This window comes from Hevea brasiliensis, chromosome 15, assembly GCF_030052815.1.
Source record: "Hevea brasiliensis isolate MT/VB/25A 57/8 chromosome 15, ASM3005281v1, whole genome shotgun sequence".
NCBI lineage: Eukaryota > Viridiplantae > Streptophyta > Magnoliopsida > Malpighiales > Euphorbiaceae > Hevea > Hevea brasiliensis.
In genome coordinates this window covers 57679595-57749960 of record NC_079507.1, presented here as the reverse complement: position 1 = coordinate 57749960, position 70366 = coordinate 57679595, and the positions used below count along the sequence as shown (strand labels likewise).

Below are 70366 nucleotides of genomic sequence, written 5' to 3'. Positions count from 1 at the left end.
GAATTAAGGAGAGTTTTTTTTTTTTTTTAATAATTCACTATGATTGGAATTTAAACTTAAGATTTCATTGTCTAAAATGATTTCAACATCATGTGTGTCCTTTATAAAAAAATGATTGTAAGGCCAAAGCCCATCTCACCCAATCCTATAATATTTTGGATTGGACATAGACCTTCTTCTGTGACGTTTTCTTGCCACCTGTGGCATGGGCCATACACTTCTCAGCCCATCTTCTATTGTCAAAACATCCTTAAGTTAGGTCTATTTGGTATGGATTATTTATTTTTAATTTGTGGTTTTTTTAATTATTAAATAAATTTTTTTATTTGGTATGGATTTTATTTATTTTTAATTTATTGTTTTTGTTATTTAATTATTAAGTAAATTTATGTGATTTCTATAATTTTAAAAATGAATTATTATAATTATTAATAAAATAATTTTATTTTATAAAAAATAAAATTACCATAAAAATTTTTAAAATGTCCAGATAATGTTCTTGTAAATATCTCACTGCACGAATCGCACAAAGCCCAACCGCAGAGTGCATAATGAAAAATCTTCCATTCTCTACGCGGTTAAAAACCCAACAGTCAAAAAGGTGGCAAGAGCCAATGGCTGATTACACCAGTACAATTCATCAAATTCCCGTTATACCCTTCTCTAGTTCTCTTTCTCCGCTTCATGTATGTATATCCTATGATTGCTTGACTCCAAAGACTTTGCAAGGGTACACCCCATTTTCTGTTTCTTTCTGCCTCAGAATTCTCTTGATTTTGTGGGTTCTGTAACCATCATTAACACATGGTGAAATCAGGAGATGGTGGGTCTCTATCAGTGGCTCCTTTTCTTAAAAAATGCTACGATATGGTAGATGATGAGTCCACAAATTCGATTATTTCATGGAGCCAAAATAATGATAGCTTCATTATATGGGATATAACTGAATTTTCTATTCAATTGCTGCCCAAGTACTTCAAGCACAGCAATTCTTCTAGCTTTATCAGGCAGCTTAATATCTATGTGAGTTTTCCTTTTCTAATAATCTCTATTTGCTTTAGTGGGTAGATAAATTTCGTTTTGTATGATTTTAAGTTGCTTTAGCGTGTTCTAGTTGTGTGGTCTGGTGTTGATTTATGGGTTTTTGATTAATTTATATGTGGGTGTTTTAAATTGCGTAAATTAAGACTGTACCTGTCAAAATTTTATTGAAAAATAGAATCTACAAGTATCTAACTTGCTCATTTTCGTTGTTGAAGTTCTTTTTTATCAAAATTAAAGTCAGCAGATAATTGATTTTTTTTCGCAAATTTTCAGTGAAGAAGTGTTGCATTGATATTGATCTCTAGTGGTTTTATAAGTATGTTCACTGTCTATTTATAATATGCAAGGGATAAAGTCTATCTTGGCTTCTTTTCTGGATATAAAAGTATGCATCTGTTTTCTAATTAGTAACGGCATGGAATGAGTGGACTATTTCTGAGCAAATTGGTGAGGAGAATTATGTTATCTGGGGATGCTAGATACAAACTAAAGGTTGAATCCTCCTCTGCAAATGATAGGTTGCTAATTTCTCATCAATGTTGCATTTTAATGATGGAGTCAAAAATATGGAAGATGTACTTATCCACTCTTGCTTTGAACATTATAGAAATGTATTGAGAACTTACACATGGCTTTCAAACACTGGTATTGTTGTTGTTGATGACAGCAGAGAGTACAGAGGTATTGTGTTTTAGTTGTTCTTATGTTTTGGGAACTTAAGGTGAATAGCATGGTTCATGAATTTTGAGCAAGTGCCCTTTGTCAGCATTTAGAATCATCTTCTTAAAGCATTTCCCTTAATATTGTGGGAAGGATCAGCGAGGGATACCTTTCCAACCATCCAACACCCATTTGATTAAGGAATCAATTTGTGGGAGGCCTTAACTGTTGGATACTTGGATTAACAAAGATCTACCGATTGCTTGTTGTTTGCCTTCTGCTTAGAAAGTCTGCTACTTCAAATTATAGCCTTTGCTTATTGTTTTGATATGTAGCTTATGCTGTGAATCCACAAGATTTTGTTTGCTTAATAAATGTTTTATGATCAATGTTGTGATAATTTTTGTTTCTTTTTTCTTTTATTTTGCTTTTTTGGAGTCCTGGCTGAAACCAGGCTGGCTAGGATGAAATAAGCAAATAGTGACAATAGCTAAATCAGTGTTGGCTAGAATCATGATGCGGAGCCACCTACTTATGTTTACAAGTTACAATCATTCTGGGGGCATTGTTTACTGTGAAGACTGATGTTTTTCAATTGTTATTTCTATGGAATTTCTCATGTTAGTTCATTAAGAGTTTGTTTGGTAAATATATTTGCTTAAAACAACAATTAACCTAATTGAAAATTTTCTCCTCAAATTATCCTAATTGAACCTCTTAGATTTTCTTCTCTAATTAATGTTACTTTGTGAAATTTAATTTTTACTGGGTATCAGGGTTTACAAGCTTTGCTTTGACTTTATTCGGTTTTTAGTTTTGGGATTGGGGAAGTTCTTGGTTTGAATTTTTCTGTCTGAAGGAAGGAAAGTTTTGGGATTATATAAGATGCAATACAGATTTTGTTCTACAATTATGTTCTTTTAACATGACAATGATTTGGGATTATAAAAAATTTAATTTGGGGTTTGTCCTGCTAAAATATAGCCAGTGCATTCGCTCTTGACCTTCGGTTTCAGGTTCTTGTTTTCATTTGAACATATGAGAATTATGGCTCTTTATGCCGATACTTATCTGTAAAATTTTTTGCTAGAGTAATTTCATGGCCTCTCAAAGCTTATAAACTTCTTAAGTGAAGGAAAATTTATCTAATTCCTAAAGTTTTCACTACTTGTACCATATGCCATTTGCAGATGTATTTGATTGATCATAATATGTTGCCATGTGGGCCATGTGCGACTGCTAACTGCGAAAATTGAAATAATATTATGGTAGTAAAGATTTAGTAACTATAAACATTTTCAGGGCTTCAGGAAAATTGATACAGATCGCTGGGAGTTTGCAAATGATGGATTTATCAGAAATCAAAAACAATTGTTAAAGAACATCTCCAGAAGAAAACATTCTCAATTCACTGTCAATCAAAAAGAATTGCAGCAGCAGGATAGCTCAGTTGAGCCTTTTGGCAAAACTGAAAATGAGGGGCTATGGAAGAAAATTGAGAATCTGAAGACTGACAAAAATGCACTGATGCAGGAGTTGATTAATCTTAGGCAGCACCAGGAAAATGCAGATAATAACTTACTCCTCTTGAGAGATAAAGTTCAAGGAATGGAAAAAAATCAGCAGCAGATGCTGTCATTTTTAGTTATGGTAATGCAATGTCCAGGATTTCTGGTTCAGTTGCTTCACCCCAAAGAGAACAACTGGCGGATGGCTGAACCAGGAAGCATAGTGGAACAAGGTGCAGATGAAGAACAATTAGCTTCTGATGGGATGATAATAAGGTACCAGCCACCACAAATGAATGAGATGCCTACACCTATGGTTTCAGAAAAACCAGAAGAATCTAACACTTTTTCTGATGGGAAAGATTCTTTCTTGAGTCCTGATTTTATGAAATTGCTTATGGATGAAAATTCATCTTTGTTTGAAAATCATGCCCCATTTATTCCACCGGAATTATATGATGATGGTGCATGGGAAAAGCTTTTTTTAGCCAGTCCTTTCTTACAGAATGTTGATGATACCAAACAAGACACGGAAAGGACTACTGATACTGAAAATGAAATTGGAACAGCAGTGCATGGAACCCAGGTTGAGTAGATGGTGAGATCAGGAAATTCTGGATTTCTAACAGAAGAAATAGATAAATCTAAGAGCTTGGAGTACAAATCACTGGCTCATGGGCCTCATTCAGAGAAGTCTGAGAACTTGGAAATTCGAACCTAGCAAATGGCTCTTTTGGCATCAGAAATCAACCAAAAACGTGGATTATACTAGAACAATACCTAGAAAATTGTTATATAGATAAATTATGTAGTCTTCTGCATGGGCAAATTCTGACAAAACAATGTAAGTTGGTTCTCTTCTTCTTTCCAACCTATCAAAGGACATTATAAGTTATTTGATAGTTATGATGGGGCCAACTTATTTATTTGTTACCTTAATGCAAACGAAAGTAATTGGGGTTATTTTTTTTGATGGTGGCAAGTAGATTTATGTATGCTTGTTTTTGTTTGTTTCACGGCAGATTTTGGTATAGCTGCATGATCTTTTCACTGCACTTGGTGGAAGAGATGGCAGTAGAGTTTTGTTTCATGAAAATGAAAATATTTTACTGTTGAAATCTATATGAATCCGTAGTTGTTATTGTTCAATGAAACAAAATTTATTTGCATGTTCAACTCTGCCTTAGTTGCATAAATGCTGCAGTCTTACATGGTATAGTAAAATATTATCAGTAGTTGGTACATCTCTCTCTCTCTCTCTCTCAACCTTTTGTTTGGGCACGTAAAAGTGGTAGGGGCATGTATAGTCCTGTTTGGTGTTTGCCATAGTTGAGCAATCCTTGGGATAAAATTTGTGCTCATATAATTAGTGTATATTTTATTGAACTAGGTAAAGGGTCACCCAGATGGACATTGAAAAATATGCTCAACTAGCAAACTGAATCTTTGAAGATTTCAAATCTTCAATAGCTCAATTTTTATGAGTTTCTATTTGAATTTTTATTGCAGTCGGGTTGTATGCTTAATTAGTTTCTGTGCACCCTAAAGATTTGAATTCTTTCATAGCTCAAAGTTTTATCGCATTCATTTCTATTAACTGCGATTAAATGGAATGTTAAATCAGTGGTCTTGCATTACATCCAGATGGCATGCTAATTAGTTTATATGCACTAAATCCCCTTATATGGTGCTAGCCTAAATTCTTGGCTGAACCTAAGAATCCTTGAAAATTCCACAATTTTGAAGTAAATAGTATGATCAAACAAATATCCAAAAGCAGTACAATTATCTAGCACAGCTGTCATTACACGCTAAGCAAGTTGAAACTCATAAAATCCTTCTAATATACAATTACCGGCAGGATCATGCTTGGACAGCCTTAGCCATGCCAAATGCAGCAGCAGATGCAATGGCGCCAATAAGGGCAGTTTGCAAGGCGCTTCTGAAGGGTTTGTTACCTGTGAAATACCCCTTTCCATAGCCAAAGATCAACAGCGCAATTAAGGTTAAGATGACTGATGCAACCATAGCATCTTGAGCTCTTGGAATGAACATGTAGGGAATGAGAGGCACTAAACCACCCAAAATGTAAGCGATGGCAATAGTTAGGGCACTCTGTAGTGCTCTTCTGGGATCTGGCTTCTCCAACCCCAGTTCAAACCTGCATGCATATAATAAGATAACCTTCATTTGATTGATGGTTCTTTTAAAACTTTTAAGGTCAATAACAACTGTTTGTGTTTTGTCATGATGTTACACGGTTTTAGCATATTTCCCAATTCATTTTCATTGTTTACGGGGTCAAGAATTCCAATCGTTCTTGTGTCTCACCGACAGAGAAAACAATCTCCTCACGTGGGTGACCTCTTCGCAATCTGGGCAACAATGCCCCTGCCAACTTGAACAGCCATAGCCATTAACCACTAGGGAGAACGTATTAAGTAGCCCATTTGACTAAAAGGAAGCCTCATTTAGTCATTTACAGTAGAGTTGTGCACAGTTTTTGAGTTTTTGAACCAAAATGAAGAATTATATTGGACCATATTAGAATAGAAAAAAATTAATTTTGTTTTATTTTTTTATTAAGAATCAAATTAAAATTATATCGAAATCAAATCGAAGAATCAATTTTATATAATTTTTTTTAAATTATATATATATATATATATATATATATATATATATATAATTTAATATTATTTTCTATTTGTTAACTTTTTTAAATAAGATGTTAATTATATATATTTTTAAAGTTAATTAAGAAATAGGCAAAAGATAATATAAAATTCCTATTAAATAATATATTTTTATATTAATATTATTATTTTAATATTAATATTTTTTTATTATTGTTTTCATATTAAAAATTTAATATTGTATTTTCTATTTTAAAATAAATACCAGAATGTTATAATTTTAAGTGTAAAATTTAATATTTGAAATGAAATTAGAATTAAAATTGAAATTAAAAAAAATAGAAACTAAAATTGGAATTACACTAAAATTATTTAGAACCGAATTAGAATTGAAATCAAAATTTAATTCTAAGTTTGATTCCTAAAATTCAAAGGAAGGTTAGGTTCCAGTTCTGATTCTTAGCTAAAATTTTAATGAAGCGGAACTGAACATGCTTAATATGCATCGCTCATGATTAAATGTGAATAGAGAAATAAACCAAGTATCTATATTAAATATGTTGGTTTAAAAGAAAAATTACTATTTAATTTATATATTTTAATAAAATTAACTATTTATTTCTACATTTTAAAAAATACATTATTTAATTTATTTTTATTAAATTATTTAGTCCTTAAGTTAAATTTTTTTGTTAATCAATACCAGTCAAACTATTATTTAGTCTTTCTATTTTAATGAAATTAATTAGTTGATATCTATATTTTGAAAAATACTACTATTTAGTATTTCCATTTTAGTTAAACTAATCAGTTAGTTTTTATATTTTAAAAAACATATTCCTATATGAAAAATAAAAATTTTGTCGTGTAGAAAATAAAAATGATAATTTATATATATTTTTTTTAAAATTTTTCAAATATAATTTGATTAAATTCCCTTACATTATTTTTGTCTTTTTTTTTATTAGGAATCACTTTTCTTAAATTATTGCCTTAATTACTTATTATTTTTTAATAAAAAAATACAAAAATAATGCTTAGGGAATCAAATGAAAATACTTAAATAATGTAAAAAATATATATAAATTCAAATTTAATCTTATATAATAAAATTTTTATTTTTATTTAAAAATATATTTTTTAAAATATATAAATAAATTAATTAATTTTACTAAATAGAGACTAAATAATAATATCTTTTAAAACACTAAAACTAATTAATTAATTTATTAAAATAAAAAAAATTAAATAATAATTTGATTAAATAGAAATTCATTAACTAATAAAAAAAATAACAATGTAACAGAGTAAAAATATAAGACTAAATTATATTTTTTAAAAAATAAAAAAAATAAAATAATTAAGTTGGTATCATCACGTGAGACTAAAAACAAATCTTGAGTCCCAAGTGCAATTTGCATATCCCGAACATGATCTGGAGTATCGACCACTTCGGTTTGTCTTCACTTGAAAACAGAGTGTTTCTAATACCTTTAAAGAGTGAAATGAGATTTTTATATCAAAAATATTTGCCGTAGTAAATTAGTATGATGAATAATATGTAATGATGATAAAAAGTGAATGATAAATATAGAGGGTTGAATAAAACACATGAAAAATTTTATAATTTATTTTAAAATACATAAAAGTAAAAAACAAATAATACAGAAAATTAGTGAAAAATTCCTATAACTCATTGCTGAGTTACTATACCTAAATAAATATACTTTCAAAGTAGTGCTTGTGGAAATAATTTTGTTAGGATGGAAAATCAAATAGTGCCAACCTTGAAAAGATCTTGTTTCAAATCAATAAATAAAATGAATCTTCACATATGTTTAAATAACTGTACAAGTAAATTTTAAAAGAATTGGCAAATCTACAGAGGAAAGCAGTAGGTAGAAAGACTTACTTCATCATGAAATCGAGCCATGCTTGAGGCTTCTTCCTAAGTGCATTAACCACAGGCCCATATTCATGTGGCTCTATTCCATACTCTGCTAGTATCTCTGCCACTTCAGCTGCCTCTGCTCTCCAAACAATTCTCTTCCGTTAAACACATATTTATTCCTTGAACTTCTACATATTCGTAAAAATGTTTTAGAATCAGTAGAAAATTTTTCAAAAGTTTTGATCAGAGAACCTGTATCAGGAACAGTGACGATCTCTTCTTCTTCTCTTTTTAGCTCCCTTGCGTAGTGATCTGCCTCGCTTTTGGCCGCAAGGTACCTGCACAGATGCCGAAGGACTAGAAATCAAAGCTTTTCATTCCAAGTCTAACTCTCTTTTTTTTCGAATGGAAAATTTTCGGGAAAAAGATAAAAATGGAGAAAAAGGTTTAACAGTACCCTCCAAGTCCCATGGAGATAGCACCGGCAGCGACTTCGGCGACGCCAGCGGTGAGGACAATGGAAGAAGTGGCATTGGCGCCGGATAAACCAGCAGCGAGGGCGAAAGGCACGGTGAGACCGTCGGATACTCCGATGATGATGTCGCGAACAATCTCACCGGCGGTGAAGTGGCGCTCCTTGTGCTGGCTGAGCAGGCTCTGCTTCTCGTGGTCTAAGTTTCCTAGGGTTGGTGCAGCCATTAAAATCAACAATTTAGGGCTTTCCGCTAGCAAGTATGGGGTAATGGAGAACGGTGACCTACTTGTTGTATGCGAGCCAGGAGCGTTCAGCTGAATTATAATGATGAGTTGTTCGTCTGTTTGTAAATAAAGGTGTGATTTTGTTTTCTTCTTGTGGGTTGTAGCGTGGCGGCTCAGATTCCGTTGAAGGAACCCGTGTAATGTGTGGCATATACTGCTTGCAAATGGATTTTAGCTGCAAATAACGTACATTTCCAGTGATATTATAATTGATAACGTTTTAGTATAATTAATTTTGGAATTTTTTTTTATTCTATCTTAATAAAACTATTATTTAGTTTTTTATTTTAAAAAATAATTACTTAATTTCTTTTATTTTTTTAATTTTTTTTATCAAATTTAAATTAAAATTTTAATTAATTAATATATTTAAATTATAAAAAATGATCATTGCAATATTAAATAGTTTGAAATTTAGAAAATAAATGGATTATATAGTTATATTTTTATGTATTGAATAAAATTTAAATTAATATTTAAAATGATTAAAGTAAAAAATAATTAACATATTTTTAAAAATAAAAAGTTAAGTAGTTAATTTTATTAAAATATGTAGATTAAATAATATTTTTTCCTTAAAATTTGAAGTAGTATCTCTTGATTTGATTTTTTTTTTTGTCACAATTTATATTTATGTATTTATATAAAGTAAATAGAGTTTTCTTTAGTAATGTCATATAGAATTTTAAATTCATACCAACTTGATTAAATGTTTTCAACTTAAATTTAATATTAATTGTAGTCAATTAAATTAAATTATAATTGTTCATTAATTTAAATATAGCATTTAGACTATTAATTTTTCTACAACAGTGTGTAAAAGTAAAAATTTTTATATTTCCTATTAGTAATATATAATTCTTATTTAATTTTTATTTAATTATCTAATTATAATCAGAATTTTACTCTTAACTAACTTACCTTTTATATCTTTCCTATGGTTCTAATATATAATTGCTATTTAATTTTAATTTAAATTTTTAATTATAATACAAAATTTACTCCTCAATTAATTTGATTTCCTACATTCAAATAATAAAAAATTATTATTACAAAATTAATTACCATTTGAGTTTCTCTATTAATTAATTTAATTTGAATATTTTTGACCTGTTTTAATAGGATTTTCTCCTACTTCAATTTGGGCATAATTATAGCAAATTATTAATTAATAAAAAAAAATTTCAATTATTTTCATACGTAAATTAATAAAAGAAATAATATCTTGTTATATTTATTTTAGATTACATAGTTTAACGCTAATAGTATTTTGTTGAAATTAATAACATTATTAATTTAATACATATAATAAAAATTTATCTTTTTCAGTAAAATTGTTGATGAATTTCACATTAAAAAAAAATAATTCTATTCTTCCATTTAAATCAAAAAGACCCATAAGAATTAATCTAAAACAAATTGAAAAATGTAGTTGTTTGACAAGAAATTGGCCGGGTTGTTTTTCTTTTATCACCATGGATATCAAAATGTCACCATAGATTCTTGTCACCGAGTCTTTACTTTCTTGAAAGCAATCTTCTTTGGCTTGTCCACGAGATTATAAGAAATTTATCGAGATATCCCATAATGAAGATCAAAACGATGTCAATGACAAAAAATGCATTAATATTATCACAAGTGAAAGAGGATTGATTGGCCTCTTGCACTCTATTTAGTATGATTGTGCAGTTTTCGATTTAAATCGAAATATTAAACTGAATCATTTTCATTAACTTTAATTTGGAAAAGTGGTTTAATTATCCTTATCATAATTAATTATTAGATAAGTTGATGGAGATATTATTGTCAATAAAGATCATGTTGGTGGTGTCAACTTTTATTGGGAAAGGAGTAAACAAGGAAAGAAAATTATAATGAGGAAAAGGGGGAAAAAAATCATCTAAATTCAGTATTTGGAATAATCTACACATTCACACCTTTGATGATTCCTTTCCGATTGAGAGGACAAAAATGGGTTGAATCCAACTCCTTTGTGCAATTCTAAGTCAATTTAGTTGTTGAGATGCAAATGTTCATCATGCCATGCCCCATAGTTAGCTTGTCTAGGGAATCATCAATTGGTAGAGCCCTTTTAACTATGATAAGATTTTTTTTTAGACTTTAATTAAACTAAAACTCATTAATTATAATAAAATATTATTATTTTAAAAATATTTAAATCCATTTGAGAAAAATAAAAAAAATAAAAAAAAAAAGAAAAGTGGGGAGAGGACAATTATAGCAACATACTGTAATTGGAAGAAGGAAATGTAGTGGGTGGACGCCAGTGCGCAGTTGGGTTAATTTTTTATTGGCTTGCAGCTGCAAAGGCGTGTGGAGGATGCGCGCTTCTTCTTTTTTTTAATTTTTTAAATCGTTTTTTATATCTATTATGTTTGGGTCAATGCACCAAAGCCAGTTTGCCTCCCATGGTGCAAATTTTTAGGCACAAGGGCTTCAAGATGCGTGTTAGGCCTTACATATTAGGACTATTCGGTGCATAATAATAATAATAATAATAATAAACTCACTTGCCAATTGGCAATAAAAAAAATTAAAAGTATACTTTATTATTGTATTATAGTGCTTTTGGTATTTTGAATTTATACTTTATTTTGTTGCAAATGAAGATATGTATTTTTACGTTATTAATTCTATAAAAATAAAATACTAACAGTGTTCAGTAAAATTAACATGCTTATGTTAATTCCATTGCCCGCATGGTGTTAATAAGTTATATTGACGTTAACTTTATTATTAATGTGGCGTTAATATGGCATGTTGATGTCAATTTCATTATTGATGTAAGGCTATATTAACGACATATCAATAATTTTTATGCTGATTGTTATGTTTTCCTTAAATGTAAAGAGTTAAAAGTACATATCTTGAATTGCCTAAAAAAAGTTTAAAACGTGAAAGTATAATAATTTTAAAAATATATGAAAAAAAATTAGAAAAGAGAAGGAGGCATGAGAGAGAGAGAGATGGAGAGAGACACAAATAGAAGGGAGAAAGGTATGAGAAAGAAAGACAAAATAGGAAAAATATGGAGAGAGACACACACAGTGAGAGAGAGGGAGAGAGATGGAGAGAGGTAAGAAAGAGTCTCTCTCTCTCTCCACATTTCTCCCATTATGTTTCTCTCCCTCTCATATGCCTCTCTCTCTTTCCTAAATTTTCTTTTATCTCTCTCCCTTTTCTTCTCTCCCCACTATTTTCTAATTTTTTTCTATGTACTTTCAAAATTTTATGCTTTTAATATTGAGGTCTTGAACTTTCTTATTTGAAAAGTAATGACACGTGCTTTTAACCTTTTACGTTTAAGGACAACATGACAAGTGACATAAAATCACTGGCATTCCACGTCAACAATGGAGATGAAATCAGCATGCCACACCAGTCATACTTAATTGTCCATACGATGCTAACGACTCAAAAGTATATATCTTTCTTTGCAACAAAACAAAGTATATAAGCCTTGAATGTTAAAAGCACTATAATACAAAGTAATAAAATGTACTTTCCTCTTAAAAAAAAAAATAAAACGCTTGTATCTTATAAGCATCTTACCATTGATTATTGTGTAAAAATATTCAAATTCATTTATTATATATATCAATCCCCGCTATAGAAATTTTTTAAAAATTGTGACTGCCATTCTACGTCAACATCTTGTGGCTATTGCGATGAGTTTTCTTTATTTTTTTTTATTGGAATTAGTTTGAATGATATATTTATTTTTTTGAAATCAAGAACTTGAGATTAATTTTAAGAAACTAAAACATGATTTTTTTTTTTACTTCGTTAAAATAACATATTGAGCTCACACATATAATAATTTTGTGAATTTATTTTTATATATATTTTATTAAATTAATAAATAAGTGTGTATCTTGTAGAGCATTAAATACTATGACACAAAAATATTATAAATTAGTTGTAAAAGGATGAGAAGGAAAAATAACTAACTAATATGTTTTTTATAAAAATAGGATGATTGAGCAATTAATTTTATTAAAATATATAAAGTAAATAGTGATTTTTTTCACAATTAAATATTGATGATAAGTTATTAAAAGACTAAAAATTAATTATTAAATATATCATTTCAAAAGTTAATTCATAAATTGAATATATTAAAATTTTAAATTAACTGACCGGGTTGGTGTTGATGCTAACTCGGATGCAATTGCAATTTTTGAAGCAGGAGTAGGTGAGTCATTCCAAGGCCAAACCGTGTGCTTTCATTGACAAATTGACACGTGCCTTTGATCGACCGTATACATGATCGAACGTTAAGATGTAAATGAGTTAAAGCCCCTTTTGATAGTGATACTTCACTCGATCCAACTCCTTTGCCTAATAAATTAAATTTTGAGCTTATTTTTATATTTATTTAATAAATGAGTTCAACATGAATTTTTTTTAATATTCAATTGGTTAAGCTCATAATCAGACTCATTTATATTTTATTTTGTTATATATATATGGCTAAATATATATAAGTTAATTATTAATTTATAAATATATATAATTATAAAATCAAAAGAATAATTAAAAAAATATAATATATAATTTATAACTATTATAATTTAATTAATGGTTCTTTCAAAAAAAATTTTAACTAATGGTAACATTATAATTATTAATTTAATTATATTAAATGAATTTTAATAATAATTAATAAAAAATTTATAACCTTCAATAATTTAACTAAATAATATTGATGAGTAAAACTCTAACTCCTAAAAAAATTGAATTGTGAGTCAAACTTAAACAGTTAAATGTAAATCAAATAACTAAATACAAATCAAACTTAATAATGAAAGAGTAGAGAGTATTTGATTTGATTATTTATTTTTAATTTTTAATTTAAAATATATAATTTAAATTTATAAATTAAATTAAAAATAAGTATTTAATTATTTGATTAAATTATTTAAAAATAACTTTTAAATAATTTAAATATTTAATTAAAAAGTATTTAAAAGTAATTTAATTTGTTAAAATTATCATAAAAGATATATACAACTCAACTCAACTAAGTTTTTATCTTAAGAATTTAGGATCGACTATATGAATTCTCTTTTTCTATTTTAAACGATTTTGGGTTAAATCCTCAGAAATATATAATATTTATAGGTCATGTTGTACTACTCTCATCTAGGTCAGTTTAGGCCTACTCCTTCTTTTCTTTCTATCTTCTACTTGTCTAACTGGAGCCTCCGTATATCTACGCTTCACATGACCAAACAACCTCAATTTCCCTTTTCTCAACTTACCCTTAATTGGCACCACTCATACATTTTCTCTAATACTCTCATTACGGATTTTATATAGTCTAGTATGACTAGACATCCACCTTAACATTCTCATTTCTTCGTATATCTATGCTTCACATAACCAAACAACCTCAATATCCCTTTTTTCAACTTACCCTTAATTAACACCACTCATACATTTTCTCTAATACTCTTATTACGGATTTTATATAGTCTAGTATGACTAGACATCCACCTTAACATTCTCATTTCCACAACTCTTATCTTAGACACATACGACTTCTTCAGTACCCAACACTCACTATCATATCCGCAACTCTTATCTTAAGTGCCCAACACTCACTACTATATAACATGACCGATCATATGATTGCATAGTAAAATTTTCCTTTTAACTTATTGAGAATCTTGCGGTCACATAGAACTCCTGTAGCACTTCTCTACTTCAACCATTTAGCTTTAATCCTATGACTAACATCCTCCTCACATCCCTCATCTTATTTATTTTTAATAATTTTTTTAACTTATAAGGCAAAACAAACGTTAATCTACGCAATAACTTATTACTTATAAGTAAACATAACTGATTTATAAGGCAAACCAAACATCTTCTAAATCATCTTTGAATCGAGCTCCAAATCAATAAAAATCTAAGGATCCAATTTAAGCTTTTTAAAACTCTCTAAATCTTCCATGGGAGAGATTACTTGGCTATAGTGGAGATTTGCTCCGACCCTTCCATATGCGTTTGTATGACTTTTAACATGATCACAACATAGATATAAGAAGCACCTTTGATGATAGAAAACAAAAGAGATCCCAAGACATCTTGCTAGCAGCGCTTGAAACGGCAGCAAGCACATCCTTCTACTAAAATATCAGGCGGAGAAGAAGACTTCTGTCAGGCTTAACATTTATTTATTGGATCTAAATATACCTTGGGTCCGTCCTACACATCAAAGCCTACTGGATTAAAATAGATTCACCGGACACTTCGATAGGGACAAGAAAATGAACAGGTACAATGTCATTAACAATGGAATCGCAACTTAACAAGGGGCCGTATCATTAAGAGGCTAAAAGTTAGCTACACTTCCTACACAAGGAGCAACTCAATTTGGTTTTACAGCTAATATGAAATTCTGATGTGGAGTCTGAAAGGCTGCATAAATCAGGTTTTAATGTGCCGATAATAGCAGCCAATTCCCATTCCAGATACAGTAATATACTTGACCCAGCCACAAGATCCATTGATTTCAAAAGCAGCTCTCCATCACTTGGGATTCCTAAGAACAATGATTACAGAGTCTCCACGCAGAAACATCTTACTAATGAATCTGTCCTTGTTCACTGGCATGGCCTTTTTCTTGCCTTTCCCTGTCTTAGGTACCTAAAAAAAATGCATTTTACTACCAATAAGAAAGAAAGGGCATTGTTTAAATATAGATACAACCATAAATAGGAATTAGTCTTAAATAGAGCCAACCTCAGTCCACATCTCCCTGACATTTTCAAGAACCATGTTGCAATGCCGATCAAAGGCTCTAACGCGACCAAGAAGTTTTTTGTTGTTCCGACAATTAATGAGCACCTATTTAGTGTGGGAAGGCAAATCAAATTCAAATGAGACACCCTGAGGTTAAACTGGTTCAAACAGAAGGCATCTCCTAACATGGTAGTCCAAACTCCAAAGTCAAGGATTGGAAACTATAAAACTTAACATTACCTGTGTGTTATTTTTGACACTCATCATAAGTACTGAAAGGGGTCCAGTGTTAAACTCCTCCTCCTCGTTCTTGCTAACCTGAAGCAATTAGCACAGATAAGCATAAGAGAAATGATTTGGTGCTATCTGGCCTATAACACAAGAACAAGATTGTTGATGGAATCTATAATCTTACAAGATAAAAGATTACTCAAGTTATAAATTTTATAATATAGTTAGTTTCATTACAAACTAAGCTCTGTGTGTGTGAATAACAAAACAGTAGCTTATTAAAAGTTCCCATGAAATGTACTACAAAGAGTAAAAATAATTTTGTAGCATGAGAATTATTCATAACTACCACACAAAAATTAATAACCAGCACTAGCAAATAATTTCTTGGGGAACCTAAAAATGTGGTACAGAAAACCTAGCAGCTATGGTCACATTAAGAAAAGTATACTCAATCAAAAATTAAAATAAGAAAAAATAAAAATAGTAGCAGACAGATGATATAAGGGAGGAAAAATATCTTACCTCTTCCTCCATTGGTCGGCTAAGAGAGAAGAAAAATGGTAAGAACAAAAAACAAAACAAATGATAGTTAGCAAGTAAGCAAAATAAAATAAAATAAAATAAAAACTCAACTAGAAATTCTAAAATAGAAAACCTGAGATAGTTGAATAAAGATGAAAGAAAGATCAACCAATACCTCATCTTGAAAGGAATTTGCACTTTTTAAGATTGTGTTCAACAAATACCCCAGCACTAAGCCAAAAGAATAAATAAAACAATTAATTAGGGAGGAAACAAATTTACGATAAAAATGACACATGCATCAAGCAGGGAAAAAGGATCATCATTCTATAAGAACCCAGGTTTCATTTCACAAGAAAAAGAAAAATTAATGTCCGATAAAACAAACATAATGAGGTATCATAAATCCGCAATTTGAAAAGGCAAAAGAAAGATGGTAATGTACCAGGGCTAGTCATCAAGGGAAAAGGTAATATCAAATCTACTATTGTACAGGCTTAAGAATCAATTGAAAAATAATTTTGGCATTTTTTGGACAACAAATTAGTAAGGAGTTCTTCATTCCAACTTTTGAAAACTGATTGGCATATTTCTTCTTACTTTGCAAGTAAAACAATGCAAATTGAAAATAACAAATAACCAGATCAGACATTGAAGATCTTCTTTAAAACTCTTCAGCTCAGGTCTCCACAATTTTTCAGCATTATAAGCTCAGGAGAACGAAAGTTTATAAAACCACATCTTTAGAGAGGAAAAAAGATCTTCAATGTCTAAAACAACAATAAATGAAACAACAAGAAAATAAAAACTGTACTATATAATTTTGAGATTTAAAATTGAAATTTCTTAGACAAAAATATGCAATTCAAAGTAGAAGAATTCAAGTCCTCAAACAATGGAGGAGGACAGTTACTAGACATAATGATATATAAAATCAATCAAACCAACACTACGAAAGCTCAAAAGTTAGTTTTGCTTCAAAACACGAACCTAAGACACAGGCATTATCTTCAATTGCCAAATTGATAAACCCTCATCAAATCTTCAAAAGGATTAAACTCTTACTAAAAAAGTACTAAAAAAGATCAATTATGAGCTAAAAATGAACTAAAAGGAAAGGTTCAATAGTCCAGAATTTCAATAAAGAAATCAGAATCAAGCCTCTTCAGTTCAGGTCTCCAGAAAGTTTCCGCATGGAACATCAGTATTCTACTAATCATCCTCAGAGGCAACATAAAGATCATTTACTACTGGTTTTAAGCATTTTAAGTTATAATTATCAGACCACTTACAACCCAGTTAATGGCAAGCCAAGAGGAAAGAAAAAAAAATCCCAAATACAAAAAATATATAAAACCCTAAAAAGATGTCTCTTCAGTTCGGGTCTCCATATGAATTCCACATGGGTAATTTCTCAGAAGAACGAAAGTTTTAAGCTAAACATCATCATTAGAGACATTCAGTACTATTATGGATTTAAACAATACCATTATCAAAACTTAAATCATAATCATATGTTCCCATCACTAAAACAAGAGCACTGATCAAAAGATAGGGGCAAGATAGCTGAAACAAGCATACCTTACGACGGGTGAGCAAAGGCTTAGTCGCTCAGAATTCAGATCCAACGATACAGCACTAGAAGGCACTTTTATAGTGCGACTTGGTAAGTATGGTGGTCAGTGCACTGCAAAACCCTAGCCTCCGCCTTGTATATTTTCATGGGTGAAGGTATTATCATCGAAGCCCTTGTGTATTGGGTTTGGGCTCAGTTTCACCTAGCCCACTTTTTTTCATTACTTCTTGAATGATATTCAATACTTTTTACAGGAAAGTTGGTATCTGTAATAGTTTAGACACGTGCGAGCTGGCTAGGGCTGTGCATTGTTGCTAAGGTTATATCAAAATTATATATTTTTTTTTGTTAAAATCAATATTCAAACTAAAATCGAAATCAAAATTGAAATTAAAATAAAATTAAAACTCTATTTGGTTCAATTTTATAGTAAAATTCATTTGATTTGTAAATGATAGAATTCATTTATGAATGAATTTTTTATTTGGTACATTTTATATTAAATATGTAACTCATTTCAAATGAAATAAATTTTGTATTTAGAATAAAGAAAATAAAATAATATATAATAAGAGAATAATTTTATCACTTGAAATTTATATGATTTTAAGTTTAGAATTCATTAGCAAATTCTATCAATTTTGATATGATTTGATTTAGTTATAATAAATTCCATAGAATTGATTATTAAGAATTCCAAATGAATTTTCATTTAAACCAAACACTAAATAAAACTAGAATCATTTAGAGCTGAACGAGATTGAAATTTGATTTTAAGTTTAGTTCCTAAAGATCAAAGAATCAAAACTTTGATTTCAATTTTAATTTTTGAATAGAATTATTTCAAAAATGAAATTAAAGACCTATTAGAAATTGGTTTAAAGGAAATATCAATCATTATCTTATATCATTCTTAAAAAGATGTGGTTGTTTGAATCTCAATAAAAATAGATTAATTAAAAATCAAAATTTTGATTTCATTATTTTTGTAACATCCCAAATTTTTAAATAATTATTTTATGTGTAATTATATGATTTTTGATTGGTTTGGTCAGTCTAGGAGAGGCAATATGATGTTGTTGTGATGTGTACCTGAGGCTATTAGATTTATAAGTATTGTTTAAGTTGCCTTGCAGGTTGGGTAAGTCCTAGGTACAGGAAAAACTTTATCAGATTTTCAGCATAAATTTAAGATGTTTTTGACTATTTAACTTTATTGTTTTATTTTAATATTTAAAAATTCATAAATATAATTGTTTAGGTGATCAGGTCAACCCTCCTCCTCCGCCCAGCAGTCTTAGTGATCTCTAGTTAATCTGTGAGTAGATACTGATTTTATTTATAATTTCAATATTATTATATATTCAAAACATGCCCATGTATTCACTTATAAATATATTTATATAGTTAATTACTAGGCACGCCTTGTATTGCATGTTTGTTTGATGAAATTATTGTGGATGTCGCCTTAGAGTAATTTGGAGTTGTGTGCGTGTGTCGGCGTACATGTAGTGTGGATATGGATATAGGTAGGACGGGTAATCGCAGTTGAAGCTTGACTCACTGAGACCTAATCCTTATATGTGGATAAGTCAGGGTGAGTACGGCTTAAAGTTGATCTCGCTAACCCTCACATTTGGATTATTAAGAGAAAGTCTGACTTGAGTTGACCTTGCTAGCAGGTATTGAAAATAAAAAAGCTATATAGGGGATCAGCTCCCATATATATATATATATGTATGTTGATGTGACGCACGAGTGTGTGAGTGCTCCAAATTATCTTTTGTGTGAATATTACTTGAATTGTTTGATACTATGTGACTATACTGCATTTCATGTCAGGCAATGCATTAATTCAAGATAGCTATAGAAATTGTATTTAAAATCAATATATTACTCTATGAGTCGAACACTCACCTCCGTTCAACTATTTTTCCTCAAGTGACAGGTAGTCTTTTTGTGAATAACCTGCTCCTTTTCTCACAGGTTTACCAACAGCAGCTTAATTGTATTTCATTTTCTTAATTTATATTCTAGAACTCTATATATACCAGTAGTGTATTAACCTTTTCTGGGATTGTAATAACCTAATCATTTGGGTGTTGTAAACTTATTATATGATTGTGCTTGGACGTATGAGATGAGTATGAGCTCCCCTTAGATTATTTATCATATTGAGGATTGTGAGGGTGTGCTAAGCTCCCCAGATTGTATATTTTTATATTTATAGGTCGGGTGAGTTAATACTCCCCGTTGGATAGTCCAATTTATGGTCGAACTTTGTCCATTTATTTTTTTGAAATTGGACTACAGTTATGAGCCTTATGGTTGGGTTAGGGATAATTAGGCTTACTACGGGCTTTGGGGGCCTTATGTTGACCTAAGTCCTAGTGCCAGTCTGGCCCAGAATTTGGGTCATAACAAAGTTAGTATCAGAGCTTAAACTTTAGATTCATGGGAAAGTGTATACCTAGAGTTGCCACATGTAGAGTGTAGGATCTTATTTCATCTTCTTTTGTAATTCTTTGTTTCTAGATTTTGCATTATTCCTTGGATAGTGTAAGAGTGCTTCAATTTAGTGGTTCAATTTTTGTAGAGTACATGGTGATGTAGGTTAAAGTTAGCAAACGTGTTGAGGTTTGCCTTAGGAATACGTAATCTAAGAAATACTGTGTTTCTATTATAGTGGGGCTAAATGGTGTGCCTATCTAATTTAAGGCATGAGTACATAAAGGCGAGTTATGGCAGTATAGGTAGGGGTAAGAATATCACTACTGGCAGTTGTCAGTGGATAGTCCCATCAGAGTAAGTTTATGGTGTTAGTGGGTTTAAGAAAGATAAGAGATTAGGAGGCCTAGTTTGTTGGGACGTACCATAGTAACTATGTAATGTTCTTGATATTTGTGCTGTAAGCTACAAATTACAGTATCGACATAGGATTATTGTGTAGAACTACGTGCATCCCTAATGTGTTTTCTAAGGGTATTTGCAGACAGCCTCTGTTTTGATGCAGTTATGCCAGAATAGAGTTTCAATTCTGTAACGGAGTTTGGAACTCCCAAATAGGGGTTTAAAACCCTTGAGCTAGAATGCTAAAAGATTACAATTGGGTGGTAACCAGAGTTAATGACTCAGTCACTCTCACATGAGCTAGAGTTATATCAGGAATTGCCATAAGATTAGAGGTTTCAATATAATCACAGAGTAAAGGTAGCATTCACATAATGGGACCATTTGGTCTCAAGTATGAGATCTTAGTTTTGTCATTACAGTGTACTTTTTGCCTAGAGTTTGATAAAGATAGTACTTTTTGTGTGACAGTGAAATGTAGAGTGCGGTTCTATTTCCTAAAGTAGATCAAAGGTTGCGAATAATATTATAGCCTATGAAAAGATGTTTTAGAAAAGTTTATAGTATGATAAGAGAGATGATAGCCTTACATAGTTGTGGCAATATAGTAGATATGGTACCTCTTTTACTGTCAGTTGTGCTACAGAGTATGGTAATGTCCTTCAAGAGAGATAACAGATTGCTACTAGTGTTGGTGACCTACCGAATGGCGTCCCAGGTGAGACTATAATATGTGATAGAGAGTTGTTAGCTCAAGTGTTTTAGAGGGGTACAAGTTTCACTATAGGAACCATAAATGATGAAATCATGATGGACGTAAAGCCTTTGAATTTAATGATGGGATTGGGCACCCAATATCTTAAGTTTTGGTGAATTGGGTGGAAATGGGAAACTAGTATCTTTGTAGACTCCTCCTTGAGGTAGTAAACGGTAGCTTGTAGTCCAATAGATAGGAACAAAGATTGCACAGTGAATGTGTGACTGCTAATCCCTGAGTTCCTTTTCAGCTTCTTACTGCTCAAGATAAGAGTATACTCTAAGGGTAAGAGCAGTAAGTCAGCAAAGATGAATCATAGGATATTAGTAGATAGAAGAAGTGTAAAAAGGAAACTCAAAATAGTCAATCCAAATGTAGCAGGAGAGATAGCTTGAATGCTAGTGGAAGTACTAGCTAGAGTGGTCAAAAGATCAATTCTGAGTAACATCAAGGTGTAGATGACTAGGTAAAGACAATAAAAATATACAAGTTTCTGATATGACAGTTAGGTCAAGAAAGAGAATAGAGCTAAAAAGTAAAATGATCAAAGTTCATATTTGGGTAAGATAAAAAGGAGTTGGCTCAATAACAAACTAAAAGGTTCAAATTATGATAAGATTAGGAAGAGTAGAGTCAAGATACAGAGAAGGCAAAATGCGATTCTAGGAAAGGTAAATGAGGTAAATAGAAAAGCAAGGATAGAAAGCTTAGAAAAGGACAATATTAGGGAAAACCTTTATCAAGGTATGGAACCCAGAAGTATAGAAATCAGAGTAGGTCATAATTAATGCAGTCTTAGGAGCTTGAACCTAGAGCTCAAAGTCATAGGATTTGGATTAGACTTTGTCTGTTTTCTATCCCTAAGATAGAATAAGGAGCAATGGGATAAGAACCCTTTAGATTATTGATAATATGAGAAAAGTTAAGTAAAGTATGCAACCAAAGCAGGTAGTAGCTATAGGGCGTGCAGTGGTAGCTTAAATTGTCCTATTAGGTAGAGAAGCAAAGTCAATAAGTAGTAAGTTGAATAAAAGTCCACCTAATAGATTCAATTATGCCTGATGAGAAAAGAATAAAGGATAATGACACATAGGCTTTAGGTTAGACTATTGAGATAATGAGAAGGTAGTTAAAGATTTGTTATGAATGTTAGGCAAATGTCTTTAGTGTGATCAACAGAGTCACTTTGCAGTTGATAAACTCATTTTATATAAGTATTTTAGAATAGTTTTGCATCCATTTTGCCTTTTTAGTTTAGTAATTTTATGCTTTTAATGCTTATTTTAGTTAATTTGTTAATTTTAGTTTCATTATATTTGATTTTCGGAATTTTAATGTTTTTGATAGGTTTTAATAAGGTTTAAAGACAAAAAGGTCCATACAAAAGAAATTCAAAGTGATTTGGAAGCTTAAAGTAGTGTGAAAAGTGAAGAAAATTCGCTTAAAGGAGAAGACCAGCCGAGACTATCAAGGGCCTCAAGATGCCTCATGTTCAGGGTCATGTGAAGATAAGAGTTAACCAGCAGGAATCCACATGAGGCATGTAAATTCACACTGGGTCGTGTAAACAGAGATTTCGGAACAAAACACGCCGAAAGTTTCATGGACTTTAACATGCCCCATATGGCGGGTCGTGTAAACAGAGATTTTGGAGCAAAACACGCCGAAATTTTTAGGGACTCCCACATGCCCCGTGTAGCTAGTCATGCAGAATCTAAAGGCTCCTCCTCTGAATCAACATGAGGCATGTTGAAAACAACTTAAATCAACATGAGGCATGTGGGATGGCGCTAGCAGATTTGCTGACATGAAAAAATTTTCTCTTTTCACACATTTTACACCTTTTGTCTTTATCCCTTTAGAGACCATTTTTAGGGCAAACCTTGAGCGGATATATAAGCATCATATTCTCATTTTTTACCATAAGGAGAAAGAGAGAGAAAAATCAAAAGAGAGAGAAAAGAGGGAATCACGCCATTTCTAGGAGGAAGAACACCTGCAGAGTGACGTTTTTCAGCTTCCATTTTCAGAGATTTGGATCTTTTTCTTCTGAGTTCTTTTATTTTAAGTTTTATTTTCATGTTTTCTTGCTTTATTTCATATTTTCTACTTGTAAATACAAGCATGAGTGAGTAGATACTTAAGATTTCAGAGTTGGGTGTAATGATTTAAGTTTTATTTGTAGATTTGGACTGGTTTTAACCAGATTTTAGTATATATAAGCTTTGATTCTTATCTTGTGTGCTTATTTACATACCCATTGGTGGTACCCTTTGGGTTTTGTTCTTAATCTTAGATTAAAGGACCGAGAGGTGAAAATCTATGATAGATAATCAAGATAATGAACTTAATCACCGAGTGTTAGAAATAAACTAGTGGGTTAAGAGGAATTTCAAGTTGATTAAAATGCTTAAAGGGTTTTGGGTAATTAAACATTGCATGAGAATGGAGTTTAATTTCCTTTAAAACACTCTTTAATTTGCTTGAAAGAGAAATTAAAGGAAATCAGAATCAACTTCCTTCGAACTTGTATTTCCCTTAATCTTGGCTTTGCCTATCCAAATCCCAAATGAAATTTACTTCATGAACCTCAACTCTGGAATCAATTTTTACCATTAATTAATTAAATCTTTTATTACTTGTTGAAATTTTAGTAAATTAGTATAGTGCTTAGAATTTTAATTGCTTAATTCATTATAATTTCCTTATTTTTCCCAATTTAATTGCTGCATCTCTTACTTTATTTTTGGCACAAATTATCGATAGCCTAAATAATCATAACTTTTATAGTTTGGTACTCAAACAATAAATTTCTGTGGGATGATATCTTTTCTTTACTACTTGAATGACCCGTATACTTGCAGAGTACGCAACCAGCAGTAAAACAATAATGATAGAACAATAGAAGGGGTAGAATGGGAAGCAACGAGTATAGGTGGTTATAAGTCACTAGGAAGTTCAATGATCAAAATAATGATTATAAGAAAGGGTGGACTTAGTACTAAAATAATCTATTAGTGAGAGATATCTTTTAGAATACAGCGAAAGTCAGGGGCACAATACGAATGACAATAAGTACGATTGAAGTTAGCTCTAGAAGAATCTATTAATAAAAGATATCTTCCAAAATACAGCAGAAGGCAAGGGACAAGATAAAGATAGTATATTAGGATTGGATAGCAGTACAACAGAGGGATAGTGAGGCTGATATCTTATAGGTAGAGCATAACTTTTGCAAGGAGATGATAAAATTTAAAGAGAGAGACCAAAAGACATTGTTTAAACATTATTATATGGACAATCGTGTGTTGTCGACTGTAGGAGGATATTTCTCCTTCTTTTCAAGTTTAGCTCGTACTTTTAGCTCTAGAAGGTTATATAAAGAACAGAGACTTGGTTGAGGTGACCCAGTTATTTGAGAGTTTGGTAGGCACCAATTCATACACAATCTCCTGATATAGGGATGATAGTAAGTACAAACCTAATGTCAAGGATGGATTGACGATTAAGGTAGTGATAGGAGTTAGATCAAGTTAGTCTGAACTATAAGCTAAGAGGAAGTGCTATCTATAGATGAAATTCGATGGATGAAACTTTTGCTAATGGGTAAATTTGAAGTTGAAGTTTGAAAAGTTGTGGGCAGTGGATGTGGCTATATTAAGGAGAATGAACACATGAAATATTTTTTATGGGATTGTGGTACAACACACGTTTCCCACTGCCATGTTAGAGCCCCCAACTAATAATGATGAGCAATTTCCTACAAAGAGTAGTAGGAAATAATATTGTTCTAATGGTCAAGTTGGGGAAGGAGAAATAATAGGAACCTCTATGGTGAATTGCATGTATTGTAGAGCATGAGTAGTAGGTCGACACTATAGCGTTATATAACATGAAGGATGTGTTGGTGGGAACAAATCGCAATGTTAAAATTTTAGAAATAATGAAACTAGCAATCATGTTAGACTAAAAATTAAATAAAAGGCCAAAATTGATAATGAGATGGACATCTTCGAAGGAAGAGGCATAAGGGTGAAAAAGGAAAAGTAATGGGAAATGATAGGTTAAGATAGTAGTAGTGTAAAGCCTTTATTTTAAGTAGTCCGTACATTCTACTGTTCCGATGACTAACGTCTATTTGGACAGCCAGGATGTCTGGAACTACACTCGAACTAGAGTGAAGAGTCATGAGATGATTAAATAAAGACAAAAAAAATTAAGGAAAAATAAAAGAAATGAATTGTAAATGAGTTAAACGAGCCGGAGTCATCGCGATGGGTGACCGTACTGGGAAGTGACTGTAAAGACAGTTGCTGACCCTAGACCTGCAAGAAACCCTGTAAGATAAATATTGAAACTTAATTGAAGGAATTATGAAGATTAAATGATAATAAAAATGTCAATAAAATTCAAGAAAATTTGCTAATCGGTAAAAGGAAAAATATAACCCGATAAGCACAATGAAGGGCATTTTGGTCATTTCAACCCCAGAGTTGAATTTTGACCTAAATGTTAATTAAAATAAGAGAGATTAAAACACATAAAATAAATTAAAATTATGAAAAATGCAATGGAAATGAGAAAAGAAATGAAATGAAAAAGAAATAAATTTTGATGTAAGCATTACACCATGCTCATCGCATGCTAACCTAAGCATGATACTAATATTACATTATTAAAATTTTGTGTAAATTACTATGGGATATATATAAGCACAAATGACAAATTACCATTAAAAAGTTATCTTCTTTCTTTTTGAAACTCCCATGGCCGAACCATATGGAGAGCTTTCTCTCCTCCATTTCCATCTTTCCTAGCTCAATTTTCCTCCCTTTCTCACCATAAAACCCTAAGCTTCTTTCATTAAAAATTGTCCCTACACCATAAGGAATATTGTGGGTGCCAAGAAGTGAAGAAAAATTTGAGTTTTCACAAGTCCAAGAAGTGTTCACAAAAGGTTAGTGTATTAAGCACATTTCTTTCCTTTTCTAAGTATGATTAGTATGGTAAATTGAAGTAAACTTCCATGAAATCAAAATGAATACCATGAGTAGGGGAAACCCTAATTTCGGCAGCCATGAAATTCCTTAGGGTTTGATGTTTTTAATTAATGAAAATTGGTTCCATGATGATGTTTGATAAGTTGATATGCTTTAGAAGTTGAATGAATTGAGTTTGCACAAATTGGATAATTGAAAATAGGGTTTGTGATCATTAATTAGGGATTTTGTGTAATTACTGGAATTTGATGATGTTGAGATGATTATTTGATAAATATAAGTGCCATGTATTCCAAAATGAAGTTTGGGAGATTGGAGAAATTGAAAATTGGGAGTGTGTTTTCATGCAGGATTTTTGGACTAATGAGTCCAGCATGCTTAGACAACCATAACTTGCATCGTGTTGCTCCAATTAGTATGAAGCCAATTGGATATGAAACTAAGGCCAAAATACTCCTTTTTTTATGAAGAAATCATACCCAAATTCTATCCATAAATTGACCTAATTACTGTTTGAATCCGGCTTACCAAATCTTGAACCTAGAAAAATGATCAAATGAACAGTATATGTTCATTTGGTTATAACTCTCTTTAGGAAGGTCAGAATGACTTGATTTTTATACTATTGGAAAGGTTAAACATAGGAGCACAACTTTCATGAAGAACATAGAATCCAGAATTACCTCTAACCAAATCAAATTGCTAGTACAAATTAGGTCAATAAAACTGTCTAGAACCAAACTGCCCAGAAATTCTGGACTTAGGCATACGCGACCAGTTTTGGCAAAAAGGCCATAACTTGATCTAAAAACATCCAAATTCAATGAAACCAATGGAAAATTTTTTATAAGATATAGATCTACAATATTAGTGTTTTGATCAAAACCCAGAACCCAAAGGAAATAGGTCAATTAACTAGCACAAGTCAGCATAACAAAACCTAAAATTTAACCAAATAGTCACTTGACCCCAGAACAGAGTTTATAGTATATCTCCCACTAGGAAATCCCAAATGAGATGAACCAAACTGCTCTGGAAACCTAAGAGACGGGGCTCTAACGTTTATGTAGGAACTTGCCTCAAATTTTGAGTGTGAGGACCCTAAATTAAGAGTCAAAGCCACTAACCTGAATCTAGAATCCTGTAGACACAGGGTACCTGAGTCCAAGCCAGTTAATTGGCTATAACTAATTCTACAAACTTGAAAAATTGTAATTCAAAATTTTGAGTGATCATAAGACATAGGGTAACAACTTCTATAAAGAACATTAGGCCTAAAAGTAGCTGTAATATGTCTAAATAATTAGAGAAAAATTGACTCCAAAATCTATCTGGTTCTAGAACTAGAGTGAGTTAAGGAACCAGTTATGGTAATTTGACCATAACTTGAGTTCTAAAACTTCAAATGACACGAATCAAAAAGGAAAACAAAGACAAGACATAGAGGAACAACTTTCATGAAGGAAGTGTGGCCAAACAATGGCCACATCTTGACCAATTTATTAGGTGAACTTATGATATCAAATCTGGACCTTAAGAAAGGTTCGTAAAATGGCTTGTTGTATGATATGAAGTTAATCAAAATGAGTTGCTAAACACATAAGTCATATGAAAATATACTTAGGACCTATGTTCCCATTATAATGACATGGAAATGATACAAAGTATAGATAGTATATGAAGTGAAATAATAACATGTTATGAACCCTTAATAGTACATAGCATAAAATATTAAAACTATAAGTGCTTAATAATACTATTTTGCTCAAAGTATACCTAGACTTATTTATATAGCATAGATTGATTGGTATACCAATTAGGGACTACAGATTGCAGTACTGCCCATAGGAATAATCATTGATAGATAATATATGTCTAAGATGGTTGTTCTACTGGCTTTATGCCTGCTCGTTGGCCATTGTGCCTGATTTTATTTTTGGCTTTATACCTGCTCGCTGGCCTTGTGCCTGACATGACAGATGTATACATATTAGACATACGGATGTTTAACTAGTATACTCCCGTGTATCCAGTCTTTATAGTTTGTTATAGGTTACTTGGGCACAGATAAGAGTAATAAGCCTTAAATTTAAATAAGTACATGAATACATTATAGATATGAACAATAAGATTAAAAATAACATAAATGAACAAAGAAAATCTTAATAACTAACTTACTCCTAAGATTTCATAAAATATGTAAGAAATTTATGAAATTACACCTAGAATAATTATATTTTAATTGTTTAGTTATTTTTCCTTTATTTTATGCACCACTAAGCATTATGCTTAGCGCGTTGGTTTCCCATCGCGTAGGTATTGGAGAGCAGCAGTAGCATCAGCAGCAGTAGTGCCTAAACAGGATTTGGCCAGATCTGCTATAGTGTAGGTTATCACCTCAGCAGTCCATTTTGGTAGGGCTCATGTATATTTATATTTTGCATGTTGGTTATTGTATATAAGTAAATTGTAACAGCTCGATCTTTCTCCAGTTAGTATTGTCCGCTTTGGCCCATGGGCCTCACGGATTTGTCCCTTGGGAGGTTTCATTCCCAAAAGCGCACTGACCAGGTGAGGAAGGCTCCCACTTATATGGCCCAAATCTTTTCTTCCCGTTTCCGATGTGGGACACGAAGTTTCCACCCCAGTGCGTAGCTGGTTGAACAAGCACGTCCCAACCCCATCCCTGGGTCGTGACAAGCCCACCAACTTCCGCCTGGTGCGTCCTCGCATCACACGCCGTACTAGAGGGAGTCTAGCTCTGATACCACTAAATGTGACGCCCTTTACCCGTCTATTGTATAGCCGAGCAGGAAGTGCCACATTCAATGCCGGAGCACCCTATCTTGTCTTGTCATGTCTATTATAAATTTAATGTCATTTAAAACAGGTAATTTATGTGTAGAATTATTATTATTATTATTTTTTATATATATCTTATTTCTGTGGAGACCCGGACAGATCCTCCTCTATTTTATTAGCATCTGGCGGGTTCCACTATCACGTGTTAACATATTCATAGTCATCTCACATATTTCCATAACATAGTCTCTTTTATCATATCATTCACAACTATTTATGAGATCTCAAAATGAAGTGTCATCTATTGCATTTATATGGAAATTCATAGATAATAAATTATAAGTTTCATTTCAAGTCCAAAATAAAATACATCATAAACTAGTAATTACATCATGACTAGACATAATGAACCAAAATACTAGTCTACACATGGGCCCTACCAAAATACAAAAGACTGGTGAGGTGACGCTGATCAGTGGCAGATCTGGTTGGAACTCTGTCCGAATACTACTGTGGCAGCTGCTGATTTCAGTACCTACGCGATGGAAAACCAACGCGCTAAGCATAACGCTTAGTGGTGCATAATTTATAATAACAATAATTAAACAATTGAATTAATATTTACAAATCATAAATTCTGGGTCTTTTACATTTTTTTTATTACACTTTGGAAACAATTAAAATTATTGGGATCTTTCCTATTTACTTATTGTATATTCAGTATTAATTAATTATTATCAATGCCCAAGAAACCTATAACAAATTATAAAAGCTGGATACACGGGAGTATACGGGTTAGACAACCATATGTCTACCTCAGTATACATCCATAGGCACGAGGCCACCGTCGCACGAGACGCCAGCTTGTAAAGCCAGAAATAAAGTAGGCACAATGGCCAGTAAGTAGGCATATAGCCTGTAGAATAATCATACCAGACATATATTGTTAGTTTATGATTTGCTCTGTAAGCAGTACTTCTATCTGTGGTCCCTAATTAGTATACCAATTTATCCAAACTAAATAAATAAGTCTAGATATACTATGGACAATTAAACATTTTTAATTATTTTAGCACTATTTACTGTTACTATTTTGTGGTACTGTTCATTGGTACCATTAATTTCATATTAATGGGAAATTAGTCCCAATTTACATATTCATATCATTTTTAATATTTAATTATCCTTATGAGTATTTTAATTATCATATATAGCATTTTTCCCATGAACCTTTCTTTAGGTTCATGTTGATGTGTTATCTTTATCTAGGAATTTGACTAGGTTAGGATGTCTATTTAGTCACACTTCCTTCATAACAATTGCTCCTCTATGTTTAAACTTGAATTTTAGTTTTTGAATCACTGAATTTGGGGTTATAAAACTCAACTTATGGTCAAAATACCATAATTGGTCCGTTTGCCTCTAAGCTGTCCAGAATTTACAATACCTGGTCAATAAACTTTGACCAGTCATTTGATCATTTTATGGTCATTTTTAGACTTAGGTTCCTTCACAAGATATGTTCCTCTATGTCTTAGGGACTCCCAGGTACAATTTCATAATTTTTCAAGCTTGGTATAGTGATTTATGGTCAATGTATTAACCTGGACTCTCAGTCCTATAAGGGCAAAAACTAACTTCAGGGTAGTATGTTTGACCCTCTTTTTAGGGTCTTTACACTTGGAATTTGGGAAAGGTGTCTAAATCAATGTTGTAGCCCTAAGTATCATGTTTCCAGATCATATTGGCACATCTCAAATGGAATTTTCTAGTGGGAGTTATGGCTAAATGAACACACGGGTATCAAATGGCATTCTGGGTTCAACTTAACATTTTCCAGATTTCAATTCCTAACTTTGGCTAATATTTTCCCTAGGATGCAATGGTTTCTAGAGCTTGTTCAAAACATAAAAATTGTTGTTCTGTGTCTTATAAAACTTTTGGTACTAGTTTCACTCAATTTGCAGCTTTGGAGACCAAGTTATGGCATTTTTGCCAAAACTGGTCAAGCATACCAAAGGAACAGTATTTTTGGACAATTTCTGAGTTGGCAGTTTTAGTGAACTTGTGCTAACAATTTGATTTGGTTAAAAGCAAAACTGGGTCAAGTAGTCTTCATGAAAAGTGTAGCTCTATGTCTAAGCTTTCCATTGATGAAATTTCAGGTCATTTGGACCAGTATAGAGAGAGTTATGACCAAATGAACACGTACTGTTCATTTGGTCATTTTCTGGGTTGGCAGTTTTAGTAACCCAATTTGTGCTAACAATTTGAATTGGTTAAAGGCAAAACTGGGTTAAGTGGTCCTCATGAAAAGTATAGCCCTATCTCTAAACTTTCCATTGGTAAAATTTTAGGTCATTTGGACCAGTATAGAGAGAGTTATGACCAAATGAACATGTACTGTTCATTTGGTCATTTTCTGGTTGATGACCCAATTTGTGCTAACAATTTGAATTGGTTAAAGGCAAAACTGGGTTAAGTGGTCTTCATGAAAAGTGTAGCCCTATCTCTAAACTTTCCATTGGTAAAATTTTAGGTCATTTGGATCAGTATAGAGAGAGTTATGACCAAATGAACATGTGCCCGGCCCACTAGTGATATTGTCCGCTCTGGGCCGAAGCCCTCACGGTTTTAAAACGCGTCACTAGGGGTTACGAACCACCAACTTATAAACCCAGCATCTCTCTCATGTTTTGTCGATGTGGGTTTTGCCTAGGGTGTTACAATCCACCCCCCTTATGGGACTCAGCGTCCTCGCTGAGGTTTGCCCCACCATCGTTCAAGGTTGCACGCGGAGCGGCTCTGATACCACAAATTTAACGGCCCGACCCACTAGTGATATTGTCCGCTCTGGGCCGAAACCCTCACGGTTTTAAAACGCGTCAATAGGAGTTACGAACCACCAACTTATAAACTCAGCATCTCTCCCGTGTTTTGCCGATGTGGGATTTGCCTAGGGTGTTACATAAACAATGTAAATCATTTTGAGTTCTAAATAAATTGTAAATTATTGTATATGAATTTTATATGAATGAATGAATGAAACTTATATTTTCTTGAAATTGTACGAGTAGAAATGTTATGATATGACATATAGAAACATGAGATAGATATGAAATTATTTTAACAGGTAAATAGTCTATACCCACAAAATACTAATAAAACATAGGAGACTCTATCTGGGTCTCCACAAAAATAAGATGTGATAAAAAAAAAATTTCTACACATAAGATAATATGAATAAATGAAAGTTAAAAATTAACAATGAACATGACAAGACAAGATAGGGTATTCAGGCACCGAATTTGGCATACCTTGCTCTGCTACACTGTAGATGGGTAAGGGGTGTCACAAGTAGAACCTCAATCAAAGTGCCAATGTATTAGAAAGTATATCAAACAATAAGAAATTTCAGGTTGAAGTCAAACAACTCTCATTCTAGAGGAATGAGAAATGATAAAGTCATGCTGACTAGTTTACTCTATAATGCATAGACTTTTATCAGGTCAGAGAAGAGACTCAGTTCACTTTTTAATGTTGATAGATAGTACATAGATGTTTGGTATTTGGATGGAGTTCTATGCAGCTGGTTACATAAGATAGGCAGGTGTAACGCCCTCACCGTCGGTAGTCCATACATTTTACTGTTCCGACGGCTAATGTCCGTTCGGATAGTTAGAATGTCTGGAACTACATTTAATAAAATGATGAAATACATGATAAGAAAAATTAAGAGAAAATAAAAGAGATAAAGTGCAATTAGGTTAAACAAGTCGGAACCGTAGGGATGGCCAGCCACACACCAAGCTCCAATCTACCATGATCAAGCCTTGATCCTTACAAGTTCTTTCACTAAATTTAGTTTACACAACTTGGGAAAGTTATTGGCAGCAAAAAGAAGGAGTTTTGGTGAAGTTTGATCAAGCTCAAAAAATGGTTAGTGCTAGTTTTCCTTACCTCACTTAATTAAACTTTGTATTAAGGTTGAGATGAGTTGATTTGCTAAGAAACATTGAGGAAATGATTGAGTACTGGGGAGTCATAAAAGTGGCAGCCATGAAAGTGCATGGTTATTGAATTATTCTTACATGTATTTGATGGGAATTAATGTTGATTAAGATAATTTATTGTGCTAGTAACTTAATTTCATGTGTATGTTATGATTGAGCATTGGGTTTGAGTAATTGTGGAAGACCTAATACAAGTGGTGAATTCTGACAGCCTTGATGAGCTTAGAAGGTTGATAATTTCATGAATTAAGGTTGTGTATTGTATATTGAGGACTTATGTATGCTACTGGGAATTGACTAATTTGAAACTTGATGAATGAAATTAGAAGTGCTATGAATGCAAAATTGTAGTTTGGGAGAAGGAGGATTAAACATTGGAAGTGTAATTTGTGTGCAAGTTGTGTGATTGATGAAGGCAGTATATAATTTGAGTCATAACCTAATTTGTGTGACCCCAATTGGTATAAGACAAATTGGAGATAAAACTAGACTTAAAATGGACCAACTTTCATGTAGAAAGTTTGCCAAAATTCTATCAAGAAAATGACCAATTCAGTGACCTAATCCGGATTGGCAATTTGAAACCTATAATTTTTTGACCATATGAACAGTAATCAATCAAATGGCCATAACTCACTGTAGACAGGTCCAAATAACCTAAAATTTATACCATCGAAAACCTTAGACATAGGGCAACTTTGGTAAAGACACCAAAGCCCATAAATGCCATTAACTAAGTCGAAATGCTTGCCCAAATTGGGTTACAAAAACTGTCTAGAATTGAAATTGACCATAATTTGCTAAGCAAGTGCAATCTGTCCAGCTTTAGTAAAATGACCATAACTTGGTCCATAGAACTCCAAATGACATGAAATCAGTGCCAAATTTTCAATAAGACTAGATTTACAAAATTGGTAATTGGACCAAAACCCATAAATCAAGGGGACTAGGTCAATTAATCAGGTCAAGCAAGTATACCAATTCTGAAAATTTGAAATCACATATACTGAGCCTTAAATTGAGATTGGCAATCGATGCCAACAGGAGTTAAACTCAAAATGAGGAATCATAGTGCAACTAGAATTAATATATCTATTAAGTGGGAAAAAGTCAACATTTATGTTTGACTAGTGATGTGAAGAGTAAACATAATGACTTAATGAAACATATGAATGTGTGAATAGGACATTAGTCCTCATTATCAGAGACAAGAAAAATGCATTGAGTACAATGGTACTCCAGAAAAACTGATGTGAAATGTGATCTGTCTGATGATATACTGAATAATTGTGACTTAGAAATCTATGTTCCCACTAAGAGCAGAATCATGTGTGACAACCTGTAATTGAAACTTATAATTAAATAATGACACTCTAATACCTATTAATGTTTAATTGTACTTATGTGCCCATATATTGCCTAGACACGTGTGTCAGATTGGATAGGTTGGCATGCCAATAGGGATATTGTTTTAGCAGTACTGCGTAACGCTTTATGCGTAAGGCTTTATGCCTATATTTCTGGGGCTTGTATGCCCGATTATCTGATTATCTGTCTGATGGCTTTTTAGCCATATTGATTGTATCTGTTATCATGGCTTTAGCCATAGTGATTGCATACGTCGTTGACATTCTGATGGCGTTTTAGCCACAGTGATGGCGTTTTAGCCATAGTGACCCGTTATCCAGTTTAGTCAGTCTGTCATAGTTTACTTGGGTAGTGTAATTTATTGAAATAAGTTAAGAATATTAGAAATTAAAATATTAGAACGTATTGAATGAGATGAGAAAAAGATTAGTAATAGAAACACAACTAAATTAAATATTACAAATGCAATTTTCAGAATCGTAGAAACCAAAAATACAATACTCTTAGAATAAATTGAATATTGAATATTATTACTGTAAAGTTATAAACTTGGCACTTCCAAAGGGGTACAAATTAGCATATAAGATAGTTAATGCTAGAAACATCATAGCAATTCAAATTGATTCCTGAATATTTAAAATTATGCTCTATCATTTCTTTATTTGTATATATTATTTCTTGGTTGTATTATTGCACCACTAAGCAGCAATGCTTAGCGCGATGGATTTGTTTCCTCGCGCAGGTACTTTGACTGAGATTTTTGGAGTCCAAATCTGCAGAAGTATCAGAAGGGTACAAGGTTGTCACCTCCTCAGCAATGCATGTAGATAGGGCTCATATTAATCATATTATATAATTTGTATATTATAATTATTGCTTATATTGTAATGTGAATGAGAACATTATAATTTAATTTGTATATCATGTACATGATAACCTTATGTAATTAATTGGCAAATTATGTAAGTTAATGAAATTTAAGAACTCTGATATATGAGTTGATTATTTGATTATGATGAATGTAACTGATTCTGAGTTTGAGAAAATAGTATTGAGATTATATTGAATTTGAGAATTGTATTGAGACTATTGGGTTTGAGTTATTTAATAAATAAATCAAGAACTAAAATGAAATAAGATAAAATTAGGTGCTCTGGCACTCCGTGTGATACCCCTTACTCGGCTACACTGTAGATGGGTGATGGATGTTACAGCAAGAGTTAGTACAATGACCTCATGGCAAAAAGTAAACTAGAAGTTCATAATATCACAGAACTAAGAAGTACATGTGCTTTTGTTACGGAGAAAAGTATTGCTGACGCTTCAATAGCCAAATCGAATCAACAATGATTTCTGATAAGGTGCATGTAAAGGTAGTTATTTCAGAAGGCCACTTCATGAGGCATTATATGGCAGAAAGTGTAGATCCCCTCTGTGTTGGACAAAAGTTGGAGAGGCATGAGTATATGATTTAGACCTAGTGCAGTATACTTTAGAGATGGTTCCTTTGATCAGGGAATGTTTAAAGACAGCTTTCAGCAAGCAAAAGAGTTATGCAGATTCAAGGCGGAAAGATGTAGAATGTGCAATGGGTGACTATGTGTTCTTGAAGGTTTCTCCTTTGAAAGGGGTTATGAGATTTAGAAAGAAAGATAAGTTGGCACCCTGTTACATAGGAGTTTTTGAGATCACGGACAGAGTGGGAGTAGTGGCCTATCAGTTGGAGTTGCCACCAAACCTTTTTCATGTCCTCTCAGTATTCCACATTTCTATACTTAGGAAGTATGTTCCCGATCCTTCTCATATGCTACAACTAAACACAGTGGAGTTAAATAAGAATTTGACCTTTGAGGAGCAACCAGTAGCCATAGTAGACTATTAAATGAGACAGTTTTTGTTAAGGTAGATCCCTATGGTTAAAGTCCTGTGGAAGAGTCAATCTGTAGAGGAATGCACTTAAGAGTCAGAGCGGGATATACACAGCAAGTACCCATATTTATTTGATATTTAACTTTGTGTCATTATTCTGTCTTGTGTAAAATTACAGGATGAATTTTTTATAAGGGGGGGAAGAATGTAACACCTCGAATTTTTAAATAATTATTTTATGTATAATTATATGATTTTTGACTAGTTTGGTAGGCCTAGGAGAGGCAATATGATGTTATTGTAATGTGGGCCTGAGGCCATTGGATTTAGAAGTATTGTTTGAGTTACCTTGCAGGTTGGGTGGGTCCTAAGTACAAGGAAAATTCTACCAGATTTTTAGCATAAATTTAGGATGTCTTTGACTCTTTAACTTTCTTGTTTTCATTTTAATATTAATAAATTCATGGATATAATTATTTAGGTGATTCGGGTCAACCCTCCTCCTCTGCCCAGCTACCTCAGTAATCTCCGATTAATCTGTGAGTAGATATTGATTTTATTTATAATTTCAATATTATTATATATTCAAAGCATACCTATGCATTCACTTATAAATATATACATATAGTTAATTACTAGACACGCATTGTATTGCATATTTATTTGATGAAATTGTTGTGGATGCCGCCTTAGGGTAATTTGGAGCTGTGTGCATGTGTGTGGTGCGGATATGGATATGAGTAGGACGGATAGTCACTGTTGGAGCTTCACTTGCTGGGACCCAATCCTTATATATAGATAAGTCAGGGTGAGTACGGCTTTGAGTTGATCTCGCTGATCCTCACACTTGGATTATTAAGAGAAAGTCCGACTTGAGTTGACCTCATTGGCAGGTATTGGAATTAAAAGAACTGTATAGGGGATCAGCTCCCATATGTATATATGTTGATGTGACACATGAGTGTGTGCGTGCTTCAAATTATCTTTTATGTGAATATTGCTTGAATTGTTTGATACTATGTGACTATGCTGCATTTCATATCCAGGCAATGCATTAGTTCTAGATAGTTATAGAAATTGTATTTAAAATCAATATTTTACTCTATGAGTCGAACGCTCACCCATATTCAATTATTTTTCCTCTGGTGACAGGTAGTCTTTTTGTGAATAACCTGCTCCCTTTCTCGCAAGTTTACCAGCAGCAGCTTAATTATATACATATGGGATCAGCTCCCATATGTATATATGTTGATGTGACACATGAGTGTGTGCGTGCTTCAAATTATCTTTTGTGTGAATATTGCTTAAATTGTTTGATACTATGTGACTATGCTGCATTTCATATCCAGGCAATGCATTAGTTCTAGATAGTTATAGAAATTGTATTTAAAATCAATATTTTACTCTATGAGTCGAACGCTCACCCATGTTCAATTATTTTTCCTTTGGTGACAGGTGGTCTTTTTGTGAATAACCTGCTCCCTTTCTCGCAGGTTTACCAGCAGCAGCTTAATTATATTTTATTTTCTTCATTTATATTCTAGAACTCCGCATGTATCAGTAGTGTATGAACCTTTTCTGGGATTATAATAACCTAATTATTTGGGTGTTATAAACTTATTATATGATTGTGCTTGAATTTATGAGATGAGTATTTACTTGGATGGGAGAGCTGAGCTCCCATTTGATTATTTATCATATTGAGGATTGTAAGGGTAAGTTGAGCTACTCAAATTGTGTATTTTTATATTTACAGGTCAGGTAAGTTAATACTTCCCGTTAGATAGTCCAATTTATGGTCAAACTCTATCTATTTATTTTTTTAAAATTGAACTACAGTTATGGGCCTTATGATTGAATTAGAGATAATTGTGCTTACTACAGGTTTTGTGGGTCTTATGCTAACCCAAGTCTTAGTGCCGGTCTAGCTCAGAATTTGGGTCATAACCATCTTTAACATTTTCATATTTAAATTTAAATAGGATAGTTTCAATCAAAATTAAATGAACCAAACTAAAAAGAATTGCAAGGAGCCATTTGTGTCATACAAATGGCAAGCTTATATTCAAAATGTAATCCAACGATAATCAGAAACGAGAGAGATGAAAAAAAAAAAAGTTTGTTCTTCATTGTTGATTCTTCACATATTAAGATGTGGATTTTGTTGAGAGGAAGCTCCTTTTCAAATTGAGGCTATACAGGTTAGGTTGAAAGCTGTGAACTCTATTCTCAACCGTAAAGTGTTTGAGGGCATCTGTGTTAATAAAAATATATTTGATGTAAATTATTAATTAAAATACAAAAAGTTAAATAGACTTAGGTAATAATAATTAAGCTTAAATTGGATTGATGCGTGTTTACTTTATTTATCTAGAATATAGTTTTAATAATAATAATAATTATTATTATTATTAAAATTTGAATGAATTTATATAATTTAAAATAAATTTTAATTAAATTTAAAACGAATTTCAAATATTAAAAATAATAATAAATTTACAATTAGATTGAGTGATTTTCGAGATACCTACCCCTTGCCATCTGTACACGAAAGGAGCATTTCTCATCCTATCTCCAACCCCACTTTCAATCTGGTCCTCGCATCGCGAGTGAGAAAATGACTCTTACGTGGGTTTACACACACCATATAAAAACCCTCCACCACTAGCAGTCCCAACTTCCATAACTGTTATTGCTCAACTCTGCACTGCACAACTCAGTACTCACTAACTTAACAGCACCAATACGGCAATACCACGCATCTCTCTCCCTCTCTGCCCTGAAACAGATAAAAAAAAAAAAAAAGTCTCTCCTGCATTTCGAATTTTAAGCTAACATAAAATTTATGCTCAAATCGATTAAATTCAAGCCAAAATTCGAACCACAGCCTTACATCATGAAGAAGCAAAGAACCAAACGTCCTCGCCGAATTCGCTCTCCGGTTCTTATCTCGCATTTGAATTCAGCTCCTCAAAGGAGCCGAGGTTTCTCTGCTTTCTCTGCTGATTCAATCCCCTGCTTCTGCTTAGGAGATGAATTATCTTGCGATTCAAGCAGAGTTGTAGTCAAATCCAGCGCAAGTAAGAGAAAGTCACGTGAAACAGAAGGAATCGAAAGGATTGAAGACGTTCCGTTTCGGAGAATCACGAGATCTTACTATAAGCAGAAGAAAAGCGAGAGGAAAGAAAATGAAATAGAAGTGAGTGAATCGTCTTGTGTGGAGTCGAATTCTGGAGCTGATTCTGAGAATAAAAGAAGTTCAAAGTTGAAGAAGAGAAGTGTAGACTCAAAGGAAATTCCTATAAATGAAGATTTTATGTCGGTTACCCGATCGGAGATTTCCTCTGTTCAGCAAAATTTGTGTTCCGGTAGCCGAATTTTGGAGAACGTATCGGAGGATAAGGAAAATGATACCGTTTCTATCGCTTCTGGTGCGGAATCATGCTTGAGAGTTCTCGAAGTTGATCTTGCTTGCGCAGAGCGCATCTCTTACGACGATGCTGCTACGGAATACTCTTCTAATCATGAGACAGCATTCTCTGAGCTACAATCGGAAACATTTTTAGAGAGCTCATCGGACATTGAGTTCTCATATCACACGCCGTCAAGTTTCTTGGATACTGGAAGCGAATTCTCCGAAAAGTCAATTGATGATTCTCCTCCTTCGCATACTTACTCATTGTTTCTCGAGTTTAAACAACAATTCTCGCGATCAAGCGTTGCTCTAGACATTATAAGATCCTTGCTCATTGAAGCAGAGTACCTAGAACATTCCAGCGTAAACCCTCTCCAGTTTTTTGAATTAAGCATATTGTTTTTTCTATATTTTCGTGAATTTTCTTGGCATCCAAACAGAGCCGTTTGCATTGTTTTTATTAAATGATTTTGCTCGGTTTAGATAATTTTAATTATAATTTCAGTAGAGTTCTTAGTTAAAACGTTAGTTTTGTCATATTCTAGTTAGTTTTGGACTCTATTTTGCAATTTATTTTTTTAGGAAAACAAATAATTTTGCCTTTCTTTTCTCGGCAGACAATTGGTTTTCATGTGTAATTTATCAAATCTGTTGGTGTATTTATTTTCCAGTTTGTGAAGTTCGAAGATGAGGAAGACGAGGAGAGCTACCAAAGGCTCCGGGAAAGAGAGAGAAGGCAATTATTTTTGCACGACTATGTCGAGTTTTACTGCTCCACGACGGAGTACGGTGGTCTCATCTTAGAGCAACGGTTGCAAATGGTCCACTGGATTGCTGAGGTGAGTTTCTTCTCCAGCTTGGTCACTTATTCATCACCGTATTTAATATTTACTTGCTCGCATGCAGCGATTCGAGAAAGTTTACTTCTCTGTCTCTTAACTTTTCACGTTCAGAAGCGTGTAAGATGATAGCTGACTGCAAGTTCTTTCAGTTATTGGAGAAAATATTTTGTACAAGAGCATTTGCCATAGCATATCCAATCTACTTGTGACACGTCACAGTACGTGTAAGGGTATTCTGTCTCATATTTATACGCAGAGCTTTCAAACTGAAGATCATATGCGCTCTTCCCGCAGACATAGTGTTCTAGTAGATGGAGGACCATATTTTCTCACTTTGCAATACAATATACTCGATTTTCTCTTCTTCTATTGGCTATGCAAGCAGAAGCAGCATAAATTTTTTCGAGAGTAATCAATGTATTTTAATTCAATAATATTAGATTCATTTAATTCATTTTAAAAAATCTTGAGATTGTTTTTGTCATGACCCTTGAACATTATTTATCCCCACTTGCTTTCCCACGTGTGATGCTTGGGATTAAACCGTAACTCGTAAGCTTCTCTTATTCTTTTGGGCCGGGGATTGCCGTTTTCATTATTGATCACATATGTTATTCGGCTTTTTTTTTTTTTTTTTCTTCTTCTCTTTTGAACTGACATACATTATTCACTCTTTAATTGATGCATGCTGTTTTGAATAAGCAGCAATCAACTGCAAATGAGTTTCAGCATGAGACAATGTTCCTTGGAGTTGGTCTTCTGGATAGGTTTCTAAGCAAAGGATTTTTCAAGAACAAGAGGAGCCTTCGGATTGTTGGAATAGCCTGCCTTACGTTGGCCACCAGAATTGAAGAAAATCAGCTCTACAATAGGTAATCAACTTAATTCACCTCCTTTTTCTTAATTAATTAATTGAGAAAAGAAAAAAAGATACAAGCTAGCCTAGAAGCACAATTTTCACAATTACCATTATGCATCATATCTTTGCATAAATTAAGAAAAATATTTCTATTATTTCACATTATCTATAATCCAAAATAATTTTATGTAGGAGGATTATGTCATTCCAAAAATAATCATTATGTGATGGACTAAATAATTTTTTGCTGTACCATCATTTTATGTCCTTAATTTCTTCAACTGCGATGACACATTATAAGACATTTTTATTGGTCGTAGTAGTATATTCTGTGAATAAGAAAAGAGTAATTGAAGTGAACCTTCAGTAAGACCACAGCTGACATGAACTTGTAATTCAAACTTGATGTATCAAATATCGGAGTTAAATGATTAATTCATTTCCCAAGTGTTCACCTATCTGATGGCCAAACCACAAGCGCAGTGTCATCTCTTCGAGAATTAAAGACAATATTATATCTAGCTGCAAGATTTGTACTAGCGGATATGGGAATGCATGAACTTACATTTTAGTGTGGCATTTCAGTTTGAGGCAGAACAATTTCACCATAGAGAACAGTGCGTACAGCAGATTTGAAGTTGTAGCCATGGAGTGGCTGGTTCAGGAGGTACTCAACTTCCAGTGCTTCTTGCCCACCATCCACAACTTCATGTGGTAATTTCCTTGAACATTGCATTAATTAATTAGGACTAGATTCGCATCTTATACACATAAGAAGACTTGAATTCCCCTTTAATCTCCATAAGGCGAATTTAGTTTTAAGAGTTTTAATATATTATGTTTTTATTAATGTATCTTAGGTTCTACTTGAAAGCTGCTAGAGCTGATGCCAGGGTAGAGAAGAAGGCAAGATGCCTGGCAAAATTAGCGCTATCAGACCATGAGCATCTTCGGTACTGGCCCTCAACAGTTGCAGCAGGACTTGTGATTTTGGCTTCTCTGGAAAGCGATCAAATCGAATGCTACCAACGGGTCATCGAGGTAAAAACAATTAGCAGGCCAACATTGCTAAAGCCTTTGAATTTAGTCCCTGTCAGTAGCTTCGAGATAGAGCTGATATAGGATATTAATAAAATGAGGAAATATTACAGACAAGCCATATTGTTTGTACTAGGTCCTCGTGCATCCTTGTGTTGTGAAGCATATGCTTTCAGATTCTAATTAATCTAGTAATTTTGCAGGATCATGTCAGAACAAAAGAAAATGACTTGCATGAATGCATAAAGGTAAAGAGCTTATAACTATGCCATAAAATTATATCAATCTATCATCATTTTTGAAAAGCATTTCTACAACATGTGCTTTTACATTGTCATTCTTAATTTAATTTTAATAATTTGTTAATTTTAACAGAAAATGGAGTGGATGCTACAGTATTTAAACTAGCAGATTAGAAGAGAGAGGATTCTTGTCCCACCTTTTGTCAATTGACATTTGCTTCTCATATATCTCAAGCCAATGCTAAAATGCAAACTACTGTTAGCTTTCGTAAATCCTAATAAAAAAAAAGGTTATAGATATCTGATTCTTTTTCAACTTGGCAAAAAATGCTTGTTGTAATCTGTCCATAAAAGGCAGGAGATAAAGTCTGCATCATTTACCAGGCTAGTTTAAAGTTGGAGTACATGAGTAATTCTTTGTCAGGAATCAACTATTCAATGCATTCTTTTGTTAAAAATCTAGTACTATGCAAGCAATGACAGATATGCAGAACAAAAATGTTCTTTCCGGTTTCTAGATGTCTTATTCACTGTTGGTTTTGTTATTCAGAGGAAATTTGTGCATATCTTCATGGTTAATTCTATTGATATGTAATGGTTATTGTAGTAGTACTAGTATTGGAAGTGGAAGTGGAATTGGTGATGCTCTGAATTCTGAAATAGTATCGAGCAGCAAAATAAACCATTGAGCACGAAATAAAAGTACATGTTTTAATATTTGGTCCAGTAAATGAAATTTAGCCTTGTGAGGATATATTTAATGGGCTTTAAGTATTCCATCAAAACATTTAATTATTAATAAAATTCATCATCCTTTACAGAAGTAACCTGCATGTTTCTTTATGCTTTGGGTAAAAAAGTGTAAGTTTTAGTTATCAATTGGATCTCAGTCATCTGCAAGAGAAACTACTAACAATGGCTGATCACTTAATTTGGATGGACCGAATTCCGGCAATCCTAGATTATTTTAGTAGCCTAATAACTGAGTGTTGATCTCATAATATAAGAGATTAGTGTGCTTTTTTCATTCTACAAATTTTGGAGTCAAGTTCATAGAATTTATTATAAACTAGGTCGAAATCACTGAAATTCTTTTAAACTGTCTTTTAATATTAGGCATTTTCTTAGCAAATCCAAATAATAATTAAAAAAAATAAATCAAAAAAATACAAAAAGAGAGAGAGAGAAAATCAACAACATTGCAAGTTTGAATAAGAATAATTGAACAAGAAGAAAGGAAAAGCAAATGCTTCATATCTTCTGTGACGGAAACCGCAACAAACAAAATCGAGTTAGTTGCTGCCCTCTATGAAATGACCAAAACAACACCGCTCAACCCCCAAAATTCCCCCGCCTACGGAGGAAGACAATTCACAATCGTGAAATCTCCCTTTAAAACCTCTTCTCTCTCTCTCTCTCTCTCTCTCTCTCTCTCTATGTATCTCTGCAACTAAAGCTTCTGCAGTTTTCACTCAAATGGCAATAACCGTATTTGAAGCCTGCAAGAAAAGAAAAAGAACCCCAAATATCTTCACTATTTCTTACTTTGCCGGCTCCACGGACTCCGCGACGATGATGGAGTACTTTCGCGGTTCCTTCAAAGATAACATCCGAGAGTTTCTTAAACGCTGCGCAGAGACCGAAGATTACAGTGTTGGAGCCAATCCTGTATGGTGTACTTTGCTTGTCAGTGAATCCAGCGGCGTCGTTTTCCCTCTCTACATTGTTCAAGAGAACGTCAAGGGCTCCTCGTCCTCCCAGCCTCTCTGTAACCTCTGCAGATACGTTGGTATGTATATATACGTGGCTTTTCGAAGTTGTCGTGGTCTTTGATGTTGTGTGCTTTTCTTCTGAATTGGTTTTTCTTGTTTTTAGTGGTTCTTGGTTCTGTTTGGTGAATTTCGTAGAATTTGTTGTTTCGTTTAACTTGCTTTTGCAATGTCAGTGTTATTAGTTTTTGTTTATTATAATTTGCTATAATCTTGATAATTGTCTTCTACTCTTGCACTGTAAATCTTTCCGTGCTTGGATTCTTGGAGTTTCTCTGCTTATTTTTGTTAAGGTTTTGTCTCAATGATTTAATGAAGTTTCTCTGTTCATATGCTTCAAGCCTTATAACCGTATAGGCAATTAACTACATTCTAAATTGGTTTTGAAATTGGTATTCTACCTACGTTCTTTGGTCCTTCTCTGCTATGGGTTTCAGCTGTTCAATTTCTTCAATTCTTCTTCGCTATGGGTTTGATTAGCTGTCCGTCATCCCCATTTCAAAAATGGGTATCTGTTTTTAGCAGATTTTAGTTTCACATGTCACTTCGCTGCTGATTTCAATCTAGTATTCTTGCTTGAGATATGGAATTCCACTTGCTGCTCTCCTTTAAGATTTTTTTTTTCCTACTTTTTCCCCAGTTTAGTGTTGTTTATTTTTTTACTTGGCTTTTGGCTTTTGGTGCAACTTTGTAGGATGGAGTCACCATTTTGTGTCTAAAAGAAACTATCACCTCATAGTTCCTGAGGATCATAACTGGAGTAAGCCTCTAAAGAAAGAATCCCTTAAGCTCCAAACCCATCTCTTACATGGTATCATTCATTGCAATGGCTTTGGCCATCTACTCTGCATCAAGACTGAAACAATCTCAAACTATCTTCAAGGAGAAGAGCTTATGAACCTCTGGGATCATCTCTGCGCAAGTCTCCAAACAAGGTATGGAGAAACTAAATTTTCACAACGGTAGCAACTTCGATTTTACTTAGCTTCATAATTAAAGTTCAATTTTAATTTCTTCTTTTACTTTTCCTACTCTGCTTTGTGTTCAGAGATATTTCAGTGTATGATATGTCAAAGAAGGGATTGATGAACCTTAGATTGCTTCATGGAGTCGCGCATGGCCATTCTTGGTTCGGCAAATGGGGTTACAAGTTATGCCGTGGAAGCTTTGGGCTTACAAAGCAAGAATACAGCAGAGCCATTGAGATCCTCAGGTCACTAGACCTCAGTAATATTATTCATGACTTCACTAAAAAAGGACAAGGCAAATTGATTGAACAAATGATTCAATCTTATAGAGATGTTAGCGAGACCCAGTTGGTCACCATCAGTGATTTGCTCCAATTCATGCTTGCTTTTAAGTCCAAATCCCTCATCCAAAGGAAAACAGCCTTAGCATTGGCTTCAATCTCGTCAAATTCCTCAACACAAACAACCCATCAAGCCAAAACACCTTTGCTTAGCCATCCTAGTGAGGATAACTCATTTGCTTCTCAGAATACAGATGACCATCGGACACTTTCTTCTTTTGTTGCTAAATTGGATGCTAGATGGCCTGCAAGAAGATTAGAGAATGCAGTGAAAGTGATTTTTCACATTTTGAAAACACATGGGGCTGGAATGCATCGCCAGGACTTGCGAGACGCCATTAGAGAACACATTGGTGACACTGGTTTGATTGATTTTGTTCTAAAACATATTAATAAAGTTATTGTGGGCAATCAAATTATTCTACGTGAAAACAACCCAACTACCAAATTATTAGAGTTTTCACTTGAAAAAGCTTCTGATGGAGCAATTGAAAGGAAAACGCAGTCCCATACTGATATTCTGTCTCTACAACCAGGACTAGATGTTTATAAGGATCTGCTTTTCTTGTACAAGAATGTTTTATTAGGCTACCCTGAATATCACGCAGTTAGCATAGCGTCCACTGTAGTCTTGGACAGCAAGCATTTTGTTAAGAAGTGGCAGTTTAAGAGAAATGGCGAGGATAATTTACTGAGGCTAATTTGCCAAGTTAAGCCGAGTTACGATGAATTGGTGAATGAGCTGATTCGACCATTGCCACCAGGTGAACTGGTGGTGACCCAAAAATGTGCTACAGTTCGTGAGCTCAAACTGATGGTGCAATGTGCATTAATAGACACATATTTTGTAATGGACAAGTTTGTAGTGAAGGATATACGGATTGGTGAATTGGTGGCAAAGGAGGACCAAGAATTACTTGAGTGTGGAGTGGGGCAGGGTATGCAAGTTTGGGTGAGAGGCTGTGGATTGGACTTCGATACAGAGCTGAGGTACCAAGGTGGGGATAATGATTGGACCGTGGATTGTAGGTGTGGGGCCAAGGATGATGACGGAGAGAGAATGGTGGCATGTGATGTTTGCCATGTTTGGCAGCATACTAGGTGCAATAGCATTAACGATGGTGATGTTCCTCCTTCGTTTCTGTGTCATGTGTGCAGGTCCAGGATGAAGAAGCTGGCTGGGTGCAAGATGTAATTCCCACGAGAAACACAAATTTGCAGTATAGCTCCATGAAAACGTGTTGCCTCGATATTCATGCAAGATTATTGTTCAAAAGAAGAATTCACTTGGCATGATTCCGTTATCCAGTTACTGATTTATTTTTTAATTTTGAAAAGAAAATTTACAAAGCAGATTAAATTGTATTTAGAATTAAAAATGCAATATTCTATCAAGTACAAATATCAAAGCATTAATCCAACTATTATTTTTGCCTTTTTTTTAGAAGATATATTTTTGGCTAAATTTGATATAAATAAATAAATGATATGATATGTTTTAAATTAAAGAAGCTTTGAATTATGTACTTTTTGTGGGGATTCTAATTCATCAACCAATTAATCTTGTTATAAATTGTGTATTTATATTGTTGTTTGTACGGAGATTTAGAGGGTGTTTAGCATTTATAAGTTAATTTGAGTTTAAAAGTATTTAAAATTTTAAGTATTTATATATCTAGTTAAAGTGTTTATAAGTAATTAATAAATAATTAATATATTTATTAAAAAAAAGCTTGTAAATATATTTATTATTAAATAAGGATGATATTATAAAATAATTATCAAATTAACTTATAAATATAAAGTTTATATGTATAAAAATAAAAAATCCCTAATTTACTTTTTTAGTTTATAAGTTAAATTTATAAATTCAAAAAAATTATAAATAAATAGGTAAATTTATTTTTAAAGTTTATAAACTTATAAATTTAGATAAACACCTTTTCAAAATATTAAAAGTGATGTGTAATTTGATTGTGAGTATTCTTGGAAGGTGCTAAAATTTTTAAAGCAGATTCTATTTCAAAGTAGAAATTAGCTAATAAGCGGATGAAGGGATGATGTGATGAAGTTGTGCTAAGTGAGAAAGAGAGCGAGAGATTAGGAATTAGGGATTGTAATCAATAGTTATAAATTTTATAATATAGATGATATGATTAATGAATTATTTTTTTAATAATAAAAAAATGCTTGATTTATCATCTCAGATAAGATATACTTTCCTAAATTATTTTAAAATTTAAATAAAATTTTTATGAATTTTAAAAAGCTGATAAGATTCAATCTATTGATAATATGACAATATCACAAGGGAGATTAATCCTCATCCCAACGAATTATTATTATTATTTATTAAAATTCTCATATAAATTTTATCATAATCAAAACAAATTTATTATACACCCAGATTCATTTTATAATATCCCATAATGTGATCTTGCGTTTCCACTCCTATTTCCTTTGTTGCGAAGCTTTACTCAAAACAAAGGGAAAATCAATCTATGCCTTTGATGATTAACAGAAAGGCTAGCTCAGGGCTATGGTGAAAGTCAAAAATCTCTGCGCCTACATTCCACAGATGATTTATAATTGCAAATACCATTTTCCCCAAAATACCCTAAAAAAGAATTCTTTTATTTTCTTAATCCTATTGCAGCAATTAACAAAAATCCCATTTAAGATATTTAATTATAATCATTCAGACTAAAATATAAAGTCCAAAAGAATGTTATGGAACCAAATCAAGAAATGACAACAACTATTGATCTCAGTGGCCTACCACACCACAAAAAAAACCTCAACTTTCTCCTTGCAAGCATGGGAATGGCATGGTAGTATGGCTTTAATGTGATTCAGATTCAGTCTTCCATGTGAGACATGCTCTGGATTTTACCTATTCACAGGTAAATCTTCTGTACCCTAATGCCAACCCTTTTGTCTGCCATATTCATTTGAAACACCAATATTAACATAACTTTGTTGCCATAAAGAGGGTCCCAATTTGACAAGAACATTAAAAAAAACTAGCATGAACACACCTCCACCGGCTCCGACACAGATTGCGACAAAATTCACAAACTATGACGGCAAAGATTAAAAAAGAAAGAATAAGAACCATATAATACCAGCACATTTAGGGAACATGTAAATTAGAACAAATTATTGAAGGGAAGAACAGTATAGAAGTATTGTGAAGAGGAATATCCAATTTAACAACCAAGGAGATACAAATTTCCACCAAGAAAAGAACAGAACTAATGAGATACCATCAAACTAAATACAAAAAGATTTTATGTATTTTATAACCAGACTCCATTACTCATTCTGTACAAGCCTCAATAAGTGGTCTCTTCTCCCCCCCAATTTCAAGTAATTAATCCAGCTTTTTTTAATGAAGATTGGCTTTAGAGATTAAAAGGATTATTATAGCTGTGGTCTTATTAATTAAATGCGTACCTTCATTTGAGCCAAAATTGAATATGATTGGAGAAAGAGAGAAAAGATTTATTGGTATTAACAGAGAGGAGCCCTCCGAGGGATTCCTTTCCTTTTGCGCAACTGTCTCCTTGGCTTCAATGTTGAACTCAGCCATCCTTGAGTTTCCTCCGACATATCTGTCAAAGAAAAAGACGATTCATTCTCTTCACTTGAATGTCTTTCTTGATTGTAGTTTTCCTTCCAAGAAAGGTCAATTGAGAAGGTTATCATCTTATGGTTTTGGTCTTTAGGCTTTACTGATGCAGCTGAGACCTGAAAATCACATCATCATTATGAAATAATAAATAAAGGTTAAGCAATGGAATGGAGTTGATGAAGAAAAGAATTAAAAAAAATCTTCATTTACCTTACATGCAATAGAGCAAAAGCGATTAGGCAAATCTTGTATGTATCTCCCACAAGCTTCACAAGAAGCACCAAATTTTGCTTTGGTTGATGGTTTTGAATCTTTGGATTGAGGTCTGGGGTTCAAATGAACTGCCTTTTCACCATTAATCTTGTATGTCTGCAAACAAAAAGGGTTGCTTTTCTCATATCAAATCATTCTCTAAATTGAAAAAAAAAATTATCGAAAATAGAAGCAAGATCAAAATTGTCAAGACCCAATATTGCAAAACACGAAACATTAAAAATTAAAATAATTTACTCTAATTAATAGCAAAAGCAAGCTCCTCTGATTCTATAGATGATAACACAAAGAAAGTCTCCGCCCTTATCCTCCTTAATACTTCAAATAAGAATTTAATGCCAATCAGCAATCAACCAACAAAATGCAAAAAAATTTCAATCCTACCAATTCAATTACTTAAACTGCAACCAATTAGTTAAGTACATAATTAGTCATTCATCTTAAAGAAAAAAAAAATCATTATAAAACCTGAATTTTAGAGCAGTCGAGATGTTTCTGAATGTCCTGGAGCCTCACAACATCATGGTATACGTACTTGCAGATCTGAAGTTGGCGATGGAGGCAATGAGCCTTCACACAATGCCTACAAAATTCAATATTACAGTCGATGCAGAATACATTTTTCTCATTCTTTCTCAGTTCTTGATGATCATCACAAGAACTAAAAAATTTGCTCTGCAAAAGTGTACTCAGCCAATCTGATTTTTTCTTTATATAAAACTTGCATCCTACCTATCCAATATGAACAAACAAATCTCATTAGGAAAAAACTTAAATTTGAATCAACAAATTAAGAATCAATTAAATGCCATTAACAATAATAAACAAACCAATTTCAATAAATAAACATCAGAGCATGAGAATATTAATTCTTTTTTGCAGATTGAGTAATTTTCTGTGTAAACTCAAGAAAGAGAACAAGAAATATCAGTATGAATTTAGAGAAAATATGAAAAAAAGAAAATACCCAAAAGGGAAGAATTCATACCATTTCCTTGGGTTAGAGATGGAGTTGTTCTTAGTGTGAAGGATGAGTGGAAAGAGATTGGTAGTGAATAAGAGCAAAGCAGAAAAGAGAAAGTGCTAAGATTATGAAAAGAATGATACAAGGAATGTTACGACGTGAAGGGAAAAACAACTAATTATTTAATTGATAAATTTGATTGATAAATTAGAAAAAAAAATAATTGATAAATTTAAATAGAATAAGATAAAAAAAGGAAGGAAAGAGAAATCTTTGTGGGGTTTTTTTTTTTCAAAGAAAATCTTTGTGAAACTGGAATCAGAGTTTCATGGTAAGTGAATTTCTCCCTCATTTTAGAAATAGTAAAAAAATACCAAAATTTTATATTGATTTCCATAATATTTTACAAAATATGATTTTTTTTAAAAAAACAATGATTTTTTTAAAAAAACAATGATTTTTTTAAAAAAACAATGATTTTTTTAACCTACCTTTTGCGTTCATAAAAAAAAAAAAAAACTAAGCCAGTTATGAAAAAACTGAACTCAACCCATATGAACATCAATAATTAATTCATAAATTTGAAGAAAAAAATTGAATTAAACATCAAATTCATATGAGACGGAATATGGTTTTATGCTTGAATTTAGTACATTATAAATGGGTGTCAGCTAACTTGGTTATGTCATGTTTTTGGTCGCAAGAGAAAGCTGAAAAGAAGAGAAATGTTGCCTTCTTTGTCTAACACAATTATGAAAGTAAATAATAATAATAATAGATTTTTTTTTACACTTTTTCATGAATAAAAAAACAAGTAAAGAAGAACAATTTTTTTTCACAAAAAGAGATTACAAATAAATAAATCTGAAGAGTTATATAAAATAAGATTGTAGTAATTTTAGGGCCATAGTTTTCTCCATAAAATCAGCACTTTCCATATTGCAAATTGAAATAAGTCTTAATCATGGGAATTAAATGCCTGCAAATTGCAATGTCCTTTGAAAAAAGCAAGAAATAACTACAGGAATAGTTTTGACTTTATGGAGACACAATGAAGCTCATTGTTTCTAAAGCTATAAATTAAATTAAATTAAGATGGAGAGAGAGAAAAAAAATTCCTATATTTACTCCGAAATTTGTTAAGTCTAAACCGAATCTAAGTGATAATGAGTGGAAAAAGCAAAATCTGCAAAAGATTGTTGCATGTTTTATCACAACTCTACTGATTTCTTTATTTCTTAATGGAAAATTCTCAACAATTCTCCTTTATCTTTATTTTCTTCTTTTTTTTTAAAAAAAAAAAATTTGTAATATTTATATTTTTGAGAATAATTAAATTTCACAAAATTGAAGAGAACATAAATTTAATTAACTTTATTTTCTTTGTCTTTTAATGGAAAACTATTTTGTCTTTTATTTAGTTAAGGGACAACTCACATGCCATGGTTGGACTTGGATTGTTTATCTTTGGTTACAAATTCATTCTTTTACTACATTTTAATCATTCAGTTTTTTTTCCTAACTTTTGTTTATGGCTCTAATTAATTTAATTGCATTATTCAAAGTATAAACAAGTAATTTAATCATTCTATTTTTTTTTTCTTTTTAGTAGAGTATAATGGGAAGAACAAAAGCATTATGATTTTTAAGGAAAGGATCAGAGGTTATGATAGGCAAAATATCTACGAGTGCTTCTTTTATAATTTTCTTAATAAAAAAACTTTTATTTTAGGTAGCAGCTTTGTTTTGTGCATTATATATTTCCCATTAAACTTTTATTTTTTAGATTAACTGAATTTAATGATTTTTATAAAAAAAAATTAATGATTATTATTATTATTAAGTAGGAATAATGATATAAAACCATCCCTAAAACTAAACCAGTCTCCATGAGGTCGAGCTCCTTATGCCTGACCTGATTTAGTGTAGATAAGCTAAATCATTCGAGCATGATAAGAATATATATAGACTAATCAAAACAGAGTTTGGATACAAGTTGGTTTCATAGGGACAAGCTGTCACGACCCAATCTATGGGTCAGACCGGCACTACGACCTGGGCCAGCCTAAAGCTCCCGAGGTCCGTTGTAAGCTTAACTATTCCTCAACCCAACTCTAAGGCCAATTTGGGCCTAATTTCAAGAATTCAACCGGATAGAGTCCAGCCATAAAATGGACCTTTTAACGGAGAGTTTTTGACTCACCCGACCTATAAATATAATATATAATCAATTGGGGAGATCAGCTCACCCTCCACATACTCATAATAACATAAAGTCAAATGGGAGCTCAGCTCCCTCATCTAGTCCAATACACATGCATATAATAAGTTTACAGGTCCAACATGACAAATTATATTATAGACCCAAATCAAATAAATATTTTTAACACATGCGAAAATTCTAGAAGTTAACAGAATTATACAAACACTACAGACTTTAATAGACGACCTGCGAGAGAGAGGCAGGTTAGAACTCAACAATAAATCTCCTGTAGCCTGGAAAAATAATGAACAGGAGTGAGCGTTCGACTCAGAGAGTAAAATATTAATTTTAACCATAATCTCTATAACTATCTAAAGCTAATGCACCCTGTAGAGTGAAATGCAACATCGTCAATATTTTCACATCATAACAGCAAAAAGGTAATCTGAAGCACTCACACACCCGATAAGGTCAAACAATACATATATTGGAGCTGATCCCCTATACAGCCCTCTTAATCCAACCTGTGCCAGCGAAGAACCCAAGCCGGACTTTTGCTTAATAAATTAAATAGGGGGTCCCAGCGAAGAACTCAAGCTGTGTCTACCTCGAAGGACTGAGTCCCAACGAAGATCTGAAGCCGTGTCTACCCGTCCTGTCCATAGCCAACACTATATCACACGCACGCCAACTCACGCACACTACTCTAAATTACCACAACAACATCCATGGCACTTTAACATTTGTGAATGCAACATAAAATGTGCCTAGAGTTTAACTACATAGATACATATTTATAAGTGATGCATGGGCATGCTTGAACATATAATAATATCAAAATTATAATTAAAATTAATATTTTACTCACAGACTTAACCGCAGTCACTGTGGCGGCTGGGCGGAGGAGGAAAGCTGTTCCGGCTCACCTGACAATTTTATTACAATTATTTAGTACATTTGACTCAATACAAACTAAGAAAAAGATCAAATATGTCTTAAGTCATACCGAAAATTCGGCAGAGTCTCTCCTATACCTAGGACCTACCCAACTTGCAAAAGGGCTTAAAATGCACTTCTATATTTGCAAGCCATACACCCACAACTCAATCACATCACACAGTCCCTCGTGGGCCCATCCAAACAGTCATCAATCACAACATGTAAAATTATAATTTAGTCCTCATAAGTTAACCCTCTTGCAAAAACTACCCAAATGAGTTCTAAAAATTCTAAAACTTTGCCTTGCGGTCCTTAGCATCATTACTAAGCTAGTGCAAAAAGAATTATAATTTTCTGAGCTACCACGAATATTTTATGAATTTTTAATCCAATTCAAGCACTAAAAAATTACAAAAAAGTAAGGATCAGGTTTACCTATGCCGATTCCGACCTCGGGAACGCGCTCAGGACATCTGATAATGGTGGGATAGCCAAAATCTCGATCCAATTTCAAGACTTTTTCGATAGCTGGTCTGTCTGGCCGAAAATTTATAGACTTGGGCAATCGTCGAATTTCTGCGAATTGAAGGTACCTACACGAAGCCCACAATACGGGGGTTAGTATATAATTTTTACGAAATTTTGTAAGCTCATTTAATACTCGGAAAAATACTACGAAGTTTCGTGGGACCCACCGAAAAACGATGTCAAAAAATTTTAAAATTTATATTAATGCAAAGCTCTTGACGATTGGAGCGCTCTGGTACTCTCGGTTTTTTCTTGGGGTTCACGGTTTGCGAGAAATCTAGCCCAAAAGTCGAAATGGGCTAAAACTTCCCAGACAAAAATTGGGCAAACCGCTCAATGGATTTTGGTGTTCTTGGTGTCTATGGAAAGCTCTCGAGGTGTATGATGTTTGACACAAGACCCGGCCCAATCGGTGGCTGGATCGGCCGGATTTTGGCCAGAAAGCCGAAACGGCGCGCTGAGCGTTGCGCCTCTTTGTGCGTCATTTTTTGCCGCCTGGAAGGCCGGCCAGTGGTGGGAGAAGACTGGGGCGGCATGCCGGAGAGGTGGGGAGGGCTGGGTGGCGGCGGCGCGGCATGGGGAGGAGGGAGGAAAGAGAAAACGGGAGAGAGAGGAAGAGAGGTCGGGCGTGCGGCGTGGGGAGGAAGGAGGAGAGAGAAAACGGGAGAGAGAGGAAGAGAGGTCGGGCGCGCGGCGGAAGGAAGAAGAAGAAAAAAAAAAGGCCGGTCCGATTCGATCAGTCCGGTTAGATTCGGTCGGTCTGATTCAAGATACAAAATTTTAAATTTTTACTCTGCCTTGAGACTGAAAACGAGGCCTAAAAATTTCGAAAAAAATTCATAGAGTCCAAATTTATTTTTAGTTTTGCCATGTGATTTTTAAATTAATTTTTTAAAAATCATCAAAATTTTATATTTTCAGAAAATCAAACTAAATTTTTAAAATCCAAAAAATTTCTAATAATTTCTTAAAATTTAAATAAAATAAAATATTAATATTTATTCATAAAATAATAAATTTAAAAATTAAGAGTGTTACACAAGCTTTATCCAACATGGATACAAGACAAGTTTTTAGAAATAACAACCAGGATCATCACGGAGAATCACGATGATAAAGTATATTTTCGTAATAAACGGTTAGGCATTTATCAACTAAATCTTAAGTTGTCACATTGGAGATTTTCTCTTCACCATATAAATAAGCCCTCAATGCCCAAATAGCAGCTGACTTCACTTTTTTCATGTTTTCAGACAACTGAATATCCAATTAAACTCTATTGGAGACCCAAGGCAGCATCAAATAATATGCATTAGGTAATTGAATCAAGCCAAATTAGATGATTATTAATATATTTAATAATAAAACAAATGGAAAATTTTAACCTGTAAACATTATCTTCAGAGAATATATACTTCATATTATCCTTACAAAAATAATAATAATAATATTTGCATGAGACACACGTTTGTGTAGGGTATAAATAGTGACCCATGCTACTGATTTGAGATTTTTCTTTTTGAAGAATTGAGAATTTCATTCAACGAGTTTCAGCGTCTATTTTCCATCTAAAGTTTGAATAACAAAAATTGATCATATGAAAAATTTTGTCTCTTTGGGAAGATTCAAATTTCTTCATGTTCTAATTCCAAGCAGTTTTCCACCTTGATTTTGCGACATGCCTTATCGCCATATGTAACACGGTTCTTTCACTTCTATCTGCATAATGTACTCACATATGTATTACGACATCGTATAGAAAGTCAATTCAACTACTGTCCACGTATTATTATTATTCAATTAGAATTATATCACCTACATGCTGCATAATTCGAGCTCTATAAATATACCTTTCTCTAGATATAAACATCATATGAAATTTCATGAGAATTTATTTTTCTTCAGGTATTTTTCTTTTTAACTAACTTAATCATTAAATGGTACTCCCTGCACAAGTTAAATCTTTGCTTTTGTAAATGATTTTCAATCGCGCAGCATTAAAGGTTTATTTGATTTAATTGTTAAATATAACTAATAACAAATTATAGTTGATATATCCTAAGCGTCTGGTAAAACTATATCTAACTATTACTATTATATGTAAAATGATTAATAATAATATATAACATATTATTTATTTTACTATTTAAGCAGACATTTAATTATTAATTTATAATATAATTAATTAAAAATATAATTATTTTTTAAGTATATATAGAAATGAACATTATAATTATTATATTTATAATATTTTATATTTATTTCTCATTTATTATTATTTTGAATAATCTATTGACATTAAAAATTATTTTAGAGACACAAAAATTTTATAATTAATAAATTTTTAAAAGAATAATATAGTTTAAATAAAAAAAATAAAATTAAACTGCTCTAAAGATAAAAGCTGATAAAAATTATAGTTAAAAGAGTATTCTATCAATTATTTACTGGCTATCAGCTCTAAAAATAGAGATTTATCAAACACCTTAATTTATTTATTTGAGTATTTATTAGTTATCAGCTGCTTTCAAAAAATGAAACAATCACCCACTAAAAATCAAAAATTGCTTGTACTTAGGATTAAGACCAAACTAATTAAAAGAGAAAATGGGATAAAGGTTAAAAATTATTATTATTATTATTATTATTATTATGGTCTCAAAAAGACATTTTAGCATTACAAGAACATGAAATCTGGGAAATTTAAGTTTGAATGTCACTAAATATGATGAGAAGCTTAAAAATCTCTATCAAGAGATTTCAAGTTGGTGTTATCAATTGTTATTGGGTGGGAACAGAAATCACCAGATTGATCTTGAGGAGGATTCTATTCTCCATTGTTTATTATAATTCAATTAAACGATATTTCGTTTTGTGCTCGAGAGACGTTTATTTATTTGCTAATTTTATTTTTCCATAAAAGAATTTAATATTATTTGAATTTACATTGTCAAAAAAACAAATCAAATTAAAATTTTAAGTTTAAGAGTTTTAAACATAGTTTTATACCTCAAATATACTGTTGCACACAAATGTTAAGTAAGTTTAAAGCACGCTTTTTAACTTTATTATGTGTTAAAGATATTTAATTAATAATATATTTAATTCTTAATTATATATAAAATTTATAGATTTTATTATTAAAAAATAATTTATTATATGATATATTATATATTATTAATTAATTTTAAAATTTAAATAATAATTCAAATATTATTATCATGAAAATAATTGTATAAAATTATTTTAAAATTTAAAATTTAAATAAAAATTATATAAAATTAAATTAAAATTGAAATATTAAAAATTAAACTGAAATCGATATGTAAAAAAATAACTAAAATCGTATTGAAATTTTTATTCAATTTAGTTGCTAAATAAATTAAAATTAAAATTAGATACTTTAATATCAATACTATATTTGAAAAGAAATTTTTGAAGAAAGGTATAATTTTTTAAAGTATTGAATTTACTTGAGTTTTTAAAAAGAAGTAAGATTTTTAAAAATCTTAAGAGAAATTTTGATGCTTTAACTTTCATTCAATTCAAACACACTGTAAGCAAAAAATAGCTAAGTGGAAGTGTTGGAATGTAATCGTTCCACATCCAAAGGCCAAAAGAAATTAAGGAGCATATACTGAATTGAATAATTTAAACCACTTTTATAGAGATATGCCAAGTTCAGTCCAAATCCAGCTGGCCCATATTTATCTTCTAGCTTTATGACATTCCACAATACTGCCAGCTCGTTTCAGATGTTGCTACAGGCTAATTTGGTAATTTAAAAAGAAAAAAGAAAATAATATTTTATATAATTTAAATTTAATTCGTGTCAAAGTGCATGCTGATCACGCTTATTCTACTTTCTCCACTTGCATGGAATATGGTCAGAAATTCATTTTTAAAGCAACATAAAAGTTAATTTGGCCATGTCGGCTTTCATTTCACATTAATCTTGAAAAAAAAAAATAATAATAACCTTCTTTTTTTTTTTTCATTTTGGCCAACAATGAATACTAATTTTTCTATTTATGTAATCTATTAAATTTATCACTCAAAATTTTAATAGATTTAAAAGATATTTTTTCTTAATTTGATTGAAAAAAATATTCTAATTAAGATAGAAAAATGTTTAGTGTATAAATTAAATTTTTTTATTTTAATATTATTTTTAAATTGAGTTAGATTCTTAATTAGATCAAAATTAAAGGGATGAATACTATAAATAGAATATTGTAAAAATTTTATTTGATTTTGTTCATTGAGAAGATTTTCACCCATTGCAGAGAAGAATTTTGTCAATTGCTAAGTAGTAGCTTTGCTCGTTGACGAAGAACATATGTCCATTGCAATTCCATGAAGAGAGAGAGAGAGACTTTAGCATAAAATGAAGAGAGAGAGAGACTTTAGCATAAAATGAAGAAAAATGTAGTCGCTTCTGTCTAAATTAGAGAAAAATATAATTGCTTCAGTCTAACATAAAAAAAATATACTCTAAAAAAATGGAGTTATTATAAATTGTAGTTAAATAAATAATTAATATATTTACATTAAGCAATTTGATATAATTGATGGTATAACTTTGAGTTTATAATTAATAATTATTTTATTGATAATGAAAGATGATATGAACATAATAAACCGCACAAATTTTATTGTTGTAGATGTTTGATGCACAACATAGTCATATGCAAGCTGGTCGAAATCACAGAACATCCTAGAATTAACCACCCTAGGAATCTGCATTCCTGAAACCAGCTGCCAGGTTCAAAATATGGCCGAGAGAACCACCATTTGCAGCCATCAGAAAATCATTTTTCATCCAGCAACCGCTACAAAATGAAATAAAACAAACTAATTTTAAAACAGAAGGGAAATAAGTTGGCATTGGTGCACGGGCTAACCGTTGAACATATATTTTTTTTCCCATAAATCAAATTTGTCTTAAACAATATTCTACTGTGATAATTTGGAAGTACCGTACATCATAACTTTAGAAAAACTAACTAGATGATCTTTTGTTGTAACAAAATTGAAGGGAATAGCATTACCCCCTGTGAAACTCTGACCAACAGGCTAGCTTTAGTTTAAGCTCTCCGAAAATATTTTTGCACCTTTTTTACATGACCAACAACTGCAGGAGGAGGCTTCTTGCAAATGTTATCGGTTGATGTTTCGTCCAGCAGGAAAATACTGGAAAACTTCAGCAGTCAGATAAACCAGGCCTTGATGCTTATGAAGTAGTTCTGTTTTCTTATTTTAACTTCTAATCATTGTGAAGATGGCGTTTTCTCTTCTGGCACCTATTGATGTACCAAGTGGCATGCTTTTGTAGGGCCATTCCAATCATCACCTTCAGACTTGTAAGCATGACATAGGTCATGGCAGACAGGAGGAGGATCCAAAAGAACCTCCATGGGAGAGGACTGTAAGGAAGGTGAGCAGCATATACTGGAGTCAGCACTCGGATAACCTGAAACCCAGCAGATTAATATACTTACAATCTAAAAACTTCAATCTCAGGCCAAAAAATTGATTAAGCACAATCAAGAAAGCCATTTTGGACTCTCCGTTTAAGAAGCAAACAGCTAGCTAATTGTAGAAATTGGCATAACAAAGAAATCTCATTGCTTAAACCACTAGCCAGAAGATGCAGTGAAAAACCATCAACATTGCCCGCATAACATGTAGCAAATTTGTTTTAGGAAACAGGGAACTTTCCATCAGACATATCATAGAGCACCTTAAGAAAACTACCATGTTCTCCTTGTCAAAAAGGGACATCAACAATATTGGTGCTTTGAATCACAATAACTTCGTCTAAACATTGCAAGTGCCTAAATCAACAGCCAGCTAAGTGTAGAGGTTTTAACAAGTATTACCACACAAGCTGGAGCCAAAGGAACAAAAGTGAGGTTTTTTTTCTTGTCCTCAGTTTGAGTATTCAAAGTCTGCATAAAAAATATAACCCAATAAAAAAGGTCTGTTACAAAATATACATGAAGGAAAAAAAAATCATAAAAAAGTTCAGGTCTCCTCAATATGGACACAGAATTCAAGGAGAAGTTAAAGTTTTAAAATGACCAATATATAAGGATAATATTCTAATGAGGGGAGGGTTAAGGCAACAAAAGACATACCTGGCTGCAAAGCTCTTCAAGAAATTCAGAGTATGCGATGGGCTTTATGTCATTGAATTTGGCAAGGAATGAATGCTTTATGATGTCAATTAACATCTCACAGATGAAAACCATCAAAGCATTCTACAAAGTTCAAACAAAAGACATATAAGCAAGCAAGGGAAATCAGTGAGGAAGAAATCTCTCATAAATTCTTCCCTTGAAAACATAAATTGCACAAAATCTTTACAATTAACTTACAAAAAGAAAACTCTCAAACCAAGGACCCTCAGCTTCCAGAATATTTTGAGCTAAGACAAATACTAGAAATGCTGAAATGTGGAATCTCTCAACTGAATCTGGTGAAAAGCAGTGGCATAATGAAATACATAAGACAACATAAACATAGTTGCACCACAAGAAATTGCTTGAAATTTAAATGCACTAGCTGCATCTAGAGGACCTTTTAGACATAGTAACAGGATCCAAGAACAAGAAAGGAATGTGATTAGCCAAAGTAAAACGACCACCATGAATTCAACTGCTGGTCCAACAAACTTCCAGAGCCAACAAAACCAAGAATATGCATATCCAGAAAACTTCTAAATTTCATAATAGCACAAGTTATACAGATTTTTCAGCTTTTACATCGATGCTAATAGGGTTAATTCAAAGTTGATAGGCTTAAAATGCACTACATAAAGGATAAACATAAAACAGCAAACTGACAAAAGTGTAGTGGATCAACATTTAACTGGATAAAATGGATAAAGGTATAAATGTTTTGAAAATATTTAGGAAGTCACAGCAATTTGCATATTTTATTTAAAATGTTTCGAAATAACTAGGAGAGACTCCAGTTTGCATACTTGATAGGTATAGAACATTTTTTCTAGAGGAATTTGGGGACAATAATAAGCAAGCCACTAAGCCAACACATCCCCATTCCCATGCATTTAATATGTCTACTTAAACTTGTAGCAAAAGCCACTATTCAACAAATACATGAAAACAGAAGATAGCTTCAACCATCATTTACAGGACTGTAGTTGAAAGGAACAATTCTGCAAACTTACCAGAATACACCAGATTGTGAATATTATCCTTACTGAAACGTTTAAAGACATTGCTTTTAATCTCAGCAAAGTTATTGGAAACTAGCAAAGCCAGCAAGGCATTATTATGAGCAACAATACAAGTTGATAAAGTGATTGACTGAGCTAATAAAATGAAAGAATGAAGAAGTAAGAATTGTCAAGGAACCAAATGGAGATATGACACATCAATGACACTAATAAACAGGGAAAAATTAATTCCAGATTAAGGATATTTGAAAAGGCCATAGCTAAAGCCTGATCAGAGATAAATCTCCAAATCCAGAATCTTGTATTTTCTTCTGAACAACTAGCAAGCCCTTCCGCAGAGTTAAATAGAGTCTGCAACACATCTCCACCAAAACTTTGACATAGTTTATCAAATATCTGCATAAGAGTGCAAATAAGTTTATATAAATTTCGGCCAGAAAATCAAAATCAACTTATCCAACAAATATGGAAGAAGCATCAATAATCTTTGAAATCATCCATTTTAAGTTATGCAAGAAGCATCACTATACTATCAAGCTATAAGATATCAAAAGGGTCCTAATTTTTGGATAGAAAAAGTATAGGGTCCTAATTTTGGCCAAAAGTAAAATACAAACTGAAAACTAGAACAAACAAAGAGAGAAATAGGTGTTCAAACAAATAGCTCTATGCTTCTAAATTGTCTTATTTTCAATAACTTAATATTGATCAAATTCCTACTTTTAACAGGAAAGCTTTTGAATATTTGGAAGTGCCAGTAGAACATAAATGGTGCATGTGTGGGATGCTAACAAAAATGACCATCCCTTATGAATTAAACTTCATTAATTGATAATTGTGAGCTTCATTAACAATTCAAGGACATAATACATCCATCTTTTTTAACTTTTAAGGTAAATATTTCTGCAAGTGACATGAAAATTTGAATTATTCAATGATTCAGGGATTAGTTGTGTTTATTCTTACCTCCAAAACATTGTAAACCACATAGAGTTTGATTGTTCCTTGACCACGGATCATGTGATATATTAAGCTGATATCTGAGGTGAACAAAATTTAAAAGAAAACATGATTATTAGTACTTTGCTTCCAACTCCTGTAATTAAAGCTAGTTATACTTCTGCCTTAGAAATAGTAATCATAAATTTGTAAACAGAAATGACAGAATATCCTCAGCATGTATATTGCTGTATAAACTTACAATACCTGTGCGCTCCAAAAGAGCAACACCTGAAGCCAACACAAGAAAGCAGCCAACATCAGAAAGCTCTGCTGCAGAAGGCTTCTTGAACTGCCTGCCACAAACATGGTTAGGTTATTTTGTAATTATTACGAGTTACCATAACTCTACAATACAAACAGAACAAGAAGCAGGAATTCCCAAGACAAGTAATTGTTGATAAGTTAAAATATGTTCAAAACTTAAAGAGAAGTAGCAGACGCTAAGCAGCTAATCTCCTAGTTAACATCTCTTAATTTCTATTAGCAAGTATGCATTGCATTATGAATCTATTACTAACCTTGCACTTAGAAGCCTCCAAAGGGTCATTAGAATCCTTGTTGGCATGATAGTTAACAGTGATAGAAATGAATCCAAGCATACAAAGAAGCCGACGTCTATGAGCTGCAAAATTACTGTTGCATTAATCAAGTATGATCATACAAGGGAATTTATCATCACTAAAATGACTGGACATAAAGACACATGTAGTATCACAGCATAATGCTAAATTTTTCTTGTCGTCAGAAAAGGAAAACTGAGATTACCAATTCACATCTCCACGGCAAGCGAAAGATAGTATCATACACCCTCTCCCTTTCCTTCTCACTGCCAAGAGTTGTTGTGCTCCTCAATGAATTTCCTTTATACATTTCATCCATAAAGTACTTCACCGGTGAAGTCTCCACTGAAAAGAGAACTGACAGCAAATGTAGCACCAAAAATAAAGTTAAAGCCAAACAAGCAAGGATATTTGAAAGCATGCCAAACAAGGAAATAATGAATCAATGATGTATCATCAGGCAAAAAAAAGGGAACCAATAATCTTCAAGGAAAAAAAGGAACTTGCTTGATGAAAACAGAATAGCATAATTTACAAAGATTATTTTGGTTGATATTAAAATATAAAGAAATATGAAGCCTGTTGACATTAGTTCATCAACAACCCAAAAGACTTGAAAGTCCACCCATCGTTTTTCCATGGGCAAGCATAACAGTGAGTTCAAAAACAAGAAATTAAATTAATGATATTACAGCCAAACCAAAGGAAAATTAACTAGGCCCTAAATTAACTGACCTCCTTTGATTCACAATTTGTTCATTAGAAATTGCCAGTCATCGAAGTGCCAGTTTTCTATTCCCTGAATTCTGAACATAAGCATATAGTCACAAAAAAGTTCAAGTTCACACTTTGTTCCCTCTAGAAATGTATTCCATTATAAAAAAATGATGAGGTTTAATCATCTTATCCAAAGGTTGCCTGAGCTTCTAATAGCCAAGAGAAGAGAACTGAGTTATGAGATGCTTGCTATTACAAAGTTTCATTCTCAAGTCTCAACTATCAAGACAGCTTATGAACTAGATTTCTGACATATTTCTATACTACATTACTTGATATTATCACATTTGACAACAAGCTTGTACCCATTTAAATGATGACCCATTGAATCCAATTTCACAACACAGCTCTACAAATGCACCGCCCACCTACCCATATCTTATATCAATATTAACAACTACAGAGTTAACATCCTCAATCTTATACCAACAATTTAAGGATGAAAAAAAAAATTTACAGCCTCCTTTTCCGTTTTCAGAGGAATTTACTTGTACAAGTATGAACGGCATTTTAATAACATCCCATGGGTGAAGTTTAAAACATAATTGGAAAAGAAGCATCTTCACACTCATTAGAAGACCATAACAGCTAATCATGTATAAGGGTTTCCAAAATTCTAGCACCAGATTGTGTACAACTGCATGATATACCAGGACACACAAACACAAATGGGATAAAGAGAGTAATGCACAAGGATTGCAGTCACTTACAATTAGGATTCTCCGCCATGAGCCGTTTCCAATCCAATGACTCCGCCGGTTCTAACTTCACAGTCGGAACAATATTCCCATTGGGCTGACTCCACTGTTTCTCAGCCGAACTCACCTCCACTTCTTTATCCACCGTCCCATTCTCCTCCACCCGCGAAGACGACGACACCATCTCCTCTCCTCCTCCTTCTCCTCCGCCATTGCTCACATTCCTCTGCCTCAACTCACTACCACTGTTATTAAACACACTTTGGCACTCCGCAACCTCCGTCACGTCACTCACTGTACACACCACACTCCCACCTCCAACAAAACTGCTTCGGTTTTCCAAAAACACGTTTCCGTTCTGAACAGCGGAATTGGAATCGGTGAAGCCCGAGTCTGTGATCGGATCTTCAGGGATCATGGAGTACGATTCGGGAAGTTTCTTCTTTCTATGTCTCTTCTTTTTCCGATTCGGCTTCTCCGGAGAAACGGAAACTTTCTCGATCGGATCCGTATTGGATTGGTAAAGAAGACATTCATCTTCTTCAACGGAGCTGCTATCGCTTAGAATATTGAAGGAGAACTTTCTACCAGAGGATCTCAACGCCATGGCTGGAGACACACAGAATGATCGGAAACCGAAACTGTCGTAGATCAAAACTTCGGGTATTTATATGGAAGGTTGCTGAATTTTGTAAAAAAACGGTGGCGGTTTTTGAGCTGAGCTGTGACTGGATTTTGTTTTCTCATTTCTTGGCGTCAATCTGCGTTAAATTGTAATTAGTGTTTAATTAATTGTAATTTATTCTATTGTTATTAACTTAAAAGCCGTTAAATAAACTGATTTTCTTTTAGTTTAATTAATATTATAGAATCATCTTCACGTTTAATTCCTAAAATGTATTTAAATTCTGTCAGCAGTCAGTGGTATTCCCTTAAAAAATTTGTGAATAAAAAAAAAACAAAAATTCAAAGCCCACAGGATAGGAGGATGCTGGCGTGTAAGTGTTGCTCCTTGCTTGGCCATTGGCGTGCTATAGTGGGGGCGACGATCGTGGACAAATCAAGTGATGACACGTCTCACTTTTATTTTCTTTCCATCTCTAATCTTTTTTTTTTTTAAATATTGATATGAGAATATTAAGAGATTATAGAATATTCTGAAGCATATAAGAATAAAGAGTGTTTTTTCTTCCAAGAAAGTGCGTGAATATCAAAAGCACTTAATAATTTTCTGATAATATGATATATGTGGTTATAGTTATGTTAATTATAAAAAAAATATTACTTAATTTTTATATATTAATAAAATTAATAATTTAATATTTTTGTTTTGAAAAAAATATATTAATTATACTTTATATTTTTATTTTATTACTTTTTAATCTTTTTATTTAATACAATAACAATTCAAAATATAAATATTATCAATTAATGATAAACATCTTATTTATTTAGATTTCAAATTTCACCATAACTAGAATCTATTTAATACTTATATAAGAATTTAAAATTTTATAATCAAATATATTATTCTTTCTAATCAATTATTCTCGATTTCAATTTCAATTACTAACTTATTAGAGAGGTTACCTAAGATAACTCATTTCACATTTTCTCTTTTATCTTATCATTACTCATTAGAGAAATTTCAAAACAGCATCAATATCAAATTTAAATCAAATTTTTTATTAATTAATGTATTAAAGAAGAGATAAATTATCATTAGTGAAGTAAATAGTTTAATAATTATAAAATAAAGAGATTATATAATTATATTTTTTAAATTATAGAAATTGAATTAAATTCAAACTAATATCTAAATTAATTAGAGGAACTAAATAGTAAATAAAATAAAAATATAAAAATTAATTAATATATTTTTTAAAATAAGAGAACTACATAATTAATTTCATTAAAATAGAGTGATTTAATAGTAATTTTTGCAATCTATTTATTTAAAACAGGCAAAAATTTTCTTTGGAGTTCAAAAAAAAAAAAATATATATATATATATATTAACTTATTTATAATTATAATTAATTGTCATTAAATTAAAATTTTATTAACATCAAATGGACTTTAATTTGAAGGGAACATTAGATATATTTGATTAATACTTATTCTAATTCTTAAATTTTTTTAAATTGTCACGGGGTAGAATGAATTAGCCATTCTCTTTTCATGCATTAGTTAAATTACTTATTATTATGTATATTTTTTTATTATAATAAAATATAAATAACATCTTAAATGTATGTTATAAATATTTTTTAAATTTATTTATCTTAATTCTACCTGAATTTGTTTCTTTAGTTAATAAATTAATTTTCATCCATATATTAATTTTTAACCCAATTAATGCATATTTAATTATGTTAAATACTTCATTATGTTAGTATTGAATATCTACCTAAATTTCTCATATGGTTTGGAGTCATTCTCTTTATTTTTGTAGTACTATACACATAAATGGTGATTTTACCCATTAGTTATTTGAATAAATTTTATAAAAAAATTACTAGTAAAAAAAAAAAAACAAATTAGATGAATTTTTTCAGAATGATTTGCTTCAAATATTTATTAAATAAAAAGTTAGAAAAAAAGAAAAACCTATGTTTTAAAGTTTTTTTACTTCTTCAATTTATCAATAAAAATTTATTCATTCAAAATATTAATTAATTATAAATTTTAAAATTATAAAAAGAACCGTGCAATGCACGAGCATATAACATGTATTTTTCATTGAAAAACATCAATTGTAATTTTATGAATCTTAAAATTTGCTAAAATTTGAACTCTTTCTCCTACACTATGAACAAACTTTCAACTATCTAGCTATTGATGGATGGCCAAAGCAATAAGAGAAGATCTTAGTAATTTTACATCTGCTAACTGGAATTACAATTACTGCAAGGAAAGCCTTACACTAAACAAGCCCAAAAACAGTAAAAAGTACAAGTAGTAAGGAAAGAAAACAATACTGAAAAGCCTGCTAACCTTTCACTCATCCTTAGAATTGCCACAATATATTCAACTATTCAGAAACTTGTAGCATAGACAAGTCATTTATTCGTCTCCCAAGTAGAAGATGGTAGGCTTCTTTGGTTCAGTGATCTCCACAGTCCCTTCCAACATCTTAGCAACCTTCCCCATCGACGGCCTCGCCTCTGGCCTGTCTTGGAGGCACCACATTGCCGTCTTCACCATCCTATCCACCATATCAAAATGCTGCCTTGCATCGTAACAATGCTTAACTTTACGATCCAAAATGTCTTCTACCTTCATTTCCTTAAACACCTTATCAAATGCCCACCTTGGAAAGTACCAATCCTCACTCTCTATCAAAGAACCTTGCGTCTCAAAATTCCTAGACCCAGTTACAATTTCTAATAACACCATTCCAAAACTATATACATCAGCTTTAGGGGTGATCGGATCGCTTCTGACCCATTCCGGTGCCATGTATCCACGGGTGCCCCGGATCCGAGACATACTTACCATATCTTCTTTCTTCCTCAACTTAGCTAATCCAAAATCTGAAATTTTTGGACAAAAATCATCACCCAAGAGTATATTTTCGGGTTTGATATCACAGTGCAAAACCCACTCCAAACACTCTTCATGTAAGTATGCAATTGCTCTGGCCACACCAAGTGCAATCCGGTATCTGATTCCCCAATCAAGTATAGGTTTCCGGCCGTCGAAAGCTACAAGACCCATCTCCATCTCGGATCCTGAAGATGCAACCTGACCAGCAGGAAAAAGGTACTTATCCAGAGATCCATGAGGCACATACTCATAAACTAAAATCCTTTGCCCTTTCTCAGCACAAAAGCCCCATAATCTGACCAAATTGAGATGGTGCATCCTGGCAATGATAGTAACCTCTGCCCAGAACTCACCGTCGCCTCCGGTGACATGTTTCAAGCACTTAATGGCAACAATTCGCTTATCAGGCAGCTCTCCTCTGTAAACATCACCGAATCCACCTCTCCCAATGGCATTAGCATTGGAGAAATCATGCGTTGCTGCTTTGAGCTCTGCATATGTGAACCTTTTAGGCCCCCCAGCGGGCAGGAATTCCAGGCCTAAAGTCCGTGCCATGTCTCTGTACTTGATGTACTTCTTCAAAAAGGCCCAAAAGAACAGAATCCCAGAAATAAGCTCTGCGGCAAATAATGTACAGATTATTGCAATATTTCTTGTCGTAGTATTCGATTCTTCAGGTGGGAAAGGGAGGCTGATTCGAACAGGACATGTCGTCTCCAACACACTAGTCATACCAGTGAAATTAGATTGATCTTGTTCGGAAATATCCACACGCAAGAACATGGCGGTTTCCGTGCCTGGAGACCAGTACCCATATAGAAGTCGTTCAAGCTGAAGCACACAGTACCCTTGGCCATCATACTTGAACATAAAACCTTGACAATTCTCCTTGTTCAAGCAGCTTGCTTCACAAGTAGAGACGTTTCTGACATTCAGGTTACTCTGATTTAATCCACCAGTGAAATTGACATAATCGAGCCGAAGAAACTTAGTGTTTTTGGAGAGAGCAATTTTCCTTTCACAATCATCTTTATTTGCAGAACTTTTCGTGAATCCTGGTGGGCACTCGCAGGAGGTAGTATTTGAGCCATCACTCATACAGATAGCATTACGCCCACAAACCCCATGAACTTTACAGAGTTCTTGAATTGCCTGCCAAGCAACAAACCATTGACCCAGATTTGGATCGAAACTGTATATTCTTAGAACGCCATCGTCGTCAAGTGTCAACCTCCGCAACCGGACATCGGTAGCATTAAAATCAGCAGAAATTATTGAATTTCCGTTTGCTTGAGCCACGCTGCCATCCTTCCTCAGTTGTTGTAACGGGCTAGGTGTCGTGTAATAAATTTCAGATCCATTGAAAACAAGGGAACTGGAATTCGAGAAACGGAACTTACCATTATTTGAGACAAGTTCAGTTCCATTTATGTTTATGATCTGGGTAGGCAAGAACGTATCAGTTGGATTTTTGAAGCTTTCCCACTTGCCATAAACAAGATTCCCAGTTTCATTCAAGGAAAGTGCAGCAAAATTGGAATTTCCTGTAGCTGCACCAGGCCACAAGTTTGTGCCTGAAGAAGAATTGGTCAGGCGGAGCTCACCAGTGGAAGTGATGAACAGAGAGGCTTCGTTAGAAAGTAGAAGTGGAGAACCATCCCTATTAGCTGACCAAACAACGGTGTACTTTATTGACAAATTGTTATACCAAATTGAGAAGGTGAAGCCACCGTTCAGCCGCAGAAAACCGGCGGCAAAGGTGGAGTTGGGAGAGAGCAAGGTCTTGTTCTGGGTTGGAAGCCATGGGGATTTTAAGGAGGAGAAAGAAGTGAGGTTCTCTTGTGAGGATGGTGAAGGGCTCAAGAAGAGGAGAAGAGAGAATAGAAGGCAGAAGAGAGACATGGTTTCTTTTCTTCTTGTTAATGGTGATGTGAACTGTGAGGAAGGAAAGCTAAAGCTTTGTAAGGTACTTTAATGGCTGCTACGGAACGGCCGGCGCTGCGTTGACGCGTGACTTGTTGACTTGTGATGGAGTGCTGGAATTTGTTGTTCACAAAAGGATTAATTGGCTGTACCCACACACTATATCAGTGATGAACCTGACAAAAATTTTGTATTCACAAATTTAATATTATTATCTATAGATATTTTTGCAACCAGTTTTGTATATTTATTTTATATATAATTAATGAGAATAAAAATTATTTAAATTTTTTTATGGTAAAATTATATAATACGGAATATTTAAATAATTTTATTTTTATTAATTATATATGAATATTAAAAATGTAAATATTATAT

General features: G+C 32.6%; 8 protein-coding genes and 3 non-coding genes across 16 annotated transcripts; 3 read left to right on the top strand and 8 right to left on the bottom strand.

Moving 5' to 3' along the window:
• Positions 1–656: 656 nt before the first annotated feature.
• Positions 657–4183, top strand: LOC110633091 (heat stress transcription factor A-8). The gene is made up of 2 exons (XM_021781564.2): positions 657–1023; positions 3007–4183. Exons 1-2 carry the CDS (start codon positions 805–807, stop codon positions 3805–3807), a joined length of 1020 nt encoding a protein of 339 aa, XP_021637256.2. The 5' UTR covers positions 657–804; the 3' UTR covers positions 3808–4183.
• A 759-nt stretch (positions 4184–4942) lies between these two features.
• LOC110633108 (vacuolar iron transporter 1) lies at positions 4943–8647 on the bottom strand. The gene is made up of 4 exons (XM_021781584.2): positions 8197–8647; positions 7992–8077; positions 7761–7875; positions 4943–5373 (listed from the first exon to the last, which is right to left on the bottom strand). The coding sequence occupies exons 1-4, from the start codon at positions 8436–8438 to the stop codon at positions 5076–5078; spliced, it is 741 nt and encodes a 246-aa protein (XP_021637276.2). The 5' UTR covers positions 8439–8647; the 3' UTR covers positions 4943–5075.
• A 6145-nt stretch (positions 8648–14792) lies between these two features.
• LOC110633115 (uncharacterized) lies at positions 14793–17775 on the bottom strand. Its single transcript, XM_021781597.2, has 6 exons — positions 17607–17775; positions 16201–16256; positions 16026–16044; positions 15510–15587; positions 15270–15374; positions 14793–15173 (listed from the first exon to the last, which is right to left on the bottom strand). Exons 2-6 carry the CDS (start codon positions 16203–16205, stop codon positions 15057–15059), a joined length of 324 nt encoding a protein of 107 aa, XP_021637289.1. The 5' UTR covers positions 16206–16256; positions 17607–17775; the 3' UTR covers positions 14793–15056.
• LOC131174334 (small nucleolar RNA Z159/U59) lies at positions 16694–16776 on the bottom strand. The gene has a single exon (XR_009144582.1). It is a non-coding gene; the product is annotated as a small nucleolar RNA Z159/U59 (small nucleolar RNA).
• On the bottom strand, positions 17185–17255 carry LOC131174335 (small nucleolar RNA Z159/U59). Its single transcript, XR_009144583.1, has one exon. It is a non-coding gene; the product is annotated as a small nucleolar RNA Z159/U59 (small nucleolar RNA).
• On the bottom strand, positions 17394–17482 carry LOC131174333 (small nucleolar RNA Z159/U59). The gene has a single exon (XR_009144581.1). It is a non-coding gene; the product is annotated as a small nucleolar RNA Z159/U59 (small nucleolar RNA).
• Positions 17776–38981: 21206 nt separating the features above from the next.
• Positions 38982–43169, top strand: LOC110633134 (cyclin-SDS). Its single transcript, XM_021781620.2, has 7 exons — positions 38982–40038; positions 40347–40514; positions 41223–41389; positions 41962–42090; positions 42237–42417; positions 42618–42662; positions 42790–43169. The coding sequence occupies exons 1-7, from the start codon at positions 39106–39108 to the stop codon at positions 42820–42822; spliced, it is 1656 nt and encodes a 551-aa protein (XP_021637312.2). The 5' UTR covers positions 38982–39105; the 3' UTR covers positions 42823–43169.
• Positions 43170–43636: 467 nt separating this feature from the next.
• Positions 43637–47170, top strand: LOC110633125 (PHD finger protein At2g01810). The gene is made up of 3 exons (XM_021781606.2): positions 43637–44445; positions 45120–45360; positions 45474–47170. The coding sequence occupies exons 1-3, from the start codon at positions 44133–44135 to the stop codon at positions 46927–46929; spliced, it is 2010 nt and encodes a 669-aa protein (XP_021637298.2). The 5' UTR covers positions 43637–44132; the 3' UTR covers positions 46930–47170.
• Positions 47171–48403: 1233 nt separating this feature from the next.
• LOC110633135 (protein RGF1 INDUCIBLE TRANSCRIPTION FACTOR 1) lies at positions 48404–50780 on the bottom strand. Of its 5 annotated transcripts, XR_002490772.2 has the most exons (6): positions 50630–50780; positions 50110–50373; positions 49579–49737; positions 49191–49484; positions 48773–48812; positions 48404–48672 (listed from the first exon to the last, which is right to left on the bottom strand). XR_002490772.2 is itself a non-coding variant. In XM_021781635.2 (4 exons), the coding sequence occupies exons 1-4, from the start codon at positions 50630–50632 to the stop codon at positions 49248–49250; spliced, it is 663 nt and encodes a 220-aa protein (XP_021637327.2). In that variant the 5' UTR covers positions 50633–50780; the 3' UTR covers positions 48404–49247. The 5 variants fall into 5 exon arrangements, 1 of the variants encoding a protein (XP_021637327.2); XR_009144337.1 differs by having other exon boundaries at positions 48773–49484; XR_009144338.1 differs by having other exon boundaries at positions 48404–48812.
• An 8076-nt stretch (positions 50781–58856) lies between these two features.
• LOC110633147 (protein POLLEN DEFECTIVE IN GUIDANCE 1) lies at positions 58857–65307 on the bottom strand. 2 transcript variants are annotated; one of them, XR_002490775.2, is made up of 12 exons: positions 64529–65307; positions 63247–63398; positions 63000–63103; positions 62686–62774; positions 62446–62519; positions 61725–61875; positions 61471–61638; positions 60656–60753; positions 60416–60538; positions 60158–60226; positions 59327–59748; positions 58857–59107 (listed from the first exon to the last, which is right to left on the bottom strand). XR_002490775.2 is itself a non-coding variant. In XM_021781655.2 (11 exons), exons 1-11 carry the CDS (start codon positions 65121–65123, stop codon positions 59542–59544), a joined length of 1830 nt encoding a protein of 609 aa, XP_021637347.2. In that variant the 5' UTR covers positions 65124–65307; the 3' UTR covers positions 59176–59541. The 2 variants fall into 2 exon arrangements, 1 of the variants encoding a protein (XP_021637347.2); XM_021781655.2 differs by lacking the exon at positions 58857–59107 and having other exon boundaries at positions 59176–59748.
• A 2067-nt stretch (positions 65308–67374) lies between these two features.
• LOC110633159 (G-type lectin S-receptor-like serine/threonine-protein kinase At5g24080) lies at positions 67375–70123 on the bottom strand. The gene has a single exon (XM_021781667.2). The coding sequence runs from the start codon at positions 69965–69967 to the stop codon at positions 67583–67585; it is 2385 nt and encodes a 794-aa protein (XP_021637359.2). The 5' UTR covers positions 69968–70123; the 3' UTR covers positions 67375–67582.
• Positions 70124–70366: the final 243 nt, after the last annotated feature.

Bases quoted from the DNA above. Each gene is read 5' to 3' on its own strand.
- LOC110633125 (XM_021781606.2), top strand. From the start codon at position 44,133: ATGGCAATAACCGTATTTGAAGCCTGCAAGAAAAGAAAAAGAACCCCA. The intron at 44,446-45,119 runs GTATGTATATAT...GCAACTTTGTAG, and splicing joins TAACCTCTGCAGATACGTTG to GATGGAGTCACCATTTTGTG. The intron at 45,361-45,473 runs GTATGGAGAAAC...CTTTGTGTTCAG, and splicing joins TGCGCAAGTCTCCAAACAAG to AGATATTTCAGTGTATGATA.
- LOC110633134 (XM_021781620.2), top strand. From the start codon at position 39,106: ATGCTCAAATCGATTAAATTCAAGCCAAAATTCGAACCACAGCCTTAC. The intron at 41,390-41,961 runs GTAATCAACTTA...GTGGCATTTCAG, and splicing joins GAAAATCAGCTCTACAATAG to TTTGAGGCAGAACAATTTCA. The intron at 42,418-42,617 runs GTAAAAACAATT...GTAATTTTGCAG, and splicing joins GCTACCAACGGGTCATCGAG to GATCATGTCAGAACAAAAGA.
- LOC110633135 (XM_021781635.2), bottom strand. The intron at 49,738-50,109 runs GTTTTATAATGA...TTTTGTTTGCAG, and splicing joins TCGACTGCTCTAAAATTCAG to ACATACAAGATTAATGGTGA. The intron at 49,485-49,578 runs GTAAATGAAGAT...TGTGATTTTCAG, and splicing joins TTTGCTCTATTGCATGTAAG to GTCTCAGCTGCATCAGTAAA.
- LOC110633108 (XM_021781584.2), bottom strand. From the start codon at position 8,438: ATGGCTGCACCAACCCTAGGAAACTTAGACCACGAGAAGCAGAGCCTG. The intron at 8,078-8,196 runs GTACTGTTAAAC...GCATCTGTGCAG, and splicing joins ATCTCCATGGGACTTGGAGG to GTACCTTGCGGCCAAAAGCG. The intron at 7,876-7,991 runs GTTCTCTGATCA...TTTGGAGAGCAG, and splicing joins CGTCACTGTTCCTGATACAG to AGGCAGCTGAAGTGGCAGAG.
- LOC110633091 (XM_021781564.2), top strand. From the start codon at position 805: ATGGTGAAATCAGGAGATGGTGGGTCTCTATCAGTGGCTCCTTTTCTT. The intron at 1,024-3,006 runs GTGAGTTTTCCT...AAACATTTTCAG, and splicing joins TCAGGCAGCTTAATATCTAT to GGCTTCAGGAAAATTGATAC.
- LOC110633147 (XM_021781655.2), bottom strand. From the start codon at position 65,123: ATGGCGTTGAGATCCTCTGGTAGAAAGTTCTCCTTCAATATTCTAAGC. The intron at 63,104-63,246 runs GTAATCTCAGTT...GTAATTTTGCAG, and splicing joins TGCCGTGGAGATGTGAATTG to CTCATAGACGTCGGCTTCTT. The intron at 61,876-62,445 runs GTAAGAATAAAC...ACTCTTATGCAG, and splicing joins TGGTTTACAATGTTTTGGAG to ATATTTGATAAACTATGTCA.
- LOC110633115 (XM_021781597.2), bottom strand. The intron at 15,375-15,509 runs GTAATGTTAAGT...CACACTAAATAG, and splicing joins GTGTCAAAAATAACACACAG to GTGCTCATTAATTGTCGGAA. The intron at 15,174-15,269 runs GTTGGCTCTATT...CATTTTTTTTAG, and splicing joins TCAGGGAGATGTGGACTGAG to GTACCTAAGACAGGGAAAGG.
- LOC110633159 (XM_021781667.2), bottom strand. From the start codon at position 69,967: ATGTCTCTCTTCTGCCTTCTATTCTCTCTTCTCCTCTTCTTGAGCCCT.